Source organism: Podarcis pityusensis (assembly GCF_964106645.2).
Source record: "Podarcis pityusensis genome assembly, chromosome: 1".
Classification (NCBI taxonomy): Eukaryota; Metazoa; Chordata; class Lepidosauria; order Squamata; family Lacertidae; genus Podarcis; species Podarcis pityusensis.
The window spans coordinates 32,500,086-32,572,174 of NC_138028.1; the positions used below are offsets into that span (position 1 = coordinate 32,500,086).

General features: G+C 43.7%; 2 protein-coding genes and 1 long non-coding RNA gene across 3 annotated transcripts; 1 reads left to right on the forward strand and 2 right to left on the reverse strand.

Moving 5' to 3' along the window:
- Positions 1-12,804: 12,804 nt before the first annotated feature.
- LOC308462594 lies at positions 12,805-22,992 on the reverse strand. The gene is made up of 3 exons (XR_013979224.1): positions 22,597-22,992; positions 21,948-22,028; positions 12,805-13,235 (listed from the first exon to the last, which is right to left on the reverse strand). It is a non-coding gene; the product is annotated as an uncharacterized lncRNA (long non-coding RNA).
- Positions 22,993-23,286: 294 nt separating this feature from the next.
- CLEC14A (C-type lectin domain containing 14A) lies at positions 23,287-30,299 on the forward strand. Its single transcript, XM_080978869.1, has one exon. It carries the CDS (start codon positions 24,996-24,998, stop codon positions 26,319-26,321), a length of 1,326 nt encoding a protein of 441 aa, XP_080834995.1. The 5' UTR covers positions 23,287-24,995; the 3' UTR covers positions 26,322-30,299.
- A 14,666-nt stretch (positions 30,300-44,965) lies between these two features.
- Positions 44,966-50,315, reverse strand: SSTR1 (somatostatin receptor 1). Its single transcript, XM_080979026.1, has one exon. It carries the CDS (start codon positions 50,278-50,280, stop codon positions 49,174-49,176), a length of 1,107 nt encoding a protein of 368 aa, XP_080835152.1. The 5' UTR covers positions 50,281-50,315; the 3' UTR covers positions 44,966-49,173.
- Positions 50,316-72,089: the final 21,774 nt, after the last annotated feature.

The following is a 72,089-nucleotide window of genomic DNA, read 5'->3' on the forward strand; positions in this document are numbered from 1 at the left end:
CTACTACTTATTTTACCCTTCATTGGCTGAAAATAGCAGAACACCTTGCAGGGTTCTGAAATGACTGCTCATGTATCCACAACAGCAGGCACATTTAAACCAATCTGTATTCATACTGGTGATTCAGAAACATTTCCTTACCAAAACATTTTTGTTTGAACTAGCAGGTATTTCAGCAATTTGTACGTCAAGGGAATTATTTGCTGTTCATGCTTCATCACTCTCTGTACTCTGTTTTGCAATAATTCTAGTGTCTGTTCCCTGAACAGCCGAAACAAAATAAAAATCACATGATAATAGCATTTAGCATTTATGCAGTGCAGGGGTGGCTAACCTTTGGCTCTTCAGATGTTGCTGGGCCACAGCTCTCCTCATCCCTGCCTATTATCCATACTTCCTGGGGCTGATGGGAGTTGGACTCCAATACATATGCAGGGACATTCCTAACCTGGTACAGTGAAGCATCATTCGAAGCACCTTGCACACATTATCTGACTAAAATTTTAATCTATACAGTGGTACCTCGGGTTAAGTACTTAATTCGTTCCTGAGGTCTGTTCTTAACCTGAAACTGTTCTTAACCTGAAGCACCACTTTAGCTAATGGGGCCTCCTGCTGCCGCCGCGCCACCAAAGCACGATTTCTGTTCTCATCCTGAAGCAAAGTTCTTAACCTGAAGCACTATTTCTGTAACCTGAAGCGTATGTAACCCGAGGTACCACTGTACAGGCAACCATTGCTTTAGGCGTGACCGATATGTGTGTGATCGCGCACAAGCACACAGCACTGAACCCGAAAGTGACCTGGAAACCTCATAAAAGATATCACTAAAAGGGCGAAACAGGGTCACTGGGTGTGGAATGGGTTGCTTCAATTGCACGTGATTTCAGGTAAACGCGCAATGACCTGGAATGCAACCCCAACACAAATCAGAGATTGCCTGTACAGTGGTACCTCGGGTTAAGAACTTAATTCGTCATGGAGGTCCGTTCTTAACCTGAAACTGTTCTTAAACTGAAGCACCACTTTAGCTAATGGGGCCTCCTGCTGCCGCTGCACGATTTCTGTTCTCATCCTGAAGCAAAGTTCTTAACCCGAGGTACTATTTCTGGGTTAGCGGAGTCTGTTACTTGAAGCGTCTGTAACCTGAAGCGTCTGTAACCTGAAGTACCACTGTATTGCTCACCCAAAGGGGTAGTTAGAATTTCTCTGTGGGCCATCTAGTTGTTAGCCAAGATGAGATTTGAAGAAGGGACTTTCCTGCCCCACCTGCTCAGGCACTACATTGCACCAGCATTAAGCCGTGAGGCAGGTGATCAATCATATACCATAAACTATTACTAAGCAGTCATGAACACAGTGAGAGCCTCCTGGATCAGGTCAGTGGCTCACCTGGTCCAGCATCCTGTTCTTACAGCGGCTGTTCCGCAGCATGTGGGAAACACGCAAACAGGAGCTGAGTGCAGCAGTACTCTCTCTTCCTGCAATTTCCAGCAGCTCCTGTTCAGAAGCATACTGCCTCTTGACAGTGGAGGTGAAACATAGCCGTAAGGGTTCGGAATAGCCGTATCCTCCATGAATTTGGCTATTTGATTGGATTTGGATTTGGTTTCAAAGCCGTCCAAGTTGGTGGCCTCTGCTGAAAGGGGCTGAAAGCTGTTAAATCAATCTGCTTGTCTAAATCTATTTCATAGGAAACATTTGTCTGTATATAATGTTTTAAGGATTTGGAAATTTCATTGCTGCATTTTATGGAATTGTAAACTGCTATGCATCTAGCTAGATTAAGAGTGGAGCGGTAATAAAACAAAGAAATAAATGAAACATATTCAGTTGTTCTCTTTGTACTAGGAAAATATATGCCCACCGTCATGCATGAAACGTATTTTTGGTGTGAGATTCTGCCCCCCTCTGACAAGCCAGAAATCCCTCCAAGGCACCTTGCCTCACCTCAGGATTTGTGATTTTTGTGTGATGTTTATTTAACCCCTGTAATCCTGGCAAAAGTAAGACATCTGTGCCCTATGTCATGTGCGAGTGCTTGTGTGCTGTACACAAACTTTCCCCTAAATGCAGAAAAAGTGTTCTATATGAAATCTTCACTTCACGTTGGATCTTCACTTACGGGCATAGGTGTACCACAGTACTCAAAATCTAGGTTGATTTGCAAACCTGTCACAGGCAGGGCTTTTTTCCAGCTGGAACTCACCAGAACTCAGTTCCAGCACCTCTCAGGTAGGTGCCATTGCCATTATAAGAGGACAAAGGAGGCATTCTTGGTGAGTTCCGGCACCTCTTTTTCTAGAAAAATAGCACTGGTCATAGGGAACTGAAATAATAAGCGAATGGAATCACAATGAATAATTCAACAATGCTGCAACAGCACTGTCAAATGTATGCAGCAGCGCCAATTTTAATCCTCCTTTGTTAATTGCATGTGTAGTGACTAAATATATTGTTCTGAGGCCAGAGTGGTCTAGGTGTAATTTACTTCAGAGGCTGCGGTATGATTAGGTTGGAGAGATGTTTTTGTCAACTGACTTTGAAAAGAACAAGGGCAGAACCCTAAACACACATAAGCACAAACACATACTCCAGGTTATGGTTCTGAGCATAAATATTAGGGGAACTATAAAATGTGGCAGTTGCTTACTAGTTAAACTGTTAAAAATGACCAGGCAACAGTCCTCAATTATAATGAAAACTACATCTATGGGGCTTGCCAGTAGTGTTCATTCTACCAGGAAATAGCTTCGTACAACTCTGAAATCTTGGTAGGTAAGGGGACTTCAACCATTATAATAAAAAAAGAAACAACATCCATGCTACAGGAGTCTGCTTACTTTATGTCATCTCCTAGCTGATGTGCTATACGACTTGGATGAAGATACTGAGGGAATGCTCAATCAAGTTGCAGATGACGCCAAATTAGGAGGAGTAAGCAATGCTGAAGAAGACAGAATCAGATTCAAGATGACCTTAACAGTTTGGAGAAAGCGTGTTCTCCTTCATGGAGAGCACGTGTTGCGGTGGGGGCCGCCAGGACACTCCAAAGTTGGGGGCGGGCTAATTGTTCGTTGGCCACTGATGCGATTGGGGCTTCCCTTGTTGTTGGGAAGAAGTTAATGTTGCCATTTGTTGATTGACAGCCAGAAATGCTAAAACTCCTTGCACGAGGCTAGGGCTTCCTCTTTTCGACCGTGCATCGGATTGCCCGTCCCCCCCCCCCCCTAGAATTAGGGTTGTTCGCTTTGACCTTGCTATGCCTGTCATGGGGTCGTCTGCTCTTGGGGCAGGGGCCTGGTAGGAATTTTGTCCATCTGGCTGATTGGCTGGGGCCATTTGGTTTTTGCCTACTGCGTAGCAAATCGTCACAACTTGTAAGGTTGCGGTTAGGCATTGGTTTGTGGTTTGGTTGGTTGAGGGGAAGTGGTTGAGTGCCTGCCCTTGGTAGGTTGAGTGCCTGCCCCTCTAATGCTGCTGCTGCAAGGGATTCCGTTAAAGGAATTGGGGGCTAACTATTGCTTGTCCACTCTGTCAAGGGGGCTCGGGCCATAGCAATGAGCTCCTGGTTGCATTTGGGGTGAGGGCAGGTTCCCTGCTCCGCGTAACCCCCAAGTGTATTCCCCTATTCTGACTTTCGCATCGTGCGGAATGTCAGTCTGTCCCCCATGGTGGGGGCAGATAGTCGCAACCAATGCCTAAGCAACCACTCACAAATTTGTATTTCAATAAAGTTGTGGCCAAAATTATGCCAAAAATCTTAAACAAAAAATTCTGTGTGATGTGTGAGTTATTGGGGTGGCCCTGGGGACCTCGACACGCAACTTGGCCCAAACTAATAAAATGAATTTCAATAGGGACAATTGTAATGTTCTACACTTTGGCAGGAGGAACCAGCTGAACAAATATAAGATGTAGGACACCTGGCTTAAAAGTAGTACATGTGAAAAGGATCCAGGGGTCTTGGTGGACCACAAGCTTATCATGATTCAAGAGTGTGATGCAGCAGCAAAAAAAGCTAATGCTATTCTAGGCTGCATCCAAGCTGTTAGAACCAAGAAGTGGTGGTCCTAACTGGAGTACTGCTGGAAAAGAACAGGAGAAGAAACTTTATTATTACAAAGCACATAAATGGAATCCTACAAAAGTTGTGGCCAATAAAATCACGAGTGATATCTTTATGGAATGCTCTTTCAATGTAGTGACAACAGAATAATATAATCCAATTTCCAGAGTGACCAGCTATAGAAAATATCATTATTAATATATCTGCTATAAACCTCAAGTCAAAGGAGTTAATGAGAGGCATTGCAATTTGTGACATTTTCTCATCAGATTCATTTTTATTGATCACATTTATCTAGAAAGCAATAACATAGGCAGAATATATATATATATATATATATATATATATATATATATATATATAAAATATTCTGTACACACATACATAAATACACTTTAGGGCATTCTTGGTTTTGCCCATTTCTTCCCAGAAGTGCAATACTATTCTATCTACACTTTTAACATCCAAATGCAATTCCCCTTTCCCAAAGAATAGACATTTGATTAGGTCATAAAATTTTATAATGTGCTGAAATATAGCTGGGGTTTTTTTTAATGATCAGAAAATTCACCAGGCTTTGGGAAGCTCCAAAGCTTGCCCAATATAAAGAGCCAACTAATGGAGAAATGAATGAAAGCATTTCTGATCATCAAAAATTATTACAAGACTGAGAAAATTTCATGAAACTCTGCTACTTTCCTTGGTATATTTGTTAACCTTTCAAGGCACATGAATATCCTGAAATGAGTCTCGCTTGTGTGGAGCAATATCAATTGTGCAGAGAAATACACTGCGTGCAGAGGTATCAATCAATAAAGAGAATCTATTGCCGTTTTATTTTAAAACTTATCTGTATGGAAATTGTTCCAGCAGGGATTTCTGTCTAAAGATAAAAATCCACCCTGAGGAGTGCCTATGGAGCTATTTTTCACTGAAGCCCTATGTGAAGATTTTGCCAGTCATACTAGAAGGGGGTCCACATGGTATCACACCTTCAAACTTGTGCCTGATTATAAGAACCCACTATGGCAATCAAACTGCTGCCATGCACAATGGCAGAATGATGAAAGCCCAGCTTTCCTTTGCTCATGTTGCCTGTGAATAAACAAGAGCATGTTTAATATGAGTCATAATTTGCTGTGTGGCTGCAGGCAACAACACGTTCTTGCCGATGCACATTTATAGTCCATTTCTGGATAAAATTCAAAGGGCTGGTGTTGATCATTTACAATCCTTCACAGTTTGGAACTGTGGCATCTGAAGACTCCTTTCCCTAAATCCGTTATGTATCTGAGTTCATCCAACAGGGCCCTTCTCCAAGGGCCCCACGAGGTGGCATTCACAACTACTAGTATGTAGACTTATCCATATTGCCATCTGGGAAGTGTTCAAAGCAGTGTAAGAGTCCACTGGCTTGGCATGGCACACTGCCCTCCGTAAAGCAACTTATAATTAGAAAGAAGGTGGAAGGAACTGGCTTGGCTGGAACCTGCATGATTATTTTCTTCTGCTTAAGTAATTTATCGACTAGATGTAGAAAGCTTTAAGCCCAGCAGTTTAACCTAATTAAATGCAGAATGGCATTTTCTTAATCGTCTCACTGTAGGAGTATTTTTAATGCTCTTGAAGCCATATGCAGAGTTTGGGTGGTGGTGGGGAGTTGTGTGCCTATGATATTCAAACTGCTATTGTTTGACTTTTTACTGTTCCCCAATTAGCTCCACTGATGTAGGCTAAACAGAAGAAGCAGAGGAGAGTTCACTCATCAGAGCCTGTTCTACTTGGCTGCAAAGCCATTTAAATCCCATTAGCAATGATGAGTTGTCTGCTTCTGGTGAAGAGATTCAAGGCGAAATTAAAAGTGGAAAAGAATAAAATGGAAATGGCCGATGCCCTTTGTGAACTGTGAGGGATAAAGGGTCAGAGAGGAATAGAAACAGTTGCCAAAAGTTCTCTGCCAACTCTTTCTAGTTAGAGTGCTACAATCAGGATTGTTAGAATCTGATTTGGTGATTTGTTTTGAGCCTATTATATTGCTGGACTACTGTAATGTATCCTGTGAGGGGCTGCCTCTAATCATATTCTGTACGTTTAAGAGCAGCAGAATGAAGTGGCTCACCTCCTAACTGAGATAGTTTGAGGTGACCAGAACTGTACACAATATTCCAAATTCTGTCGCATCATAGTTTTGTATAAGTTTATCAATGATATCAGCAGTTTTAATGCTTTCCTAATAATCCTTAGTAGGAAATTGGTCTTTTTGACAGCTGCCACACACTGTGTTGACGTCTTGTTCATGCTATGCACTACAGCTCCAGCATGATAGTGTCTTATTCCTAGTTAGCCACAAAAAGTTCAGACTACTTGAGTACATTTACTGATTATTAATTTTTTGGCCATTTTATCACTCATTCAGTCATCCTCAGTTTGGAGAAATGCTTCTAGAGTGCAATCTCTTTTTGTTTTAAACATCCTGAACAATTTAGCACCATCAAGTCTGGTCACCTTACTGCTCACTCCAAACTCTAGATCGCCAATGAACAAGTTAAAAACCGCAGGTCCCAATACTGATCATTGGGTGGCTCCACTTTCTACATCATGCAGAGAACTGGTCATTTATCCCTACTCACTGCTTTCTGCTACTTAACCAATTCCTGAGCTACAGAAGGACCTCTCTCCTCTTAGCTCATGACTGCTAAGTTTACTCTGGAGTCTTTGGTGAGGAGCTCTGAAATCTGTTCTAAAGTCCACATACACTATGTTAATCTGATCACCTCTCTCTATATGCTTGTTGACAATCTCAAATAGGTTTGTGAGACAGGACTTGCCTTTGCAAAAGCCATCCTGGTTTTGCTCCAGTAAGGCTTGTTCTTCTATAAGCTTGGTTAGCTTATCTTTAACAATACTTACCACCAGTTTCCCTGGGACAGACCTTGCCCTGAAAGGGGATAATAGTGACTGGGTGATAGTTGTCAAGCACTTCTGTGTTGAGATGAGCGAGTATCTTCAGCCAAGGCCAAACCATCTGCTCCTTGAGACCTGGCACTGCCTCCCTGCGACAAGGCATACTGTTATGTACTGAGTTGAATAGCATCCAAAAGGCAGCAGTCTGATTGGTCCTAGAACAATAGGATTCAGAATGCAGCAGTCTGATTGGTCCTAGAACAATGCAGCAGTCTGATTGGTTCGCAGGAGCCACCCAATCCAGCTCCAGGTGGAAGTGAATCCGCAACCGGATTGGCCTACAGGAGAATCCCAGAATTAGCCAATCACGTGTGTCCCATTGTGTAAATAATGTATATAAAGCAGATATTTTGGGGGAAACTTCCATTCCTCACTACCATGAGCTGAATAAAGAGCATGAAATCCACTCTCGACTCCGAGTATATTTCACATACATTCATCACCAATTAGCTTTTGTAAACCTAGATGGGCAAGAGTTGAGAACACACGTGAGTAGGACATGCCACTTTAAGCAGCTTATCCAAATTAAAACTGGTTCAATATAACATGGCTAAACAGCATTCTAGAAGCCTCCACTGGGCTTGACAGTGGTTTCTAATTCTGTACGGCTCTGATCAACATTATCTTAAAAGTACCTAGCATACTTGCCACAGGAATGATTCAACTCCTTGCCTCTTCTGGCCCATTTTCTATTGAAAATAGGTAAAAATAGTTTTTTTAAAAAATACATTTTTAAATAACATGGCTGGCTTGCAGTGGTTTTTATTTTGTGGAGGCAATTTCAAATACTAATATGCAACTGGCGCAAGAGTCACACAAGTACTCCCCCTCCTGATTTCATTCTCATGGTGCCAAACCGGATGTAAGGATTGTGAAGTAGTTTTCCCATGGGAAGTCGTGGTGTTGTTAAAAAAAAAAGAAAAAGCTAGCAAAAGGCTCTCCGAATCAAATTGGGAAAGTGATGTGGGGGGACAGGGAGCCTGCTGTGGTCCCAGCCAAAATTCCCCCCCCCCCACACCTGCTATTTGTGATGGCTGGTATATAATGAACATTTTCAAGCACTTTGCAATAAACAAGTGTGTAGGGAACAAAAATCATTCATACAGAATTATCTAACTTGGAAATGAATGTGTTCATTGTGCTTTTGTATATTAAAACAATTAATCTTCACAGTTTGCTCTTGTTAAATAGTGCAGTCCTAATCCATTTGTTCAAAATGAGAATGAGTTCTTATCCCTGCCAGTACAATGGGATCAATAACAACAAGGCTCCTCATTACCTATACACAGCGAGTAATGATTCTCCCCCACCCAATAATATGTTGTGTTCTCTGCATATTATAGTTCACAAAGTGTAAGGAATACGTTCTCCCATACTGGAAGTCGCAAAGAACTATGTGAATCTTTTTCCTGGCCCCAAAATGGAAAGCAACCTTTGCAGGCTGTATGAGTAAATGAAAGGTTGGGGAGATGTTCAACTCCCCCCCAGCAGACATTTTTTGCTTTTGGTTTGACAAAGTCAGGGGGTAAAGACACACCTCTGCATGTTATGTCTCACCTCAAAAACGATATTGCAGTTGAAAAAAAATTCAGAAAAGAAGATGGAGAAACTGCTGGACCTTAATGTGGGTGGGCTCATGCCTTTCAGAAATAAATAATTCCTTGGCAGAAACTAGAACGTCAACATAGCGAATCAAGGCTGGACACACACACACACACACACACACACACACACACACAGAGTAAACTGCTAGGATAGACTTCTTCCTGCAAGCATGCTGTTGGCATAAGCTTTCAAATGAAGTTGTAAAGATGTTTCGCTGCACCACTGACAACACGAAGTGAGCGAGGAAAACTATGTTAGCAAGGAGACACTAAAAGGCAAAGAAAGAAAAATGAACAAGAAGATGGAGAGTGGCTCACAAGAGACATTGCTTATGCTGAGATCAGTCAAATGACTGTGACATCCTCCTGGCTAGATGATGGCAGAATTTGATTTAGTTCAGGTACAGGAAGCTCATGGGACTGCAGAGGTGGAATTACATTGCAAAGGGTGGGAAAAAGTGGGGAAAGAAATGAGAAAATTTATGCAGTTTAATGCAGTTGACCACTCCTATCAAAGAAGCTAAATACTGATGACTATGAGGAGGATTTTCATGGGGTAAGAGCAAGTTTCTGGATGCTGCAGTGATAATAAGGCTGACATCTGTGACTTTCCATCACTGAGAGATGCATTCTCCTTCTGTTGTGCACCTGATATTATTTATCTATTTACCGTAGTCCCCTCCCTCCCTCTTCAGATAATTACCATCTTCCAAAGAAGCTCACATCAAAGAGATAGAGGCTCTGCCATTAGGCGTACACACTACAAAAACCAGATACACAAGAAAATGTGAATGGAGGGCAAAGGCAGAAGAGGGATATCAGTTCTTCAGGGCCAGAAGATGTGGTAAGTGGCACTTTGGGGCCAGATTGATCTTCCCTTGCTGGTTTTCTTGCTTGTACAGCAGTCGCTGGCATGGGGCCAGAGTGTCATAAGACAATAAGAAGAGCCTGTTGGATCAGGCCAGTGACTGTCAGGGACTGGGTAGAGGACGAATGGTGGAGATCACCTCCCCAGATTTACTCTTCCAGGGAGGAGGAAGAGGAAGACAGTTTAGATTTACAACAGGGGTTTGAGGGACGTCACAGCTCAGAGGCAAATGAGGAGAAAAGTTGGGAAATAATGGGAGAAGAGGAGGAGGAAGCATGGGGGGGTGTGTGTGACAGCTGATGGACACAGTCTCTTTAGAAAGCATTCCAGAGCCAGTGTGGTGTAGTGGTTAAGGGCAGTGGACTTGTAATCTGGTGAACCGGGTTCGTGTCTCCGCTCCTCCACATGCAGCTGCTGGGTGACCTTGGGCTAGTCACACTTCTCTGAAGTCTCTCAGCCCCACTCACCTCAGAGTGTTTGTTGTGGGGGAGGAAGGGAAAAGGAGATTGTTAGCTGCTTTGAGATATCTTAGGGTAATGATAAAGCAGGATATCAAATCCAAACTCCTCCTCCTCCTCCTCCTCCTCCTCCTCCTCCTCCTCTTCTTCTTCTTCTTCTTCTTCTTCTTCTTCTTCTTCTTCTTCTTCTTCTCCCAGTTCCCTCTCCCAGAACCTGACGAGCCTTGAAAGTAGGAGAGCAAAAAGCTCAAAGACAGAGAGCACAGAGCAGCACCCGTAGGAGAGACTATGAGAATGACGAATGAGGAAGTGGGAGAGACAGGATGGTGGTGGAGATTCACCCAGGACAACGCCATTATCCAAGAGGCTGGGTTCTATAGCCTCCTACTGTAAATACTGAATAAAAAGTGGATGGTAAGAAACATTCCCTTGTCTTTGTACGTTTCTGGGCAACCAGTTGCTGGCAGCAGCCTGACAGTGGCCCATTTTGTCTAGCATCCTATTCTCACAATGGCCAACCAGACTCTTGTGGGAAGCCTGAAAGCTGGACAAACACCCTCTCACCTTCTGTGGTTTCTAGCAACTGGTACTCAGCATATTACCTCTGGAGCAAACCCATCAGGGCTAGTAGCCACTGATATCCTCCATGAGTTTGTCTAATCCTCTATTCAAACCTTCTAAGTTGGTGGCAATCACTGTCACTTGTGGGAGAAAATTCACACTATAAGGCGTGTAAAGGACTACCTTTTGTCTGGCCTGATTCTTCCAACATTCAGCTTCACTGGACATCCATGAGTTCTGATGTTATGAGAGAGGGAGAAGAACTTTTTCCTATCTATCTATGTGATGTCCCTTGCTTGGTCAGTCCTGGGGCAACAGTTTGCAAAGTGGCATGCAGTGTAGTTCCAATGAGGGAGGAGGAATCAGTCTCTGTGCTTGGGAACTATGGAAGGTAATGGCGGGATGTGGGTGATGAAAGTGACCTGGCAGGCCACAAGTTCTCAGTGATATGGCAAAGGAACATGGGAGTAAATTACCAGTGGCAACTACCCTTGCGGATTGCTTCTTCGCTAGGTTGCACCCAGTGAAGATTGTGAAAATGAACAAAACTCATTTTCCATATAAAAAAGTTTGACTTCATTAGAATGCAGATGCACCAGGTCAATCTTTTTCTAAATTACATCTTAACAGCATAATGTGTTGTTGAGTTTTTTTAGATGCAGGTCACTTTCCCATGGAGATGAGCAATAAAATATTCTCTGTGTGTTTATGTGATCACAGTTGCTGCATCATCCCTGTGGGTAATAACATTATCGTTACCATTAAAACTGTCATGAAACTCATTTATAAGCAAATGCATACATTTAGGGGCTGCTAAAACAGCAAGGAAGATTGTGGGAGAGGGTCTGATCAGACATTATTCAAGATAGCTCAAAGAGGGTCATCTACAAGTAAATTTACCTTGCAAATTATTTAAGTCGATTAACACTTAATGTGAACCATTACAATGCATTTGAGGGAGAGGTGAGTTTGGGGAAGGCTGGTGTAGAGGGTTAGTCATGCCGGCCCAGCCCATGATGTCACTTCCTTCAGTTCCTAACACCCATGCAATGTCTGAAAGGGGGAATTTAGCCTTAGATGCAAGGCTTTAGATGTGACTGGGAGTGCTGTATGAGGTGGGGTCTGCATAAACAGTCCTGATTCCCCCTTCATGTGATTACTGAACACATGGGAAGGGGAGCAACTGTGAAGAGCCTTTGTGTTACTTTCCCCAGGTACTACCTGGTTATTCTACGCAACAATTCACTTGTCTGGGAATGTTCTGAGAAAAGAATGGAAGGAAGAAGTATTAAACAATAAGATACAGGAAGTGAAAGGAACTGCAAGGAATACAGTGGTAAAAGATAAACCTTTATTGGGAAAGTGTAACTCAAGACAGTTGCATACACTACATTCTTCCCTAGAGAAAGATAATCTCAGTGTAGGGGAAAATGCAGACACTATCTCACATGAGGTATAGCGTGGGAGCTTGTTTCCTAGTGAGTACACAGATCAGTTGCCAAGGATGAAAGTCTCCAGCAACAACCAGCTTCCTCAAGCAAGGCATGGGAACCTTCCCAGCAGGGATGGCAAATCTGTCAATTTTGGTTTCTCATTTTCCCAGTCTTAAATCCAGTTATCCACGTTTTCACATGCTTATGGCTGTTTTTAAACAGGTCCTCAAGAAAATTCATAGGCATTTTTTGCAACTTTATCTTAATATACACATTTCTGTATGCATTCTTGCCTGAGACATATATTTTTGCAAAGCAATTCTCCATAATATACTGTATTTTTCGCCCTATAGGACACACTTTTTCCCCTCCAAAAATGAAGGGGAAATGTATGTGTGTCCTATGGGGCAAATGCAGGCTTCAGGAAGCTCTGCGCAACCCTCAGGAGACCGGCGCGACTTCGCGTCGGTCTCCCTCGGGTTGCGCAGAGCTGCCTGCAGTCCCGGGCTTCGCGCAGCTCTGCACAACGCTAGGGAGCCCGTCGGGAAGTCGCGCCGGTCTCCCGAGGGTTGTGCAGAGCTGCCTGCATTTCGAATCCTGGGGCGCGCTGAAGAGCGCGCCCGGGCTTTGCGCAGCTCTCCGCCGGGCTCCCTAGGCTTGCGGATAGCAGGCTGTTCTCGGGGCTGGGGTCGGGGGAAGCTCGGGCTTCCCCCGCGCCAGCCCAGCGCCTGAGGGGGAAATTTTTCTTTTCTTTATTCCCCCCCCCCAAAAAAAACCTAGGTGCGTCCTATGGGGTGGTGCGTCCTATGGGGTGGTGCGTCCTATGGGGCGAAAAATACGGTAATTTGCTTTTTAATGTTCTTTTCACATACTTTGCACGCGTATGTGCATTTCTGTACATGTTATTTGGATTACTTGGCATTGCAAAACTTACAAATTTCAACAGATGACCGTGTTTCAGTTCACATTCTCTTTTGGAAAGTGTGACTAAAGCAGGCTTGCCTTTATATGCAGACAAAATCAGATTTCTCCCCCAAGCTAGTCTCCATCTAAGACACAGTTAAAAGAGTGAATCTAATCCAATCTGTGATCAGGTCCTGGTGTTTACATTTTTCTTTGCCCTTTCTACCTTTCAGAATCTTCATGCAGCAATAGTCATCCTGGACAATTCTGAAGAACGTGCAACCTTGTGCTTCTGCAAAGATTTCAGTAAATGTAAAAGTCGGCAGAACCCTCAGTGCATAGCTCCATTTGTGTTCCACTGTGTTCACAAAGTTCCTGCACAGGACCTTCCCTATGCACTTAAACAGATGGGGCACTTTCCTGACTGCACCCCTTTGTGTGCATGGGTTTTCACTCTTCCATCATTGGAGTGAATGAGGATACACTGCGGTTTGGGAGAGCTCCCACTGCATGATACAGTGGTGCCTCGCAAGACGAAATTAATTCGTTCCGCGAGTTTTTTCGTCTAGCGAATTTTTCGTCTTGCAAAGCACGAAATCCCATAGGAATGCATTGAAATTCAATTAATGCGTTCCTATGGTCAAAAAAAGTCCAAACAAAGCCAAATTTGGTACAACAAGAGTTTATTAAGTGCTCTTTAAAGTCACACATACTGTAAAGAGCATTTCAAAAATTGAAGGAACAATAAATTAAGTTTCTAAACATGACAGAAAAACATTTAAAAATCAACAAAGTGTACAGTACGTTTTCTAAGACTCTGGGGGACAACTCAAAGAAGGTTCCTCTTCCACTCTTTGCTTCTTGCTGAAGAACCACCCACCACACAGAAATTCAAATCCAGAATTTTTTTTTAAAAAACAGCAGAGTGGCCCAATGGTCACAGAAAATCATAAAAATGCAGAAAAAAACCACACAAGCTTCCAGATTCTTGCAAACCCCTCCTCAACTGTTCCCCCAGCCACCCACCACACAGAAATTCAAATCCAGAATTTTTTTTAAAAAACAGCAGAGTGGCCCAATGGTCACAGAAAATCATAAAAATGCAGGAAAAAACCACACAAGCTTCCAGATTCTTGCAAACCCCTCCTCAACTGTTCCCCCAGCCACCCACCACACAGAAATTCAAATCCAGATTTTTTTTAAAAAAACAGCAGAGTGGCCCAATGGTCACAGAAAATCATAAAAATGCAGGAAAAAAAACACACAAGCTTCCAGATTCTTGCAAACCCCTCCTCAACTGTTCCCCCAGCCACCCACCACACAGAAATTCAAATCCGGATTTTTTTAAAAAAAACAGCAGAGTGGCCCAATGGTCACAGAAAATCATAAAAATGCAGAAAAAAACCACACAAGCTTCCAGATTCTTGCAAACCCCTCCCCAACACCAAGTCCTTGAATTCCAAACACCCCAACCCAAAATCCAAAAACCCCAAAAAAAGTTTTAAAAGTTTAAAAGAAGTTTTGGAAAAGCTTCAAAAATCACCAAAGTCTTCAAAAACCTCAAAAAAGGCTACCACACCGCGTTCTATGAGTTGCTCCTCGAAGTCAAGTTGCAACTGTATTAACGGTGTTAAGAAAAAGGAAACAAACTTGCAAGACGTTTTCGTTTTTCGTCTTGCGAAGCAAGCCCATAGGGAAATTCGTCTTGCGAAGCAGCTCAAAAAACGGAAAACCCTTTCGTCTAGTGAGTTTTTCATCTTGTGAGGCATTCATCTTGCGGGGCACCACTGTAAAGGCTATGCAGTTTCATGAAAGGCCTTGAGTGTCTGGATCCATGCAGTCTCTCTTACACAAAACAAAAACCTATCCAACATTGTTTCATCACCATTTACCTTCCTAAACAGAATGGTTGTGTGGGTTGGTGATGACAATGCAATATTGGTCTGAATGAGACTAAGACTCAGAACAACCTCACACGTAGCACAAATGCCCTTTCAAATGCATCTATGCTGCAGTTTCAGACAGAATACAATGGGCTGGCTGCAGAGTTCCTGTGAGCAGGACTACATTGACATTGACGATGACAACAACAACATACCATCCATCTGACTGGGTTGCCCCAGCCACTCTGGGAGGCTTCCAGCAATATATAAAAACACAATGAAACACCAAACATTACAAACTTCCCTATACAGGGCTGGCTTCAGATGTCTTCTAAGAAAAGTCATATAGTTGTTTATCAGTTTGACATCTGATGGGATGGTGTTCCACAGGGGGGGGCGCCACTAACGAGCAGGCACCACTCACAGGATGTTCTTGCTGGGCATAGCAGCCAACTTCTAGGGGCTGAGGTTTCTTCAGCCCCAATAAAATATTTGAGGTGACCAGAACCCCCAAATTGGTTGGGCATTGCCATTCAAATGGTGTGTGTGCGCGCGCACCATGTCATGCGATCAATTATGTGCGGCAGGGCTTACCTGGCAATATTTTACTCAAGTTGGCAACCCTGGTGCTGGAGGACGCATAGTAGGTTGTTAGGGGTGATTTTTGCCAATTCTTCTCACCACAGTCTACTTAAAAGCTGATCAAGAGGTCTGTGGAACTCTCTAGAATGGTGCTGGGAGTAGTACTGTGGAGGGCAGTGGGAAGGGGCAATCAGTGGAAAGTGCCTCTCCTGCTGTTTCTCCAATGTTAATCTTCACTTGATTTTGGTTCCTTCCACATACAGAAGGAACCCTGCTATTTGAAGAAGGGACTGTTTCCAATCCAATATACTTAAGATTTAACAAGCATGAATTCTACCACAGTAGTTTGCATTATTAATTTACTCTTTCTTAATTAAAGGCTTCCAAGCTCCCCCCCACAGCACTTTGCAGTGCCAAGTAACTTGAGCCAATGCAGTCAATCAGGATAGTTTATGCTCATGCTGGAAAGCAATGTGGGAAATAGCAGAATAAGTTACAAGAGCATAATGATGTGTAAATTGCTTGCACAATTATTCCAAGTAGAACAGTCAAAATTTGAATCATGGAATGAAAGCTCATTTAAGGAAGACCGTCACTATTTAAATCCTATATAGCCAGCCAGCCATTAGTCATTTTTTATCAAGTCAAGATGTAGGAGTGCATTTCTGAAAGGGTGGTGGATTAATTGAAGCTTAGTCATGACGTGAAATCAATATTTCATGGAGATCCAAGTAAGAATTTTCACAGCACTCAGAGAAGACAGAGTGACCTGTAGCGTTTCCTACTTTTGTCACAGTTAAACCTGAAATGAACTGAGCAGGGGAAGAAAAGTCTCAACTTCTCTGAATGCGAATTTTATTGAGAATAAATAAATTTCTTTTGGCGTTTGTTTTGTTTTTTGCATTCCACTTGTGGGTTCTATTGGATTTACAGCTCTCTCTGTGCATAACAATATTGAATTGGATTCTAAGTTGCCCTTCCATGAATGGGGAAATACAAGGAAAAAGAAGAGAAGCCATTTTAGCTGATACCCCCTCCCTATCATAGTCACCTTTAAAGCCAGGGCCAGAAGTCATTTTGCTTGCTGAAGTGGAAAATGTAACCCATCCTCCCCCTGAAGTCAAGGTGTCTAGTAGCAAAAGCTGTTGAGGTTATTTTGGCACTTCAGATAGAAAACCCCACAAGAGCCTCTCCCTTCCTGGCGGCAAAAATACAACAATAATAAATGCAATAACTAACATTTCGTTGCCCTTTCACAATACAGTGGTACCTCGGGTTAAGAACTTAATTCGTTCTGGAGGTCCGTTCTTAACCTGAAACTGTTCTTAACCTGAGGTACCACTTTAGATAATGGGGCCTCCTGCTGCCGCCAGAGCACGATTTCTGTTCTCATCCTGAAGCAAAGTTCTTAACCCGAGGTACTATTTCTGGGTTAGCGGAGTCTGTAACCTGAAGCGTCTGTAACCTGAGGTACCACTGTACCTGAAATCAGCTGCTAGTGGCTGCTGCTTCTCTTTGCCTAATGTTAGGGTTCGTTTGTATCCAGGATATTTAAAAAGAGCCACCTGCTCAACTAGAATTCTGCTCATGGGTTAAGATCTGGGGATGTTCTGTCCCATGTCTCACCACCATGTGAAGTGAGGGAGAAAACACTTCTTAATGATGCCACCTAATTTTTGAAACTCGTTCCTTTGGGAAACCTGTTTACACCCCTCCCTTCAATTTTGGGAGATTTTTTGAACATTCCATTTGAACATTCTGATCCTGAGAGTACTTGATGATGATGATTTAGTGTGTGTATGTACAGTGTAGTACAAGCATTTCTTAGGACAAAATGGGTAATTCCTGAAGCAGACCTTAAAAGAAACAGGGATTTCTTTATTCTCAGTCTCTTTTTCAGGGTTGTTTCTATGATACATGAAGATCAGCGCTCTTGTGAAGCACTGATGCCCTTCTTAGGAGCCAGGAAGTGCTTGGCACATGACAAGATTAAGCCTTATGTGAGGCCTGATGACTCATTAATTTCACCCATGAATGCAAGACAGCTGAATCAGTTGACAGTCACTAGGCAGATGATAAAACCAAATATCTACTTAGTCAATCACTAATTAAAAATATTTTGATGTGTTATAAAAACTAATAGCCCTTGTAAAGAGTCAAGCAATTATCAGAATAAACGGAGACTTTAAAAAAAAATGGTATAATAACTAAAAATGTGTTGGATGAACCTGTGCTGTTAAGGGGAAGAAATAGTGCAAAATATTTTTCAAGTGTGAAGTCTTCAGCATAATGGGAACACCAGATCCTAGTCTTGCTGTCCCCCTTCCCTGCGCCAAGTTCAAGAACAGCACAATGTTTTTGCATCCTCTCTCTGGCCTACTCTGACAGATACATAAATGTTAACAAGCTTTTTGAATATAATTCTTTCATCAGTGCTTTCAATGAGCTGTGTTTTATTAATCATCATAAAAGAAAATGGGAATCATGAACTCTGCCTGAGACTGCTTACCTAGAGTAATAAGAAATGTACAGTTCGAAATTATGTTTCTAGTTACCGTGTCTGACTTGTTTCTTCTTACGCTACTTTGGTAGTGCAATAATTTAGGAAAAATGTGCTCGAGCAATCTACATATGTCTCAAAGGAAGCCTGGAAGATATTTACGATTGGCAGATATTTTTTTGAATGATGTTGGTTGCAAAACTGCCTTGCCTACATGGGTAACATTGCCATGGATTGCATTATGTGGGTACTTACAAAGGTCTTAAAGTTGCAATTATATGCACTCTTGTTTGGAGGTGTGCCCCGTTAAACCCAGTTAAAATCTATTGCCATATATATATATGGATTAGATCAGACTGCATACAAACTACAACCAAGTATGTAGCACCTTTTAAGACTTCAGACAAAATTCAACAGACTTAAATGTACTGCTGCCCATAGATTTTAATGGCCTATATGCCCTTCACGCTGTGTTAGTAGTGTGGCCTGACAAGCTACAAATAGAATTAAGAATATATCATCCTTATTTTTTCGCTTCCTGCACATTTATCCAACTTTTGATACAAACTTGAGGATAACTGAGCAGATACTGATTTTGTAACATGTTACATTCCAGAAGAGCAGGTAAGTAGTTCTCTAAGCAAGATAAAGGCAAAACAAACTAATTAACAAAGAACCTACGATACCAAGCAGGGTCAGGCCAAGACATTTTGCCACCTGAGGCGGATGCCAAAATGGCACCTCACCTCCCTGCAAGGGAAGAAGTGGCAAGGGAAGATCTACATCAGGAACAAGGGGGTAAGAAAGATTGACATTGGGATCTGCTGCCCCGGTGGATCCTGCCACCTTAGGCAATCACCTCACTTTGCCTCATGGGTTGCCTGGCCCTGATACCAATTACAGTGGTACCTCTGGCTACGTACTTAATTTGTTCTGGATGTCTGTTCTTAACCTGAAACTGTTCTTAACCTGAAGCACCACTTTAACTAATGGGGCCTCCCGCCGCCGCGCGATTTCTGTTCTCATCCTGAAGCAAAGTTCTTAACCCGAGGTACTATTTCTGGGTTAGCGGAGTCTGTAACCTAAAGCGTATGTAACCTGAAGTGTATGTAACCCGAGGTACCACTGTATTGCAATGACCCTAAAAATTATGCATTTCAAAATCAATCAGGAATCTCACCCCTACTTCAGTGCTTTAAAAGTTATCACCTCCAGTTAATGCAGAAAATACACCCCTCTCCTTGCCTACTGGGATGCGGCCCATATTGTTCAAGTAACTAGATTTGGACACAAGACTGACAGCGTGTAGCCCCCCTTTTTTTACATTACATGCTTGGCCACTGCACTGCCACATTTTAAACTCCCTGCTAGCCTTTGACTGTAGGAAAGGTTTGTCATTTTTATCAGCAAAGGCTCTGCCCTGCAATGAAATGGAAAGTGTCAAGGGAAAATGTAATCCATTTCAACTGCATGGTTTCCTTTGAAAAGCTACACACATGCAGGAGGTGGCAGAGCGCATAGTATTACTTTAATTAAAAAGACTAAATGAATGAGGCACTGGTGATATTGGCAAGGCTTTCCCCTGACCTTGTCAGTCTTAGCAGAGATTTGGGGCTAATGATAAAGTAAATGTCCGCTCTTCTGGAACAGGCAGAGGAACTGAGTAAAGGAGCTGTGTGTATCTGCAAATGGGGATCAGAGACACTTCCATGGAATGGTGGCATGAGGTTTGGGTTAAGAAGTTAACACAGAAGAGACTGTGGTGCAAAACCATTTCATTCTGATTTTGTCAGGCTTACACCAAGGAGACTTCAGCACTGGACTTCAGAGTGATTCCTTGTCTTTGAATTCAACAATAATTTTGCTGAAGTCTAAGGAGACTCTTGAGAGTCCCATGGACTGCAAGGTCAAACGTATCCATTCTTAAGGAAATCATCCCTGAGTGCTCACTGGAAGGACAGATCCTGAAGCTGAGACTCCAATACTTTGGCCACCTCATGAGAAGAGAAGACTCTCTGGAAAATACCTTGATGTTGGGAAAGATGGAGGGCACAAGGAGAAGGGGACGACAGAGGACAGGATGGTTGGATAGTGTTCTTGAAGCTACCAGCATGAGTTTGACCAAACTGCGGGAGGCAGTGGAAGACAGGAGTGCCTGGCGTGCTCTGGTCTATGGGGTCACAAAGAGTCGGACACGACTAAATGACTAAACAACAACAACAATTTCCCCTTCCTCTTGTTTTCAGTAGCTCTTTTAGCAAACCCCTCCTGCCTTCTCCACCAAGATGCTCAGTTATTGAGCCATTATTTCAAATTTATAACCCACCCTTCCTCCCCAATGGGTTCCCAGGGTAGCTCAAGATAAGAATGAAATTACATAATTCAAAACAACAATACAGTTAAAACCAGCAGTGTATAAACTTCATAGACGTTGAAGGGTCAGCCTAGGCACAATGCCAGGGATTGAAGTCTGCTATTTATGGCAAGGCTTAAGGCTTCCTGCTATTCTAGCAGGTTTCCCTAGGAAACTCTGCCTCGTTGCAAATGACTTGAATTCTCCAGAGTTTTGATTTACTCTCATATGGGCTGCCATTTGAAAGCACAAATACTTCACACTGCTACCATTCCCCAAAGGAGTATAGTTGTCTCATGGATACTGCACAGTATATGAAATGTAGCTTGCACAGATGCTATGAAAACCTAGGCTTTCTCTGCAATGCTATAGCCTCAACCAATGAAGCAATGGTAGCATAACACACTGTCCACAAATAACAGAAGGCAAAGTTTAGACTTACTACAGGGTCACTGTATGTGTGTGTGTGTGTGTGTTTTGTGTGGATGAATAATCTACCGGACTTCTGAACACAGGAGCTGCTGAAAGGGAGCACCGATCATTGCATGGTTTTTTAAGGCTCTCTGAAATACCCAGGCATTCTGCTGATTGCTATGTTTCTGTTTCTTTTTACAGGATTTTATGAATGTTCCTGCAATTTAGTATAGCAGGAAAAGATTCAGCCTCTCAGAAAGGAATAAGAAAAAAAAGAAAATAAGGGCTTGCTGACACCAGAGTATAATGCGAATCAGAAATTGCTTGTGTTCTCATTAATTTAGCATCACCCACATGACATCTGCAGCAAATAATTGTGAACTCACACATTCCCCCTCTGAAGTTGGGTTTCTCAATCAGAGAAGTAATTTTAAAAAATGACCTCAGCCTGGTGCACTTTGGGTAGCGGATGTTTTGCTTTGGGTTTCTTTTTAACTTGGTTTCTTTAACTTCTTTTTAACCCTCCACTTTAGCTACTCCCCTTTCCAGACCCCTCCTAAAAAAAAATAGGTTATTTTTCAGCAGTGTTTGTGCTTACTATATGCAGTCTCCCTCCATTTGTGAGTGCTGTATTGAATTATTGTTTTAGTCACTTGCTCAGATTTTCACCAAAAAAGGAGCATTAAAAATAAAAACTGCCCTTGCAGGTAGGGGAAGCAGAAAAGACAAACAGGAGGAAAGGAAAGACCAACATTTGGGAGGAGCAACTCCAAATCCTTGCCTGGCTTAGAGCAACACACTTTTTAAAAAGTTCTCTTGTGCAAATCTGGAATATGGAATGAGAAACACCAGGACAGGTTTGGTAAGCGTGAGATTGAAAGCACAACTGTTTGCTTCAAGTAGCAGATTATTAAAATAGGCACATCTTTCAGTCTAAAATACCGTACCTTGCAGGGTTGTTGTGATGATAAAATGGAGAGGAAGAGAAGCATGTATGCCACTTTGAGCTCCCTGGAGGAAAGGCAGAATACAGATATAAAAAAATAAATACATAAATAAACTTAACAATACCCCCTTGCACTGATCTTATTGCATATCACTGGCTTGTAAAACAAAGCCAAAATTTGGAAGATGTTAGTCACTGTTCTCAGACCCTTACTTTGGCTTGGCTCCTTCTTCTTTATTTCTTTATTTTTCCAGGGGAGGGGCAAGAGAGATTTCAGCCACTTTATGAAATCCTGGCTCTGTACTAAGATCAATGGAAAATTTGCCACGAATTTCAAAGAAGTCATGATGAATTTTCCCAACTAATTTCAAAGAAGTCATGATGATGAATTATGGTGACATTAACTTACTCAGAGCCTGTGTTGATACTGTTTTATTTTTGGCGTGAGCTGAGCAATGAGAGATGGATAAATCCTGGCTAAGCAGCATAGCTGTAGGAGTTAAGGGGGAGAAGAAATGTAAGAGACAAATACAACCCCTGCAAACAGGTCCCCCCCCCCCCCCCGTTCAGGACAAATGCCAAACAGGGGAAATAGGTTCATAAATCAATGGGAATTAACTCTCGTCGTCATTTACTTTCAATTAATCATTAAAATAAACGATTGCATTGTCCACAGAGTCCATAGTTGATGAGATACTTTTTACTATCACCTTTATTAGCGCTGTGGGTTAAACCACAGAGTTTAGGGCTTGCCAATCAGAAGGTCGGCGGTTTGAATCCTCACGACTGGGTGGACTCCCGTTGTTTGGTCCCAGCTCCTGCCAACCTAGCAGTTCGAAAGCACGTCAAAGTGCAAGTAGTTAAAAGGTACCGCTCTGGCAGGAAGGTAAATGGCGTTTCTGTGCACTGCTCTGGTTTGCCAGAAGCAGCTTAGTCATGCTGGCCACATGACCCGGAAGCTGTACGCCGGCTCCCTCGGCCAATAAAGCGAGATGAGCGCCACAACCCCAGTGTCGGTCACGACTGGACCTAATGGTCAGGGGTCCCCTTACCTTTACCTTTATTATGGAGCATTTCTGGATTTTCGTTTAAAAATGGAAATGTCAGGATATGATTAAGTTGGAGTGGTCAACATGACACCCCCTCTCCACTGTTCACTTGGTAACGAAGGAAGGGGTGAGGGTGGTTACCTTTTTCTCACCTGGAAAGTACACAGGAGGAGGAAATTGGAAGAGAGGTGCTGCTTCCCACTTTCTCCTTCCATCTGCTTGCTGCAGATTGGTTTTGCTTTACCTCACAGGCAAAGTGTGTCCATTTGAAAACAGATGTAGGTGATCTTGGCAATGGGGTGTAGCCACACTTGTCCAATAAATGGCATTTTGGCTTGGTGTATACCAAGATCTTGAAAGTCCCATGGACTGCAAGAAGATCAAACCTATCCATTCTTAAGGAAATCAGCCCTGAGTGCTCACTGGAAGGACAGATCCTGAAGCTGAGGCTCCAATACTTTGGCCACCTCATGAGAAGAGAAGACTCCCTGGAAAAGACCCTGATGTTGGAAAAGATGGAGAGCACAAGGAGAAGGGGAAGACAGAAGACGAGATGGTTGGACAGTGTTCTTGAAGCTACCAGCATGAGTTTGACCAAACTGCTGGAGGCAGTGGAAGACAGGAGTGCCTGGCGTGCTCTGGTCCATGGGGTCACGAAGAGTCAGACATGACTAAACGACTAAACAACAACAAATACCAAGATCACAAACACGACTTCCATCTTCATTCACCTGGAGCATGTTCAGGGAGGAAAAGGCATTGATAACCTAATCCATACAAGTGTTTTCAAACACATATCAAGTAACTAACGCCAGCCCTTGTGGATGGCAGGATCTGGACGCAATCTAGATTGACAGCAGCATGCTAAGGATGAGCATGAATGATACAGGGTTGAGGGGAAAAACTGTATTTTCGTGCAATGAAGGGGTTGGTGTGTACATAGCCATTGTTTTCATCAACCTCTCCACCACAATCTCTTTCCTGATCAGGTACCCACCACCTCAGATCTCATCTCTGTATATGTGAATTTAGGATTCCACCACCACCACCATGCACATCACTTTACACTTGCTTATACTGAACCAAATTTGAAATTTTTAATACCTATTCCTCTGGAGCTACTAACAATCCCATTTCCGTAAACCACCTTGAATAGCTGGATTTCATCAAAAGCTTGGCCACCACACAGTTTAGCCCTGTTTTTTAAAAACATTTTACAAAAACACCAGCCCCAGTACAGATCCTTGGGGAACCCCCACTTCTTCTACCCCTCCATTGTGAGAATTGTCCATTTATTTCTACTCTCTTCATCTGATCTTTAACTACTTACCAGTCCTTTTTACCAGTCCATCCACATGGTCTCGGATTTCCTGCATAAGAACGTAAGAAGAGTTTCAGGACAATGGCTCATCTACTCCGGCATCTTGTTCTCAGAGTGGACAGCCAGATGTCTGTGGGAAACCCACAAGCAGGACCTGAGCACAAGAGTACTCTCTGTTCCTGTGGCTTCCAGCAACTGGTACTCAGAAATATTACTGCCTCCACTATGGGGACTAGCCATCTCATAAGCTTCTATCATTTCACTTCTTACTCACCATTTTTCTAAACTAAGTCCTTTTCTTCATAGAAGAGTCACTTCGTCTGCCTTGTTCCTTTTTTGGTTGCCCTTTTCTTAACCTTTCCCAACTCTGCAATATCCTTTTTGATGTGAGAACTCTACACAGCACAGTATTCCAAATGCAATCACACCCTAGAGTTGTATAACGGAATTATGAAATTGGCAGCTTTATTTTCAGTTCTTTTCCCAATGATTCCTAGCATGGAATGTGCCTTTTTCACTGCAGCTGCACACTGGTAGGTTGGGTGGGTGTGTGCTTGCATGGGAGGGGGTTAACTAGGGCCTTAATGCCATTGCCCTCCACTGCATTTCATCAAGCAATTATTTTTCTGATAGTTTTAAGATCCGCTGCAATCGGTGCTAAGCTTTCAAGTCAATAAAAGGCACAGAGTTCAAATAATTTATTAAACATCCGGCCTGTGTTTACTAACACGGAGGTGAACAACTCAGCCCAAAGAACTCGTCTGCCTTCTTGCGCCTAGATTATGCGAGCGTTTCTCCCTACAAAGTGCAAGCAAAGAAAAGTTTCCCTGCCGTCTGGGTTTTATTTATCAGATGTTTCCAATTCTGGAAGGGAACTTTTGGCGCGGGGACTTCAACAAATCAAGGATGTTAAGGTCAAGCCTAACCCCTGACACATTTCCTTTCAGCCACTGAAAGGGAAGGTCTGCAGGAGTGAAGATATTGTTGTGGTGTGAGCTGTGAAGAAAAGGAGTCGCCTCGACGCCACATCCCCGCCATTCAGACTTGGCTGGTGCTCGCGAATGCCACTGCGGGGAGGCGAGGCAAGATGCGGGGCCTTGTGCTTGCCTCTCTCCTCCTCCTGCAACCTCTCCCCGTGCCAGGGGGCCCCACTGCCGCCGTGCGCCCCCAGAGCGACCACGCCTGGTGCCACCCTTCGGGGTCCTGCTACAGCGTCCACGTGGGCAGCCTGAGCTTCCCCCGGGCCCAGGACGCTTGCGCGGCGCACGGCGGGCGCCTGAGCACGGCGAGCGGCCGGGTGGAAGTGCAGGCCATCGTGTCTCTGCTGAGAGGGGTGGCCCGCGGCGGGTCGGGCGCCTCCTTGTTCTGGCTGGGCCTGGTGAGGAAGGCTCAGCAGTGCACCATGGAGGAGCTGCCGCTGCGGGGTTTCTCCTGGGCCGCTGCCGGAGGACTTGTTGCGGAGGCGAGGAACGAGAGCGCGGCCGAGGGGAGCCTCTCATGGGTGAAGGAGCCCAGCAAGTCGTGCACCACGCAGAGGTGCGCCGGCCTGCAGGTGACTTGGGGCGAGCCTCGCGCCGCCGAGTCGTGGGGCCTGGCCGAGCACGCCTGCGCCAAGGCCAACGCGGGGTACGTGTGCAAGTACAGCTACGCGGGCGCGTGTCGCGCGCCTGGCGCGGGAAGCCACCTGCACTACGCGCTCCCTTTCCGCCTCCAAAGCGCCGCCGTGGAGTTCGGCCCGCCGGGCACGGTGCTCACCCTGAGGTGCCCCGGGCGGGAGGCGCGCTTCACCTGCCGCCTCTCGCCCGACGGCTACCGCTGGGAAGGCACCGAGCGCGGCCTCTGCTCCTGCCCCAGCGGCTACTGGAGCCCGAGCGAGGGAGCTTGCGTCGAGCTGGCCGACTGCTTCGGCGCCCGGGGCGCCTTCCTGTGCCTGTGCGCCTGGGGCGCTCGCTTGGCGGCCGACGAAAAAGCCTGCGTGCCGCCGGCGGGAACTGAAACGCCGCCGTCGCCTGCACTGTCTCCCTCCCCGAACGGCTCTTCGGACGGCCTGCCTGGCTGGAACGACTCCCTGGCGGCCACCTTGCCCTCCGAGGTGGGCAACAGCAGCAGCGCCCCCGGAGCCGTGTCTTCCAACTACCTCTTCATCCTGATCACGGTGGCTGTGGTGACGCTGGTGATCCTGGTCATGGCCGCGCTGCAGATCTTCCAGGCCTGCTTCAGGCTTTGCTGCTCTAAGGGGTCTCAGACCAAGAAGGACGGAGCTCCGGCTACGACGGCCACGACCGCAGATGGCGACCCCGAGGATTCGGATCATTCCCTGGGGCCCAGCAAGGCAGAGTCTGCCGAGGTTTCTCAGGATGAACCCAAGCCTGTGGCCGGGCAGGTGGAGCAGGAACAGCCCCGAGGGGACTGAGGCTTTATTTGAAGGAGGCAATGGACTTTCATTCAGAGAAGGCGCTTTTATTAGGACAGGAATGGGGAGCCTGTGGCCCTCCAAAGGTTGTTGGACTACAACTCCTATCATCCTTATCCGTTGGCTGCTCTTTCTCAGTTAAAGTGCTAAGTAACTCCACAGTGCTGCAAGAGACAAGTCTCATTAAGACCTGCCAAGCTGCTTGTAGAACAGTGTAATCCTATGCACACTTACTTGGGAGTAAGTCACATCAACTTCAGTAGAATTTTCTCCCAGGTGTGCATGCAAGATGGCAGCGTATGGTGTCTAATCGTAATGGTGAAGGCCCTGTGGGACTCCCAATTGCAGCTCCCCAGCTCCCATCACCCCTAGCCAATGGGTAAAGGGATATTGGGAGTTATAGTCCAGCAACACCTAGATAGCCACAGTTTCCCTATCCCTGTAAAAGAAGATTTCTATGACTTAAATAGCTTTCCAACATTATTTTGAATCTGGTGTTGTCCTCCGTCCTTACTAGGCTTCTGGGGTGCCAGTACAATTGTGCATGTGTGTGTGATCTATTTGTGAGACTTAGAAAACAGCCTGAAATCTTAGTACTGTGTCTCGACTGACTCATGGATTGGATGTATGAGAACTCATAAGAGAAGTGTTGGCCAGTGCATGCTAAATTTTGTCGCACAAAAGCATTATCTGTTCCAGTTTCCTTAAGTGGGAATTCCAAAAACCTGCAAGGTATGTCTAGCTTATACTGGCTCGTTGCTCTGTATAACATTGTGGGGTGGAAACCTGTCAAGATTTCACTGAGGGTCCAACTCATTTTCCCACCTTCCAATTCCTTGAGGTCGCCTTTAGAAGTCATTGGCTAACTGAGGTGTGGTAGGTTTTGACTGGGGAGAGAGTCTTCTTGGTAGTGGTGTCCAGGTGATACAGGCTATTTTTTGGGGGAAGGGGTCACCTGGCACTCATGCTGTAGCCTTTTCAGAACCACGCAAAGACCTTTTAGTTTTCCCAAATATTTGGTTCCAAAATTGACTGATCTGAGGCTGCCTTTATTTGAAACTTTTAATTTTGTTATATGTTTCTGTTTTTTATATGGCTGGTTGTTTTGTCTACAGATTTGGTGTAAGCCACCTTGGAATATTGTGTTTTACAGGCAGCGTTAGAAAATGTATTAATGCATAAAATGAAGATTTAAAAAATGAAAATTAATTGGTACAAATGCATGCCAGTAGCCCGAGGAAAGCCCTGAAATATACATTCTGGATTCTGAGTCAGTCCTACTGCCATTATTTGATTAAAATTGGGTGTGATCCAGGCCCAATCACTATGCCAGCTCCAGGCTAGTTTAGTCTGCAACAGGCTTTTTCTGGCTCCTCCACCTTCCACCCCAGCTGGCATCAGCAATGGGGCTACAGATGTGGCAGTGGCTCCAGCACTCTTATCATGCCTTGCCAGGGTTTGGTTTGCTCTGCCATTTTCTCACTGCAGAGCACTGTGGAGGGGCCAGTTTGGAAGGAGAAACAAATGGGGTGGAAATGTGGGGAAATGGGACTCGTGAAAGCTTTAAGCAACATTTCTCGCTTCAATAAAGGAAAGGGGTAGAGGATTTCTTTTTAAAGTTTTCTCTCTTCTCTCCCACTCCACAGCTGCATTCCTTGCATTTCTCTCTTTTAGCATTACTTGAATAGGGACAGTCCTGCCTGTATGTGCATTTCAGCTAAGGAATATTTTAAGTTAGTATTCAAAAAACGTGAATGTTGGTACACACCCACACACCTGCCCCAGATCATTTGAAGAGGCCATTAATTTCCAACACAAACCATATTTTTGCAACAAATATGTATGTAATGTTTGTAGTATATGTTATAGCATTGAGTGCTTCTAAGCCTCCTAATGTTCATCGGTTAAAAGCACAGAAAACCCATTAACATTGCAAAGGCAGGGATTGCCCATTCCATCTAGTACAGTAGGACAGTGTATCCTCTTGTCACTCTTTAAATCTTATTTCTAGACCATTAATTCCTTCTAAGACACTTCAAAATGATTATAAGCATCTTGAAGCAGAGGGGGAATGTAAGCTATGATTATGAATATATGATGAATATTTGATGATTGATCTTCATCACATAATCGGGAGTAAAATTCAAATCCTCAAAAAGACGTTTAATAATATTTTAAACTACAGAGGGCTTGATTAAATGTGCCATGGGATTACAGTGAAATTGAAAGGTGGCCAGGGGCAAAATTAAAAGACTTCAAAGGACCATTTTTAAACACCCACCCGCAAAGTACTACAGTCTAATGAAGATTTTTAAAACTGATTAATTGGGTATTTCCCTATCATTTGGTGAAAATTCTTTTCATCTACAAACAGCTTCATCTCCTAAAACCACTATCCAGGATATATTCACATCCACCCAGCAAATGAGATCTGCATGTACTGCTTATGATGTGAATGTACACTGCAGTGTTCATCCGCCCTCTGCTGAACTTGACAGATGCAAGCAATGTAGATGGGGGGTGGTCATGCTGGTCTGGGACCACTAACCACATGTAGTCATGTGCTACTAGAGCTGCATTCAGTCTGTTGGCTCTGCTACAAATACCTTGATGTGCATAACTCTCTATGCTCAATGGGGTACCAAGTTATCCATATTGCTTTGGAGGGAACAGGGAAACTACCATGAAAGCTCTGTGTGTATACACCTCAGAACTACCAATTATGCATGAACTCATTAGATTTGGGTGATCCATTGCAATACAATGTAATACCTGTAATTCAATGAGATGTGATAGTACAGCCTTCTGTTATGTTGTGAAGAGTGTGTGAAAAGTGCACCAATGCAGTCCATGCTATTGAAGCATAGGCACTGTGGTTCCTTGGATCATACATTTGTGGAATAAGGTAGCTGTTTTTAGCACGAAGCCATCAACTGTAACTATTACATGGAACGAAAAGAAGTCCTACTGATTTTGATGGAACGTTAGGTTGGGAGTTTCAGGCTAAAATTCTAAGCACGACACTCAGAATTATGGGCAAACGCGGAAGTTCCACGTCAAGCACTTCCCTTCCTCTCCATGATAGCTAGTACAACATGCCTAGAGGTCCTGACATCATTACACAGTGCATGTCCCTACCAGGAGCAGACAATACTGTTGAATAGTAACAGGGAAATGCATTGTACTAGGGTTAGGGCATGAGAAAAGTTGTACAAATGTGGAACAAGGCAGTTTGGCATGGGGCTGCTATTTTCAGTGGCAACCCAAAATTTCTTATAATGTTTAGTTCTGCCCAGTAGTGGTTGGCATGGTAAGGTGGAGTTGCTTACTTGACCTGTCAGGTGAGTCACTGCTACTTACCAGAAGGGGGAGCAGAAAGGTTTATGAAGTGCAAACACAGCAGCTGAGCCAATCCGATGCTCCTGCTGCTGTGTTTGCACTGTGCCACCCTCCTCCTGGTAAGCAGCAGTGACTCACCTGTCAGGAGGTGAGCTAAGTATCTCTGCTCCACCGTGCTGTCTAGTACTGGTTCTGTACCATAAATTGATTTTGTTGTTGTTGTTTGTAAGTCGCAACAGCATGATCTTCTACATACCTACCCAGAAATAAGGCCCTTGCTAACTTCCAGGTAAGTGGGTATTACTGGGTTCCATCTTAGGGGTTAAATCAATGGTGCTGATCTTGAAACATGGAATAAAATGTATCCCGGAGCAGGTTCCAAGCACCACTGAAGTAGCAGGCTGTTTTTAAGAGGATTGCAGGCAGCATTTCTTCGTTTCTCAGAAAAGCTCAAAAGAACTGTTGACAAAGTGCCAATTAAGCAGCTGTAGCTTGTGTATCAAGAGACAAGTATTTTTTCTCTATAGCACAAAATCAGTATAGATGACTTATGTGTTTACTACAGACAATGCCAGCATGGGTTTATTGTTTGCTGTCTGGGGGCCTTTCAAGATGACCAAATAAAATAAAACGGAAGTACAGTGCAATCCGATATATTTCTACACAGAAGCCAGTCCTGTTGGAGTTGCCCACTCTGGTATAAAACTTAAATAATTTTAAAAGATCACAAAGGAGTTAGAAGATTGGGTTGTTGTTCCAAGTGTTGTTTTAGAACACAGGCGTTATCCAATAAACACTTCTTATAATGACCACCTTCTGCTGGGCAGTACTTGTTATTGCAACAGATGTGCTTCTGGTGATGGATAGATTTGGCTGTTATGTTTTCCAGTGACAAAATACTGTAGTTTGATTGCTGGAAAAAATGTAAGCCAGTAATCACACATCTACTGCAAATGTTTGTTCTTTCCCTGATAAAAGACAGACGTGTCAAAATTAATATATTAAATTGTACCAGCAAATCAAATGAGCGCAAATCTGATGAAACCTCTCTCATCTACCTAAAGGTAAAGGACCCCTGACAGTTAAGTCTCCCGTTGCTCAGTCCCAGCTCCTGCTAACCACTCATCTACCTACCTACCTATTTATCATTTCTTTTAGATTTATACTGTGGCATGGCATCATATATGCTGTAGACAAAGTCTTAGGTGATCTATATGCGAGTTTATATCTGGAATTGTGAAAATAAAAGCGCAATAATTCCTCTTTATATGTTAATTTAAGAGATAACTACGCTCATGACAAGTTGGGATATAGCTTTTTTGTTGTGGAAAGGATGCCTTTTTGGTGGATCTGCCTTGTTGCGAGGAAGTTTTAGAAAAAGATCAAGGTAGCAATTAAAAAGGACAACAGAAATGGAGCATGTAAAAGAATGATGGAGCATTCTTTGAACCATGTAATTCTTTTTCTATGGATACAGAAGAGATCTTCAAACTGTTATGAACTCGTTTTATGTATGATTGAAGTTATGCAAAACATTGCAGAATCCCTATCCATCCCTTTAAGAGTAGAATGAGAAAATGAATGCTTTGAATATGCCTTCATGTCACAGCTTACAAATTATATGACAGTGAAGAAAGGGAAACAGCTGGAAATTTTGCTTATATAATTGGAAAACTTTTATTAAATATTGACAGAACAACTGAAGTGCAGTATACCCATGTTCAATGCACATGAAGTGCAGTCTTATAGGATATACAATGCATGCCTATTCATAAGTCCCATTGAGTTCAATGAGTTAATTAATTAAATTTATATACTGCCCTTCTAAGAATCACAAGGCAGTTTACAGTATAAAAACAGAGAAATGCATAACACAAACATGGAATCTAGTCCAGTCCCCTGCAATGCAGGAATATGCAGCTGTTTCATACGGGGATCAAACCTGCAACCTTAGCATTATCAGCACCACACTCTAACCAACTGAGCTATCCAGGCCATAATAGCAAACAAAACAATAACCCCCTCTATAGTTTCAATAGCCATAGATTCTTTGATTAGCCTAAGGCCTGGGAGAAGAGGAATGTTTTCACCTGGCACCTAAAGATATGTAATTAAGGTGCGAGGTGAACCTCCCATTCCTGTGCTTGTGAATGTTCTGTTTTTAATGTAACCATAGGAACATGTCAAAAAAACTGGCCATCCACATGTGGGACTACAACTGCCCTCATCTCTGACCGTTGGCATGATATAAAGGATAGTACCTAGAGGACCACAGACTCCCCATCCCTGTTTTATTCAAAAGCTCAGTATTGTTTAATTTGAACCAATAAAATATAGATAGCCATCTTTTTTTGTTTACTACACATATATATGAGTAGATTTGATTGGGATCGCAGGTAGTCTTCCAGGCAGAAAGCAATAATTATTTGGGAGGAGGATTAGAATTCTGCCAGTTCTAAATTAGTATTATTGCACCATGTAATCCCCATAAGGAGATAAATATACTGCTGCAATGACTTTGATGCTTATTTAATGCTTGCAATAATATAATAATAATAATAATAATAATAATAATAATAATAATAATATCTTTATTGTCATTGCCCCCTTCGGGGACAACGAAATTACTTGACTGCTCCATAAAAACACTAATTAATCAATACAGTATAATACAGCAAGGGAGATTAGATGAGTTTCAAAGTCCGGGCTTCCCATTCAGGGCTGAGATCGCTCTGGAGAAGAAGCTGTTCTTAAGACGGCTCGTTCTTGTCTTCATCGTCCTGTATCTCCGTTCCGACGGCAAGAGCTCGAAGAGACAGTGACCAGGATGCGATGGATCTTTTACTATGTCCAGTGCCTTCCTATGGCACCTTGTGGCTTAAATCTGCTCTAAGGTAGAGAGTGGGCAGCCAACAATGCTCTCTGCTGCCTTAACAACCCTGCACAACCCCATCCTGTCCTGGGTAGTACAGCTTCCGTACCACACACATAAGCCATAAGTGAGCACGCTCTCAATGGAACAGTGATAGAAGGCAAGCAGCAGTTTCTGCGGAAGATGGTTGTTCCTTAGTATTCTCAAAAAATACAGTCTCTGCTGCGCCTTCTTCACAAGCCCCCTTGTGTTGACACTCCAGGACAGATCCTCTTGTAATTCAATGCCCAAAAATCTGAACGTTGTTACCCTCTCCACACAGACCCCATCAATCAAAAGTGGCTGGACGTTGCTCTTCTGTCTCCTGAAGTCCACCACAAGCTCCTTTGTCTTCCTTGTATTTATGAGCAAGTTGTTAGCTCTGCACCACTCTGTCAGCCGCTCCACCTCATCTCTATAATCCGTTTCACCCTCCCTTTCAGGGATGAGCCCAATCACGGTTGTGTCATCTGCAAATTTGACAACCCTATTACTAGGGTGAGTAGCGACACAATCGTACGTGTAGAGAATATAAAGGAGCGGACTGAGTACGCATCCCTGTGGTGTTCCTGTGTTAGTCTTGAGCATATTAGAGGTATAAGGGCCCAGCCGAACCCTCTGGGGGCGGTCTGACAAAAAGTCCAATATCCACCCACAAAGTGATAACGGAAGCCCCAGATCTTCCAGTTTAGACATCAGACGTTGTGGTAGAATGGTATTAAGTGCCGAGCTGAAATCTAAAAAAAGCAGTCTGGCATAGCCCCCCCCCCCCCCCGCTGCTCCAAATGTGCAAGGACCGCATGGAGGGCAATCGCCACAGCGTCCTCTGTCGATCTTTTCGTTTTATAAGCAAATTGGAATGTGTCCAGTCCCTCTGGTAGGCAGGCAATGACATAATTTCGTACCAGCTTTTCAAAGCACTTCATGATTATAGGTGTGAGTGCTACTGGACGAAAATCATTCAGATCTTCCGGGTTAGATTTTTTTGCTATTGGAACGATAATAGAGGACTTTAGGCAGGATGGAACAATAGCCTGGGCTAGGGATCGATTTAAAATCCCAGTGAAAACTCCTGCTAGTTGATCTGCACAGTCTCTCAATACCCTTCCAGCTACCCCATCTGGCCCTGTGGCCTTCCTTGGGTTGATTCCCTTCAACACCTTCCTCATCTCTTCTTTTTCCACAGAGACTACTGCATTCCTTTGTACTGATGATGGTAATGGTGGTGATGATGGCAAAGCCTTCACAGGGAGTGGTGGTGGTGTTGGTAAAGCCTCAGCAGGTGTTGCTGCAGTTGTTACTTCAAAACGGGCAAAAAAGGCATTCAAATCCTCTGCGAGGGATGCCCCTCCCTCGTCTGCCAGGGAGTCCTTGGATTTATACCCTGTTAATTCTTGTACACCTTGCCACACCTGCCTGGTGTTGTTACTTTGTAGATGATTCTCCAGCCGCTGTCTATACGCCTCCTTTGCTACACGGATACCTCTCTTTAGATCGGCTCTAGCTAAGCTGTACAGCGACTTATTTCCACTTCTGAAAGCAGTATTTATTGCCCTTAGCAACCCCTGGACCTCCCTTGTCATCCAGGGCTTCCTGTTTGGGTAGATCTTTATCCGGCGCCTCCGTGTTACACTGTCAGTGCAGAACCTAATATAGCGATACATCAGACAAAGAAGTCAGGCAGTCATTGTCCAGAGGGCTTGGTCTACTCTGATGTAGTCTAGTCCAGCCATTCATCTAGTCAGCCTAGATAAGATACCTTATTAATTAGATAAATGTGAGTTTCCTCATGAGTGCATCTAGCACTGGGAGTCTGCTCCTTTTCTTTCTGAAGCATTTTTGGTTCCCATTAGAGGTGAGGCATGGATGTCCTTGAGATGAAACTCAAATAATCCTCTTCAAGCCAAACGAAGTGCAGTCAGAATCTTTGTTACTACTTATTATTAGAAGGAGGATGGCAGGCGTGTGCTGTATAAACCAGGCCTGAGATCAGGCCTAGGCCTCAAATGCACCCTTCCTGGCCTCTCTGGCTCCACCTGCACTATACATTCAAAACAGTATCATAGCACTTCATGTTCCCACAGCTAAGAGCTGCAGTTCCCTGAGTGGGACTCTTCCAGGCGAACTCTGTAAAGTGCAGCTCTGTGAAGGGAATAGGGGTCTTCTTTAAAAAAAATAAATCGGCACCATTAACAATGTGGGAATGTTCAGGGAGGCAGGAGAGGATATATTGTTCAATAATATCGTTCCTAACTTGCGCTAGCAAGTTCTATAACTTAGCAGAGTTTTAACATTCCCCTTTTTAAACGCACAGAGGTTAGCTTGTTGTAAGCTTGTTTAAGCTTCTAAAAATAGGATTCCTGGTAAGTCCCCTTATCTCCCCCTTAAAAAGAATAGACAGGACAATCTTATTTAAAGTCAATAAAAGAAGTTTACTCACAGTATCATCAGTTCACAGTTGATCCCTGAAGGCAGACTTAGGTTACAAAATATATACACTGGAATCTATCCCTAAAGGAGATAGTCCCTAGCTGAAGAGCTGTTGCTTCTACAACAAATGAAGTCAGAGAAAGAGAGGGGTGTATCTCAGATACTTTTGTCACCTGGGCAGGTAAGGTCACACCCACCTCTATTTACATGTAGAGGAAGTTTGTCCCAGCCCAGGAGGAAACAGGAAGTTTTCTACTGGCTGGTGCAAACATCCGCTTTCATGTTCAGTCTAGGAATACTGTATTTGACTGCTATCTGTGTTTCACACCCCACAAACAAACTACAGTTCTCAGGATTCTTTGGGGAAATCAATCTGTTTAAATTTGTATGATGCTGCTTTAAACATACAGTACACATTGGGGCCTTTATCTGGCCCTTGGAGCGCTCCCCATGCCCACACCTTCCCCCTTCCCCAAGCCTGCTCTGCACCCTTCCTGAATATTTATGCTTGGCTGGAATGCGCTCTTGGATCCTGATGGTGCTCTGATGGGGTAAGTGAGTGTGAAGAAATAAGCCAACTACAAAGGTAAAATTTCCATTTATTGTTGCGCTCACTTTTGCCTTTAACCCCATCCACTACTGCCGTGTGGCCTCTGGAAGGTTACTCAGAAAGAAAGATGTTATTCATGAAAAATATATCCTATCCCTGACATAACCATGAAATTGTCCATAATGATACCTTGGATTGGTATCATGGGCCACAGATCAATGGACTGAGCACATGCTTTCCAAATAGATGTAAATTGCACTCACCTGAGCCAGCTATTTACCCTGCAGGGACAATATAAGGGTGTGCATGTGTATATACAATTAAAATTAAAAGTAGGTTTAAACAAAATGTTTTTCCAGTCTTCCCAAAAACTTCCTAAGAACACCTTCCTATTGAACAATATTTAGAACTTGGTGTTTCAGCTCTTCTAGCTGTTTCTGTCAAATCATATGCAAAATAAACCTGCCAGGGTGATAGGAAGAAGAAAGGTTTTAACTGTACTATTGATTTTCTGAGCTGCAGAGATCAATGTGTTCTGAATTTTTTTGTCTTTTGTACGTGCAATCTAGGGTTTTTTTACATAACCATCTGGAGCAACCTACATAGGACCTTTACGTTGCCAACAGTTCTACTACCAAAATGTGTCCCTGTAGCTCCCACTGAGCCTTAATTGGCTCCTTGATGAAAATGATGCATTTTCCATCTCATTAAACATATTCCAGCCCATCAATACATAACACAGTTCGTATCTTTGAAAGTGTTAAACTAAATGGCATGAGAATCCACAAGTCACTTGATTTGATTGGTATACAATAGTTGCTGTCACCATGTGGGTGTGCATTTAATGGGGAGTATTTTATACATGAAATAGAAAAAACTAAAATAATCTCAAGATGATTTTCCATATCAGAAACGAATATTGAAATTGGGTCATGTTGCTCTTTCCTGGAGGAAAAGAATTTAAATTAATAACTGCTTGTTATTCCTGTTTTACTGATGAGGTGAATGTTAGATTGTCATCTAACACAAGGAACTCAAAATATACCCTTCAACATTTCTCTGATGAAAATAGGGACATCCTATTCCATAATAATAATAATAATGATAAGTTCACTATTTATATCCCTGACTGGGTTACCCCAGCCACTCTGGGCGGCTTCCAACATATATAAAAACATAATAAAACATTTAAAACTTCCCTATACAGGGCTGCCTTCAGATGGCAGGATGGGGGTGGGGGGGTTGGATAACTCCATACCATCCAACATTTCTCTGAAGAAAATAGGGACGCCCTAAGGAAAAACGAGACATCCAGGGATCAAATAAAAAACCAGGGCAGCTTCTGTAAATCCGGGACCGTCCCTGGAAAATAGGGACACTTGGAGGGTTTGAAATACTGTTCCTTTAATAAAAGGCATTAATTTATATTATTATAGAAATTCTTGCAAAAGATTGAGAATCTGGAACAGGTCAGATGATTTGAGAGTTGGATGTGTCTACAGTATTCAGGAATTGTAATTATGGAACACTAATTCCTCAGAATGCTTTCTAATAACGCTGTAACATAATTAAAGTGCAGTAAAACACTGTTTTGAAGGCTTAGATTAGAAAGCATTCATGTGTTATTGCAAGATAAAACATTTTTTGGCCGTTGTCTCTCCCCTTCTTTCTTTTATCCCCAATTGTAATTTTTCCTTAGTTATTGGGGAAAGAAACATACCGCACCACACAAACGTTTTTTCTGTGTCCTGTGGAGCTTCATGGCTGTAGATGCACCAGTGGTTTGACTCAATATGAGGCAGCTTCCTATGTTCCTAACTGTGATAAAATATTATTATGGGTTTGCAGGGGACAAGGGTCTCCTAAAATTCCTGGGTTCTAAGGTTCTCATACTTTCTGCAATTAGTAAATGTGGGGTCTGATCGATGGATTTAGTAAGGCCTAAAAAAAATAAGCCAAGCCAGCTTCCTCATGAGATTGCCTGAGAGAGGTGCTATCAAAGCACAAAAGCTAAATGGAAGAGTCACTACCCTGACAAAAGGTGGGACATTCAGTCCCAGGTAAGAAGTGGGGGTTGTAGTTCTTCCCCCAGATGTGCGTTAGTTAGCAAAAGACAATAAATAGCAAAGTTGGGAAGGGGAAGTTGCCAGGGTTACAGGGAGCATGATGTCATCACAGGAAAAAATGTCCTTTTTACACAAAGCTTGCATCACATTTTTAGCAAGGGTTGGGGGGGGGGAGAAGAGTCAGGCCAGAGGGCATGCAGGCTGAGGGACAGACAACTTGTGTGGAGGAGACACAGAGATGGTGTTTTGGCTGCTTTTGAATCACATGCTGCACTGCTGTAAGATGTATTGCTCGTGAGATGTATTGCTCAGAACGTTCTCTCCATCCAGACTCAAGTGTAAATATCTGAAGATAAACCATATTTCATAAAGACAATACAGCCTCCACTGTGCCTCATTTCCCCCAAAAGAAACACAAAAACTAGTTGAATGCCAAGACCCCTGGAATCTTGCACCGCTCAGTGGAGATTGAGATGGCTGGTAACAATATGTTATTAGACTGCCTATCTTCAAGATATGGAGGTAGAAGTACAGTGTACTCAGCAGGTCTCCCAAGAATGCTGTCTCTCAAAATAAGGAGCTTCAGCCTTGGGTAAATTCTATCTCCAGCTTGAAAAAGGTGGAAAATGATGTTCTATTAAGTTCTTGGAGTCAAATCTTTGGAGCTTCTGTTGACTTATTTGGAATTACGAGTTTTTAGTGTCCGGAAAGCATATATTTGCATCTACCCAGTCTCTTTTTCCAATAACAACCAAAATGTAATTGAGAGAAAACAGTTAATTGACAATTTAAAAATAAAGCTGTCATAGAATCATATTCAAGAGCCAGTGTGGTATCGCAGTTAGAATCTTAGAGTGCAGGGATGCCTGTGTGTAGAAATAAGGGTGTTGTGGGGATAAAATGGGTTTCTCTGTTGGTGGAAGACTTGCTTGCAAAAGTGATAAAACACATGTAATTACAACATAGACTAAAGTCTAATCTAATTCAAGTGTACTTCCTCCAAAAATTACCCAACTTCCTATAACTTAGGGATGGGGAACCCGCAGCCCTCCCAAGGTTGTTGGCCTACAACTCCCATCATCCTTGACCACTGACCATGCTGGTTGAGGCTGATGGGAGTTGGAGCCCAGCAACCTCTGGAGAGCCACCAGTTTCCCATTTAGACTTTAGTCTAAAACTAAAGTGTAGAATGCCATGATAATGCACAAGGTGACTTGCTAGGTTTGCAAAGCTGAAATGTGGAGGAATCGCCCTTCTTTTCAAGAGATGCAATTCTTGTCGTTTATATACAGGCAGTGACCATTTTATGCCCGTCCGATGGACACGTGACCACACACAGGCTCATCATTGCAGACCTGAAAGTGGCCGGAAAATGGGACACAACAAGGCATAATGGAGCGGGGTGTAACGGGGTGGGTGTGTTATTGTGCTCTGCCAATGTGTGTGGGAACAGGAACACAACCCCCACACAAACTGGTAGTTGCCTGTATGCTAGTTCCCCATCTAGGAAGGCATAGATGCTTCCCAGCACTATAAAGGACGTTTCTTGTAGCGATTGGGAAGAACTGAACAGAAGTTGTCCTAAGACTGATTGTAATATTTTTCCTTTGTGTTTTCTTGCTCTGTGTTTGCCAAATCACTTTCTGTAGTCTACACTATGATGACTATTTTGTTAATCAGTTCTACCCAATTCTATATATTACAGTTTGCATTCCTTACTTTACTGTTACTGTTCAGTTATCTTTCTGTTGAAAACTTCAATAAAGTGTTTTTGTTTTTTTTAAATACCTCCTTTGAGCTAGGGAAAACTAAATTGCAATTGCCATCACGCTGTGTGAATGGAAAAAGAGTAATAGATTTTAATCTATGCTTGTTTGCTTTTAATTTGCTAATTATATTTTTAAAGATGCAACAATACAGTGTGCTGCATTCATTAGTTTAATTTTTTCAAAGCAAACTCGAAATTGTAGATAGAGCTAATAATAGAAAGCAAATATCAAATGGAACACTTAAAACTTCCAGTGCACTTTCCTCTAAAGGCAAAACCAAAATGTTATGTTCCTGTTTACCTGCTGTGAATGTTAACTAGGAGCTAAACTGAAGCAGCTTAATTATATGTATCTCGCATGCTTTGAAGAACTTGGTCAGAGCTAAGCCATGTTGTGGAAACAATCAGTTTCTAGAATCTCAACCATATCAACTTGTTTATCTCTCCTCCTTGGCCTTAATGTGAATGTGGATGGATAACCAAGGAACAGCCCTCCAGCTCTGTGTGGACTGCGTGTTGGCAAGTTCCTCTGCTGTCAATTGTGCACTGCTCCTCGTGAACAATCTATGCGTGACCTCACAGTTCATCCAAACCCAATAATGACACCTGGGATCTCTCCTCTGTGTGTCAGCAGGTGGGCCCAGTTCCCATTTCAGTGGCTTCTTTCCACCCCACTGGCCTAAGGCCAGCTTGACCAGTGTTTTCCCCTCCCTGAGCATCCTGAACTAGCAAAGGATCTGGCACCCTTTATGCCATCTTAATTTACGCTGGCATAAAGTATGCCATCTTCCTGTGTTTAGGATGGCCCAGAAAATCATAGTCAGAGCAGATCCACAGGAATCAGTGGGCTTAAATTAGCCATGAGACATTTTAATAATCCCTGTTTTGCAATCCCATATGGACTCTGCTAATCCAACTCTTATCATCCACATCAAAATCCCTACCCGCCCTCAATCTCATCACTCCTAAGCAAAGATGAGAGATTCAAGTACCCATAGGACCTCAATTTATGTTGTAGGCCCTCTCCTGCAAGAATTAACAGTATTTGGGGGTAAAGCAGAAGGTAGGGTGATAGGTCTGATAATAAAGACAAGCAGTAGACTTGGACTACTCCCCCCACCCCCCGTGTGTGCATTGTCCAGGAAAAGAATTTCTCAGAAGAAAACTTAAACCTCTAATACAGTGGTACCTCGGGTTACAGACACTTCAGGTTACAGATGCTTCAGGTTAGACTCTGCTAACCCAGAAATAGAACCTCGGGTTAAGAACTTTGCTTGAGGATGAGAACAGAAATTGTGCGGCGGCGGCACAGCAGCAGCGGGAGGCCCCATTAGCTAAAGTGGTGCTTCAGGTTAAGAACTGTTTCAGGTTAAGAACAGACCTCCAGAAAGAATTAAGTTATTAACCTGAGGTACCACTGTATTCAGTATTCTAGTCCAGGGGTGGTCAATATGAAGTACTCCAGAAGTTGCTGGACTACATTTCCCATCATCATCCTTAAGCATTGGTGATGTGGGCTAAGGCTGATGGGAAGTGTAGTCCACCAGCATCTGGCAGGCACTACTTTGGCTGATCTAGCCGAGCAACTTCAGTCTCTTATTCCTTGTGCCTTGACTTTTGACTACTCTTAGTCTGCAGTACACTCCTATTTTCTTTGCAAGAGAGTTAATGGCTGAACATGCATTTTTCTTTTTATAAACTTAGGTCTCTAGCTATTAGTCCAGTGGGATTCTGCACAAGAGAAGTCTGCAGTGTTGAATGCATAATGAGAAGAAAATATTTTATTTGCCTCCATAGATTTGTGATTCATTTTCTCAATGGCTAATCCCTGGAGACTGATAAAGTTCTAGAGCCTAGAAATAGCGGAGGCCAAACATAAATCAATTCTTTCTCAAGAATGAAGTTTATTCTATGCATTTATTATTTCTCTGTTTCTTGGATATGATTTTGGTGTGTGGGTATCATAATGGGAATATTTATTTCGAACCCTGCCATTTCAGGCAAATGAAATGAAACCATCAACTCCTGCTTGCATTTTTCAGTGTGCTGTCTTCATGGTGACTAGGTTCTGAATCAAAATGTGCATATTTTGAAATATTTGTTTTCAATGAATATTGAAATTAAGGGCAGCTCATAATACATTTGCATTACATATTTTGAGGTTACAAGGGGTGCTTTAAAAACTATGCAATCCTGAACTGGGATACTGAAAAATGACAATATATGATAAATTTCTTAAAGGAATGCATCAGTTTGAGATCTTTTTGAACCCTAATATGTAAAAGCTCCCCCACCCTCGAAAGATGGCTACTTAGGAAAATCAAAATTCTGTATATCTGCATCTGATGGAACTCAATCACTGCCTGTTGTTCCAGTTAGGACCCTACAAATGTTATAATCGCAATCATGCTTATAGATGGTGGAGTTTGATTGCATCTACTCAAACTCCTCATCCCACATGCATTAAGCATCACTTCTGAAAGAGATAATAATAATAATAATAATAATAATAATAATAATACCACCATCCCAGCCACTCTGAGTGGCTTCCAGCAAAATATAAAAATGCAATAATACATCAAACATTAAAAACTTCCCTTTCTGCTAGGGACCCTGCTGTTCACTTCATACACCCAGTTTGCCATATGGACCTTGTTCTGAAGGAAAAACCATGCCAGCAGCAGAACACATGAATCAGACCTTACTCATGCACAGAGCCGTCTTTCCCATAGGGCTTAGTGGTTCGCTGCGCCAGGGTGCCGGCCTCTCAGGGGCACCCAGTGAGTGGGGGAGCTGCGCGGCTTTGCCAGCGGCCTCCCCTTTCCCTGCACGCCTGCCAGCTGTGCCCCGTCAACCATTTGGCTGGCGGGCATGCAGCTTGCCTCCCAAGCCTCTGTGGGGATTGCACTGGGCGGATATTTGCACCCTGGCGCCACATCTGCTCATGCACAAATGTATTCTATTCCAATAGTACTTACTGATCTTCAGTTATATCAGTATCTTATCCTACTGTAATTAAGGATGCTTTGGTTCTAAAGGTAAAGGTAAAGGGACCCCTGGCCATTAGGTCCAGTTGTGACCGACTCTGGGTTGCGGCGCTCATCTTGCTTTAAAGGCCGAGGGAGCCGGCGTACAGCTTCCGGGTCATGTGGCCAGCATGACTAAGCCGCTTCTGGCGAACCAGAGCAGCACACGGAAACGCCATTTACCTTCCCGCCGGAGCGGTACCTATTTATCTACTTGCACTTTGAGGTGCTTTCAAACTGCTAGGTTGGCAGAAGCAGGGACCGAACAATGGGAGCTCACCCCGTCGTGGGGATTCGAACCGCCGGCCTTCTGATTGGCAAGTCCTAGGCTCTGTGGTTTAACCCACAGCGCCACCCGCCTCCCTGGTGGTTCTAAAAAGGAAGGCAAATTGTTTATGCTGGGGAAATGCTGCAGTACAGTTTAACTGAGCAGCCGCCACCCTGAATCCCAAACTAAGGGTTTAATCCTGGTGCTTTGGCATGCAGTGCCAATGGAATGTTTTGTGATATTGTGCTGGTGTAGCAGCTGGTAAGCTATAAGCTAAGCAATTATTTTGCTGGCACAGCACATCTTATTTAAGGATTGTAACTAATTTAACAGGTCTGTGCCTATCACTAAAACCTGATACCATTTGTGAGATGTCTACTGGGCCGTGTTTAAGATCTTTGTTTTAGTTTATAACAACTTAAACAACTCAGCACCAAGTTATCTTAGAGACTGCCTTGCTGTCCCTGTGCTGAGGTGACGAGGCCTTGTGGGCAAAGCCATGCATTCAGCATGTATTTATCAGCAACAGGGCCTTCAGGTGGGGTTGCAGCAACATTATGGAACCTTTACAAGAATGCAACGAACAATTTCATATGGCGTGCAATTTGGTTTTTTTAGTTTAACTTTTATATTTGTATATATTTTTGTCTACTGCTTACATATTTTATATTACGACGTCCATGCTTTCTTAAAATATATTAATAAATGTCTATTTTTCGCATTAATACAAAGAGCAGGATTCACCTAATGAACCATGTTAAGGGCTTTTGCTTACACAGTGGGGCTTCTGCCCCCCCAAAGAAATTGGCTGGTGGGGGGGATGTCAGCACAGCCCCCCAGAACGGCATGCAAGGGGCAGGGAAATTGTTCTGTCTGGCGAGTTTAATCTTAGGGTTTCTAATAAATCATACATGTTGTTGTTTAGTCGTTTGGTCGTGTCCGACTCTTTGTGACCCCATGGACCAGAGCACGCCAGGCACTTCTGTCTTCCACTGCCTCCCGCAGTTTAGTCAAACTCATGCTGGTAGCTTCGAGAACACTATCCAACCATCTCGTCCTCTGTCGTCCCCTTCTTCTTGTGCCCTCAATCTTTCCCAACATCAGGGTCTTTTCCAGGGAGTCTTCTCTTCTCATGAGGTGGCCAAAGTATTGGAGTCTCAGCTTCACGATCTGTCCTTCCAGTGAGCACTCAGGGCTGATTTCCTTAAAAATGGAGAGGTTTGATCTTCTTGCAGTCCATAGGACTCTCAAGAGTCTCCTCCAGCACCATAATTCAAACGTACATGGTGATAACCTTGGTTATTGCTTTCATCTCCAAACAGTGACATGATTATCCACCCTTGTTTAGATGCTTCTTTTTTTTTAAGTCCCTCCTCCTAAATCATTGTATCTTTCCATTTTTGGATAATCAGTATTGCATCTGTTTAAAATCACATGGATATGAATGTAAGAATAACCTGCTGTATCAGACCAATGGCCCATCTTGTCCAGCATCCTGTTCTCACATTGGCCAACCAAATGCCTTTGGGAAAGCCACAAACGTGACGAGTGTAAGAGCACTCTCTCCTTCTGCAATTTTTAGCAACTGGTATTCAGAAACATACTGAACGTAGAGACAGAGCAGAGCCATCAACTAGCCGCCATGGATGATGGTTCAGGGTAGTTTAGAGAGTTGGGCTAGCACTTTATTTCTGTGCCCAAACTTAAAACAAAACACAATGAAAAACAGCTGCAGAGGCTTTGTTATGGTAAACAAACATCAAAAGCTGCTTTCTCTCAAGGGAAGAGTGCCATCTTCTGTGAAATTTAACATGTGCTTCTATGAAGTTTAATGTTTTCCTGCTGTAAAGACTCCCCATAGGAGAAACAGCCCCACTGCAGCCCCTTTGTAAGTGCTTCCAGCATCAAATCATATTTGTTCCCATTCAAATTGCCAAACATAAAAGAAGAAAAAGCAGGAATAATGTAATAGCCCTCTTTGTCCATAGGCAATCATGACCAACAGTGTCTTATGTTAGCAGTTCAATATCTTTGTTATATGTCTATGGTCTCCCACACAAAGGCTGGACAATTCGGCTAAACTCCTGTATCTGTGTTGGTTTAGTCTGCCTAGTGCAGAACACCCACTTGTCAAAGTGTATTTGCGTGATGGCGAAAAATAAACAAGTGTGGTGTTATTTAATGTCTTATCTTCTTATCTTCAGTGTATACACTGAATGAAATTTACTTTCTCAGTAGCTGTTCAGGATCAAGCCAGTTGAGCAATTGTACAGAAGCGGTAGAAAATGGATTGCAGAGTATTGTTTAATACATCTCTTTATTAAGCTAACACTGAATTACAGTATTGCTAGGGGAAAATGACAGCGTAAGAGATTGAAACCCTCTTAAAGAAACAGTGACCCAGATTTGAAAAGTCATTCAAAAAATATAAAAATAAATACGTTAATTAAAAATTGGCACAATGGAGGTTCTGTCAGTTGTGAACAATTTGCTGATTCCCCCCCCCCTTTCTATTTGGTGGCATGTGAGCTAATACACTGAAAGGGGAGCTTCTCTAAATAAGCTGTTCAGGGAGGCAAGGTACAATTAGCAAACATATAAAAATGGTTTCAGATGAATAATCTACAGAAAAATGAGGGAACTGAAATTCAGACTCAAATATTTAAGCATGAATCAATAATTTCTGTGTTGGTGATTGAAATAATCTAGTTGTCTCTAACCCCAATAATTGAATTTATTCCCCCCCCCCCTTTAGTTCCATGAATCAACATCATTACCAGTTTCTGTGCAGCATTTAATAGGATTGCTGTATAAAATGGGGGCAATGGGGGCTTGTCCAAATTACATTCAGCCTGCCTTTTGACACCCTCAAGTGAAATTAGGCAAAAGTACATGTTGCTTCATTTGCACACATTAACCCCTTTCCTATCCCCTCTGTTCTTTTGTTTTCCCTCTTTCTTTTACTGTCACGGACCAAATTCAAGGCACATAATCCAGCCAAATTTAAATAATTTTAAATCTTGAAGATTTCAGTGGGATAAATGCAATCCTATGACAGTCGGCAACTTTGTAGAAAGGGGGAGTTGCAATTTTAATTCATTAAACGTCAGTGGGACTTAAGGGCATTGTCCAGCCAAACTGAGGCTATTTGGAGCAGGGATCTCAGAAAAAAGTGAGCAAGCAGCACTGTTAAACCACATCTCCTACTTTTTTTTGCTTTACACCTGAAATGTATAATTTAACAGCACTGCAGTCAGAGAGAAAATTTGGTCCTTTCATTAAGGGTACCAGACAACTATAGCTGTAATATTCAGGCTACTTATTACAAGTTGTTGTTAACATTATGGGTACATAATTTTAAGCAATTTTCAGTGTTCCCGATCATCGGAAGAGTACATTTAGTGGAAAAGAGTTGAAGTACATCACCGGAGTACAGTGTCTTCCATTTTGCATTAATTTTATGCAACGGTGTAAAAATAAAAGGCAAAATGATATATTTTATCAGACTGTATACCTGTTATTATTTTAAAACAGGAAGGAGTATGAGGGATTGCACTTTAGCTATTGTCATATATGAAACAAAACATTGTTGGTTTTCCAGACATGGACATGAACAACAATAATAGAAACAAAAGTCAGGACACAGAAATGTAAGGAACAAAAAGGAATTTCCCCCAAGGTTACAGCCCCCCACCCCCCAGAAAGTTTCTTGAACAATTCCAACCTGTGAATTGTTATTAATTCAGCTTTTGAATAATTACCAAAAACTGCTGCACATCAAAAGCTGTTCCAAAAGAAAACAGTTTTAAAGAGAATAATTTTCACAGAGCAGAAACACAAGTATATTGAGTAACATAAAAACCTGATTGGTCTCACATTTAAAAACAGGAGTCCCAGAAATGGAACAGACAGCAGAGCACTTAGACGGTGTATTACAAATTAAGGATGAAGAGGGCTGCAAAGGCAAAAGTGGGAAGGGGCTTCAACAAATTCCTGCAGCTTGGAAATGGGGTGGGGTAGCAATGGGCTGGATCCTTCCCTACCCCAGCACCTTGTTTCTGTACAGTTTGTTTTTATTGTAGGATCTCCTCCTGGGTTGCTTCAAAAAAAGGACGTTTGGTCAAATGGGTCCACTTGACTTGACCCATTGGCAGTTCTCTTGGTCTTAGATTCCTCCTTAAGTCCCTAGTGATACTGGAAATATCCCTCCTGATTCTACTAAGAATACCGCCCATGGCAAGCCTCCAGGGGCAGCAATGCCCATTACACCTGGCAGCCCGTGTGTACTTTGTGGAGGTGTCCAAAAAGTATAGATGGTGTGTCACTTATGAAAAGGCTGGAGCCAGACAAGAGGGTGTAGCTATAGCTTATTACATCAGACCCTTCCTGTGAGCGTCTCTAGGCCATCTAGAAGTGAGCCTTAGGATTCTTTTGGCAAGGCAATTTGATTTGTCTTGAATGTTATTGGTTTATCTTAAGCTACCATTGAATGGGACATGGGTGGCGCTGTGGGTTAAACCATGGAGCCTAGGACTTGCTGATTAGAAGGTTGGCGGTTTGAATCCCCATGACAGGGTGAGCTCCCGTTGCTCGGTCCCTGCTCCTGCCAACCTAGCAGTTTGAAAGCACATCAAAGTACAAGTAGATAAATAGGTGGGCGGGAAGGTAAATGGCGTTTCCGTGTGTTGCTCTGGTTCACCAGAAGCAGCTTAGTCATGCTGGCCACATGACCCGGAAGCTGTACGCCGGCTCCCTCGGCCAATAAAGCGAGATGAGCTCCGCAACCCCAGAGTCGGTGACGACTGGACCTAATGGTCAGGGGTCCCTTTACCATTGAATAGTTTCCCCAAACTACTAAATAATGGCCAGTTCCCCAGAAGTCCATCAGATTTACTACCCAGTAGGGAGAACTTTGTGCATTGTAATTGAAATAATTTGGCACCCTTAAAAAAAAAAGTCTTTTAAGATAAACTGTCTCTTGTCTGACTCACCAATTCTTTTCTCCAGACAGAAGGAGCCCCCTTAATTTCCCGCCCTCGTACCGCTGACGCCGCCTGTCACACAGTCCTGGCAGCTCTTTAACCTGCTTTGTTTACACACCTTTATGATATGTACCCACACAGCGCTACGCTTCCCAGATCAAACATCGCTGGGAGCGCCCAGCGCCCGGGCTCTCGACTGTCACGGAGGAAGGTGCGGGTGGGTGCAGGGAAAGCTATTTATCTCGCTCTTATCAGCAGCCTGCTGTTGCCGCGAGATAACGACATAATCGCCTGCCTTTCCAGCAAGCGGGTTTCCTTTCCCTTTCCAAACCGATTGCCGTTTCCCCTTGAGCGCCGCTGAATGCCAAACAGAAATTTCGTGTCCAGGGGCGGGGTGGGGGGAAGCGACACCGTATTTAGCTTCGCACTTCCGCGGAGCTGCCTCCAGACAGATCGAAGATCTATGCTGCCCCAAGGACTGTTTTCTTGCAAAGGGGTCGGTTGCCTCCTGCGTTTGGGAAGCTCTTGGCTTCCTCCGCCTCTCGGGAGAAGAGAAAAGCGCTCGAGGCGCGCGCCTAGTTGTGCGCTCGCTTTGCCAAAGATGATTTCTAAGACTTGGAGGGGTTTGAGGCAACCAGGGCTTAATTCGAAGCAAGGCTCGTTTAATGCCCCTCTGGTCAGTCTATGTGAGCGCCCTCTGAGCATGTTAAGAGTGCTTTCCAGCCTCAGAAGTGAGAAATTACACCCACACCTGGGTTTATTGGTTGGGTCCTCTAAATTAGAGGGCTAACTTGGAGTCCCAGCACCTCTCCCCCTCCTTCCCTCTCTCTTAGTAAGCAAACGCCGCTTAAACAAATAAAGACAAGCTAGGTCTCGATTTGGTTGACAAAAAGCCACGTCTCTTCTTCCCAGGGGGCCTTGAACGCAACGGACCTCAGCTTGTGATCTGCCACAAGCAAGTAGAGAAGTGACGCGGACAAAAGGAGCAACTCGGGAGAGGGTGGGGGCAGAAAGAAAGAAAGAAAGAAAGAAAGAAAGAAAGAAAGAAAGAAAGAAAGAAAGATAGATCTAACAAGCGACCTACAAACCGACCCACACTCAATGGCCCGGTACCCAAAGCGCAGCGCTGGGGAGGTGGTGGTGGTGGTGGTCTTGCTGTGCGAGTTGTGGATTGATCGACGAGGGTGTCCAAAGCAACTGCAGGTAAGAGGGAAGGGGTGCCCGGGTTCAACTGAGCAGAAAGGACGCGCGCGCACACATATTCCCCCCATTTGATGGGCAACTAGTGCAGTGCTGCTCTCTCTAGCTACATCATATGCAGAGTTGGACGGGACCCCCGGGCTCATCTAGTCCAACCCCTGCAACGCAGGACTCCTGTCGTCCCTGGGTGGGCTCGAGCCACCAACCTCCTGGGGGTTGCACTGACCCATTGGCGCCCCCTCTTCTAGACCCCCGTCCCCTCCCCGGATCCGGCCTTCCTCTCCTGGTGGGGGAGAGCGGCGAGGCCTGTCCTCAGAGGGTTGTAATCCTGGAGGTGCACGTCCCGTTCCTGTACATGCCTCCGGACTCCCCGAAGTTGTCCTGGGGGAAGTCCTCGACGCTGTACGCCCTGCTCTTGAGGGCGGTGGCGTAGTAGTCGACGGGCTCCTCGGCGGCGTTGTCCATCCAGCTGAGGCACAGCAGCCTCTGGAAGGAGCGCTTGAAGTTGTCCGAGAGGAAGCCGTAGAGGATGGGGTTGGCGCAGCTGTTGGCGTAGCCCAGGATGACCGACAGCTGGCTGATGGTGGCGTCGTCGGGCTCCACGAACAGGTTGACCAGCTGCACGACGTAGAAAGGCATCCAGCAGATGACGAAGACCATGACGACCATCATGACCATCAGCGTGATCTTCCTCTCGGAGCGCTTGCGCTGCTGCCAGCCGGCCTTGAGCGCCACCATGCGCATTTTAGCGATGATGAGGATGTAGCACAGGCTGATGGCCACCACGGGCAAGAGGAAGCCCATGAGGAACGTGTACACCACGAAGACCACCAGCCACTTCTGCTTGGGCTCGGGCATCATCATGTTGCAGGCCACCGTGCCGTCCGTGTTGGCTTCGGTCTTGGAGAAGATGATGATGGGCAGGATGATGACGATGGCCAGGCCCCACACGGCCAGGTTGACCATCTTGGCCACGGTGGGCCGGCGGTAGCGCGACGCCTTGATGGGGTGCACCACGGCGATGTAGCGGTCGACGCTGAGCACCGTCAGGCAGTAGATGCTGGTGAACATGTTGACGGCGTCCACGCTGAGCACCAGGCGGCACAGCAGCGAGCCGAAGGGCCAGTGGTGCAGCAGCGTCGACGTGACCAGGAAGGGCACGCTCAGCATCAGCAGCTCGTCGGCGATGGCCAAGTTGAGGATGTAGATGTTGGTGGCCGTCTTCATCTTGGCGTAGCGCAGGATCACGTAGATCACCATGGAGTTGCCGCACAGACCCACCAGGCACACCACCGAGTAGATGAAGGAGATCAGGATGGCGCTGCTGCCTTGAGACTCGCTCCCGCCGCTGCCGCCGCCGCCGCTCACCGTGCCGTTGGCGGAGCCCGAGGAGTTCCTGGCGCCCGCCGCCGAGTCCATGCCTCCAGCAGCGCCCGCGACGAGCCGGACGCAGGGGCCATCCTCCGCCCCGTCGGCCCGGGCTCACAGCGCCGCCCGCGCTCGGGCCAGCCGGCGGCAGGAGGGCGTCAGCATTCTCCGACTGCCGCTGCGCTGCTTCTCCTCCTCCTCACGCAGCTTGGCAGCATCTGAGGAGCGGCGCGGGAAAGAGCCGTCCAGAAGCAGGAGAAGAGGGAGCCGGGCGCCGCCGTGAGTCCGACTGGCATTAATTGCAGCCTGCCGGCTCGGAGGGATGATTAATAGGCGGCAGGAGGCGCGTCAGAGCCGACGAAGGGGAGGCGGGAGGAGGCTGAGGCGGGGAACGCGAGCGGGAGGCGGCGCCGGCGCGCCTCTCTCCTTGCTCTCGCTCTCTCGCCTCCAGTTCCCGCCAAGCTGCTCCAGAGGGCCAGGCGCTCTCCCGCTCTCCTCAGTCAGTCAGTAGTCGGAGGAGTCGAGGAGGGCGAGCGGGATTCCTCTGGTAAGTGGTAACCCGACCCGGGTTCTTGTGGTGCCGCTTCAGCCTCCTCTTCTTCCTCGGCGGGAAAAGCCACAAGTTGGAAGCCCAGGCGGGCACTGGCGCGCTCACCTTCGAGCCAACCATGCCCCCCCCCCCCATTTGTTTCGTCCTCTCCTTATCTTCTCAGCGCCACCTCCCTCAGAGCGGACATCCTAGCGCAGCCTGGGCCGATCCAGATGTTTTGTGCCGATTTGTATTCAGGACATCCGACACCCCCTCTCCCCAAATAGGGGAGGACTTTGCTGATCTTCCTAACATGGCGCCCCGTGCGATGCCAAAATTTGGCGCCCCCAAATGGATCTGCTCGCTGATGGATCTTCTCAATTTTGCACCCCCGCAGCTGGGGAACTGCCAGCACCGCCCTAAATTCGGAGCTGCCCCTCTCACTTCCCCACCTTTCCCTACAAGCGATTATCTCATTGTAACCTATACCATTTCACTTCTCTGCCTTCCACCACATGCTTCCTCCTTCAACCCCAAATGTGCCCCATTCTCCTGTCTAACCTGGTTGGCTCCGGATTTTGTGGGGCCCCAGCAATATGCTTGGTGGGACCTGACCCACCTCCAACCCCTTGCAGTCAGTCCAAACTGTGGGCCCAATCCCAATTGCTGGATCCAAACACATACAGAGAATGTATATGCACAGGTGAGCACACAGCAACTGCTCCTTGTAGCATTGCTGCAGCACACTTGTCTGAGGAAGTGTAAATGGCAAAGTCGTACTGGCTGGAGCTGCTTGCAAGAGAGCAGGTGAGAGATGAGCAGAAATGATGTTTCCTCTGCCTGGCTACTTTCCCCCAGGGGGAGAGAACAGGCAAGAGCATGGAGTCACTGGCATCCCCTGCTCACCTGTTAGCCTTCTCCCTCCGGGTAGCGGTGGCTACTGAGAGAAAGCCTTGAACAATTGAGGGGAAGTGGTAGCAGCTGCTTCCATGCTTACTTTATGGGCAGCACAGCAGTCAGGCTCAGTGGGGATGTTGTGCTTCACAATCTGCCTGCTGTACAGTTGCAGCTTGTTTGCCGCTTGTATCGGCAACTGCAGAAGCACCTTAACCCATCTTCGCTCACTGTGATCCTTATGTTAACTTGCACCTATAGCTTCCAGCTGCTGCACACACTATGGCACCAAGTCCTGTCTCCATATACAAACATCTGTGGACATCTATAGGGATAGGCAAACACACTCATGAAATTACAACACGTCACACTGGGAATACACATACATAGCCTTCCTTCCCTACTACTGCTATAAATATCACATCAATGCCCGTTAAGAGATCCTATTCAGCGTAATAGCTGAATCCTCTGGCATAAAAGGTTTGTAAACCCCTGCTTATGCATATTAGCATCATCAGGCATATAGATATCCACGTCACTCGAGAAATATTTTCCCTTTGCAACTACACATAGACTGAATCATCTTTTTTAAAAATGTGTACTAACAAGCAAGTTTTACAAAACTGTTTTCTATGCTTTGGCAGGGATGTCTTAGGTAATTAAACATGATTTCTTTAAGACACTCTCTATAACTTCAAAATGGTTATAGCCCAAAACACACATTTTTTTAAAAGCCTCTCAAGTAGCTTCCCACTACCTATTCCATGCCAAGGGGATGCAGAATAGAAGGCGAGATGGAGGAGGACATGAAAATAAGAAATATTTATGGGGGGGCCCAAAAATTTTTGTCCTTGCTTAGGGCACCGTACTACCAAAGCCCACCCATGCTGACAGGCAGCAAAACAAAGAAAACAGAGCAGCAAATGGGTGGATCCTGTGCATCTTTTCATAATCGTATTTCCATACCAGGAAAGGCTAAACATGTTGAATTTCTGCCTGCCACATCACTGTTAAAGACACCAAAATTCTGTTCCCCCCCCACTGCCAATCCTATACCCATGCCTTTGCTGCCATCCTGTTCCCACCTATCGAGGAGTAAGCCCCGTTAAACACAAAGAGACTTACTTCTAAGTAGACATGTATACCATTATCCATTTATTTATTTATTTATTTATTTAGTATACCACCCTATTCCCACAGATCTCAAGGCAGTCCACAACACAAAATTACAGTATAAAAATACAAAATACAAATACCAGCAGAAACAAACCAATAAGCCCCTCCTTCCACAACACATTTAAAAGGACATCAGATGTACTATACTGTAAGATAACCATACAGATAATTCTTAATGAATTATTTAGCTCCTGCATCCACCCACGCTTTCTGTGTAGTAGTATTTGCAGAAAATAACTTCTAGGGACTACCTGATCTCAGACTGAACCCACCACGGGAAAGATGCATCCTGGTTGCTAGGGGAAACAGAAGGACAAACAGCAGAGAAAATAATACAGAAGCAAGAAAGGTGCACTAAAGGACATAGCGAAACAGTAGCAGTTTAGGATTTAGGCTCATTTCACACAAAAAATGATTAGAAGGGTACCTGCACATTTGCTGTAGAACATTCCTTCTAGGTTGACTAGAGTCTTACTTTAAAAAACTTCCGGGTTGGCGCCTCTGGCAATGGCGGATTTCCTCCGATCGGGAGGAACCCGCTCCGCGAAAAACAGGGTCTGAACCGCCACAGTGAGGCGGAGACCCATTAAAAACCACAGGCGGGAGAAGCCTGTGGACGTGGGATTCGGCTGGCACCTCTGCGCCTCCCCTACTCGCGGGGAAACCCTGTTTTGGGGATCCGGAGCGACGTGGGGTGAGTGGCGCGGTGCTTTGAATCGACTGCTTTTTTCATGGAGTGAAGCCGCATTGCTGTTGCCGGAGAGCGCTGACTTTTTCCTGTGGACATTTGGATTTTAAACAACTACTCGTGAGTAAATCGGAAAATTGGATTTTTAAATACTTTAATTCGGCACTGAAGCAGGAGGTCACAAACACGAAGTCCGCCTTCCGTTTTTGTAAATAGACTGAAGCAAAGACGTTACAAGTAAAGCCTTTGAAAGCTTTTGGTAAAGGATTAAATTTCCACTGGTTTAAAGTTACAAAACCCCCTTGGGAAGCAGGAGAAGAGCGGGGAATTTTGGATCTAGTGAGCCTGCAGGAGAGAGTGAAAAAATCAGATTACCACTGCTCTGAACCTGGGAACGGGCTGCCAGATGACGTTTGAAGAGAGTGCTTTTGACAGAACGGATTTGACAGCTAGCTAAACAAGAGTAAGATACTGTTTCCATTGTCCCTTTCTGCGTTTAAAAAAAAGAAGAGGAAAAGTAACTGAAATTCATCTTAATGTTTGAAATTGCGCTTGAAAGAACTGATACAAGTGGAGACTGTTTCCCTCTAGAGGGAGCTTTTGAAACTGTAACAGGACTGTAACTGGGGAATCTCCAGCTGCAGAAAAGGAGTTTGGGAACCAGAGAGTGACCTTGGGCTACTTAAAAATGTTGATAGGAGAGGCCATTGTGACTGTTTTATGCAAGATAAGCTGTTCGCTGGGACAGCTTCACAAGAAGATGGATGATATGACTCTCAAAGTTGATAATTTGGAACAGAAAGTGACCAACTTGAGTCAAAAAGCGAACACTAACACAGAAATAATTCAGGACTTGGTACAGGAACCCATTTTGGCAGGACAAATAGTGGAGGAGAAGGAGGAGAAGGAGGAGAAGGAGAAGGAGAATGCAGCTGTTGTTCAACATAAAATAATACAAGTGAGATTTGTGGATTTACAGAAGCAAATTGGAGATTATAAGTTGAGGCCTCCTATGATTGAATCCAGGAAAAGCCAGACTCCGAGGAATGGATCCCGGTTTGGATTAAAGAAGGAAAGTTGGAAAGAGCCCTCTATGCAGGGATTAATTGACTTTTGGGACATGGACTCGGGCCTGGAGGAGACTGAAGTTTTGGGGGCCTTTGGAATTGGAGGAATTTTGAAATATACCCGGAAATACTTTACGGACTGTGGTTTTAACTATGGAAACTCAGCTGATTTGTTCAGAAGGAAGAAAAGGATGGACAGGTTGGAATTTCCCTGAGATTGGCTCTCTAGCATCAAAGAAAATGAAGAAGACCTGCAGAAGGGACTTGGAAAAGAGTTAAGAGCCTCGGACGTGAGATCACCAGGTTGATGGACTTTATGGAATTGACGGAAAGGACTGGCAGAATCCGAAACCTGGGAGAAGAGATGGTGGAAGAAGATTGGAAAATTTAAAGTTTTTATATAGACTTATGGTAAAATTAATGAGTGATAGAAAAATGGTGGAATGATTTTTTATTTTTTATTTTTTAATTTTTTATGGGCTTAATAGAAATGTTATAAGGAGTTAAGCATATATAAGTAATTTAGTTTTAATGGAAAATAAGGTTAAAATAATACGTTATTTATAATAGCACAGAAAATGGAGAAAGATGGAAAGGATTTGCTGAAACAATTAATAGAAGCGGAACACAAAAAGGGAGGTGTGAGGAGGTCGAGGAAATAAGGGAACGAAAGATAGAGAGGATGTATGTTTTTAAATTGTTTTTGTTTTGGGGAGTGGGGTTTGTTTAGTTTAGCTTAATGTGTTTAGTTTTGAGTTTAGGTTGTGTTCTGTATTGTTTATATATTGTATTGTATGGTTTTTTCCCCCCTTTTTGTTCTTTTCTCTGTTTTTTCTTTTGTTTTTTGTTTTTTGCTTTTTTTCCTCTCTTTTTGTAATCTATAAAAGTAATAAATATTATTTTTTTTAAAAAAATAGAGTCTTACTTTAAAAAATGAAAGATCAGAGCCTGTAGGGTTGCCTTATTTTGAAGAGCAAAAAAGAGGACACATTTGCCAACTTCTATTGGATCGCTATGACAACTCTATCCATGAAAAAGAGGATGTGTCCCGGAACAAGAAGACATATGGCAATCCGCTGGCGGTGACAGTGGTTTCCATAGAAAGGAACTGTTACTCTAGGAAACAGCAGAGCTAGTATATAATTGATATAATTATCTTCTATATAAAATTGATAATTGATTAAAAGCATCTGTACCTACTGCAGCCACTAGCGTCTCAAAGAGCAAAGCAGCATTCAGGAGTACTACCAAGCTACACACAGGCTGTTTCAATGTAACCCTGCCAGTTACAGACAAATACTGTGATTATGGGCTAGAAGAAGCTGCGTGGCACATTGAAAAGAGAAAATTTTTAGGTTGGTTAAACGACTGGTTCACGCTATTAACATTATCAGTGAAGTTTTTCACCATGGTAAATTGGAATAGAAAAGGAGAGTGCTGGACTCAGACTGATGAAATAGGTTCAAATACCACTCATGTTATTTAGCTGGTGATCTTTAGAGGCAGGCAAACCTCCCTTAAGTTGATCTAATATGAGCTTGGAAATTACAAGCTTTTTCCATGCAAGTGTTTGGCGGGTGGCAGACAGGAATACATCCGGTTTCTGAGAGTTCTCTCGTGGCTCATACTATTGGCATATGTGGTCTAATAGTGCTGTGTACATGTCCTTTATCATATTGTCTCCTGGGAGTTGCCATTCCCAGAACAAATTACAGTGGTACCTCAGGTTACATACACTTCAGGCTACAGACTCTGCTAACCCAGAAATAGTACCTCGGGTTAAGAACTTTGCTTCAGGATGAGAACAGAAATCGTGCTCCGGTGGCGCGGCGGCAGCGGGAGGCCCCATTAGCTAAAGTGGTGCTTCAGGTTAAGAACAGTTTCAGGTTAAGAACGGACCTCTGGAACGAATTAAGTTCTTAACCCGAGGTACCACTGGCTGCCTGGAAATTCAACCAACCCCTCCCAATAGGGAGGGAAATGGGGAAAGAGAAGATTTTATGACAGCATGAGTGACAATACTAACATATACATTTGCAAGGAACCATTGAGATACTCAACAAACAAAAGGTTAATTGGCTCAGTGGCTAGCCATGTATCCACAGTTATCAGTTAGCATTTTGTACATGTAGCTAGCTATAAGGTAGCTGGCTGCCTCTGGCTGTTGCATGCTGGCATTGCTCAGAACCTCATTGTACATTCCAAGCTGGAGAAGATCTCAATTGTTCTCTGGTACTTAGTTCAGAATACAGCAGAACCATTACAAACTGGGCCAGGTAATTATGCATTAAAGCTTTCTTGGTATTCCAAACCTTGTAAGAACTTTAGCAGAGATGAATGAGCTCTTCCAGGATTTCCTGAAATTAACTCAGAAATCTCACAAGTTCTTCTGTCCTTAAAAAAAATAAAAATCTGAAGAACCAAAGTGATTTTTCTTAACTAATCCAAGGTTTGTTCCCTTCTCTCCAACAACTCTGATGCTAGGTAATAGTGCACTGGGATATGTAAAGTTGCTACTGTTGATGTCATTTTAAAGGAGTATAAAGTTGCAATATCACTCCTCTACAGAAACTCTGCAAGGGTTTTTTTTCCAGCTGTTATGTATGGAAAGAATATTAGGATATTATGCTTTAAACTCACCCCCTTCCTCTGGTTGAAATGCAGAAGACCATGAGAAAGCCCATTTCTTATTAGACAATTTGCTTATGTGATATTTACACAGACTTTCCCCCTTTCTTTTAAACTATTATAGGAAGCCTTCTTAAATAATGTATTGCACAATTACCCAAGCATAAACATTCAATTTACTAGGCAGTGCTGCATGAAAAAAAGAAAACACGACTTGCTCTGCAGTTCATGCTAACCAAGCAGACTGTACTGTAAAGCTATCATTTCAATTTTTTATCCTCCCACCCATTCTCTTTACACCTCCTGACATCTAGAGATACCCTGGTGCTTCCTTTCTTGGAAACTTTTCATATCAAATTATGCTTCCATGATCATTATTTCCTTCTGCAGTTGATGAATCACCACACTAGAGCCCATATGGTAAAAATGATTGTTTAAGCCAGTCGTGTATTCCAGGTTTCTTCTTTTGAGATGTAAAAGAACTGTTCAAGAATCGACACTGGATTTTTTAAAAAAACAAAAAGCTTGAATTTCAGTTTGCCAATGCAAGTAATTAATAAAGACCCTAAAATAAAGTGTGTGAGCTATATATATATAAAATCCATGGTCCCTCTCTCATGTTTTCTTTAGTGACTTAATGTTATTTAATTAATTAGAACTATGCTATGAAATTTAATGACTGATACAATATTCCTTCTAGTGGGATCAAACAGAATTTATTTAGTAGAATGAGTGCTACGCTTAACAACAAATTTTTGAATTAAATTATTACTGAGTAATATCTGCTGGGTGGACTGGAAACAAAGTCACTTTTTCTGAAGATAGATGATGTAGAAAACAGGCTTTGTTTTCCTGTGATGCATACAAGAAGAAGGCAGAAGATTTTACTTTACTCCTTCTACGGCAAACCCTAGTTGTCATTGTGGGAGATGGATTGAGGGTTAAATTTAGATTTAGATATAAGCCTCCTATCCCATCTGTGTGGGAGTAATACAAACTTAGGCAATGACACCTTTTTATCCCCTTCAAACTAGTGGTCTGCAGACCTCCCCCTCTTCACCCCTGTTGCAGAGAATGATCCATATGTTTTTAGTAAAATAAACAGAAAAAGGTTTTACTTACATTTAAATGCAGGCAGCACATACAGCAAAAGTAGTATGTAGAAAAATACCTCTAAGTTACAGTAAAACAAAAGTTGGCAGTCTTAGTTAACATGGATCCTCAGCCATACAGGTCTGCTCAGCATGAAGGCATGGTAGAAAAGGAAGTCTCCTCATAGGCAGAAGGAAATATAAACGATTGTCTCCTTTGTCACAGAGTTCTCACCCAGAGGAGACAAAGGAAGTGACTACACACAGAGTTCTATCTAGGAAGTTAAATAACTATATGTGTTCTAGCCCTGTGCTTGTCTAGCAAAGCATGCATTTGTGATTTTGGCTACAAACCCCACAGTATCACCTTATGTTCCAAAACCACATCAAGGTTCTAATGCTATCAGTGCTCCAATAGTTACTATGCCTTCCTTGCAATTGAAGTTTTGCCTCAGCTGCAGGCCAAACTGGACATTACAGCAGAATACCTGTTTGTTTAAGTCTGCTCAATAATGTATAAAAGATGTGTGTGCCTTTCTGACACATAAAGGAAGAGAGGCATGCTGGTGGGGTTGCTAATGTCTCCCCCTACAGTATCTTCCTTCCACTGGCGGAAAAAGGGGGGTGCAGTAGGTGCGGTCCGCCCCGGGTGTCATCCCGGGGGTGTGTGACATCACCGTGCCACCCCCTGGCACCGTGCCACCGTGCCACCCACCGTGCTAGCTCCACCTCTGCTTCCTTCCCTGCAGTGGCACTTGCCTCTTCAGTTGTGCTGTGATACAGGAATTAAGCTTGGTTGGGAGAAAATGTTTTTGAGGAAGAGGCTGCAGTTAAGTAAGCTGTTAGACCAGGCTAAGTCCAGCTACTCTCACCCACCCACCCACTTTTCACTAAAATCAGACTTTACCATCACCCACGTATGGGGCAGGCCTCGTCTCAATAATCTAATACAGCCCTTAGTCTCAAGACATGCTTTCAGGACACTCTCTGTGACAACAGCACACTTAGCTCAAAATACCAAAATGTGGAAGCATGAATTATTCATATCCGAAAGCAAAACTAGTTACAATGGCCCACGTGTTTTAAGAAATCAGACCAGGGTCAGGCAGCCATGTGTTTCACTCTGCCTAGGACAGTCCTCTATTTGAAGGGTTTCCTTAACTGACTTTTGTAGTTTAGGATTGCTTTCGGGGGCCACATTTTTCATACATACATTCCACTGTTACGTGTTGAGGAAACTGTTTTCATTGGCATATGAGAAGGTTTGCGCCCATGAGTCCTGTGACAGAGCTCCTTTAACATATATTGATCATAAAGCTAGCTATAAATAATACGGATTTCATGAACCATCACATAATTCTCATAAAAACTCTTGTAAAAGTTTCGAATAGATAGAGAACATTATTTTTCTAATTCCAGTCAATACGTACCTTGAGGAAAAACACTGAGCAAGAGCAACAGTAATAGTAGAATAACACTGCATTTTATCTTCTTTCAAGCAAAGTCAACATTACTTTCAGTTTTTTAATATAGGATTTGTGCTAGAAAATATTTAAAGTATAGGACATGCCTCGGAATACTAGACAGCTAAGGCCAATCAGGATCCGGACTGCTGCTTCTCTGAATGCGGGGAACCATATATGTGTGTGTGTGTGTGTGAGAGAGAGAGAGAGAGTTTTGCTGGGTTGGAAAAGGGCAACCAAAATGATAAAGGGGTTGCAAGAACACCTGGGGCTTGGATAAGGAGAAGTTTCCCCCTGCCTCTCTCATAGTACAGTGGTACCTCGGGTTACATAAGCTTCAGGTTACATACGCTTCAGGTTACAGACTCCGCTAACCCAAAAATAGTGCTTCAGGTTAAGAACTTTGCTTCAGGATGAGAACAGAAATTGTGCTCTGGCGGCGCTGCGGCAGCAGGAGGCCCCATTAGCTAAAGTGGTGCTTCAGGTTAAGAACAGTTTCAGGTTAAGAATGGACCTCCGGAATGAATTAAGTACTTAACCCAAGGTTCCACTGTACTAGAACTTGGGGTCATCCAATGAAGTTAAATGTTGGAAGTTTTAGGACAGACAAAAAAGCACCTTTTAAAACAATAACAACACAGCACATAGTTAACTCCTACAAGTTATAGTGATAGTCCCCAACACAGATGGATTTTAAAAAGAATTAGAAAAAATTGTGGAAGGTAAGGCCATAAAGGACTACAAGCCATGATAGCTATGTTCCACCTCCACTGTTGGAGACAGTATGCCTTTGAATGCCAGCAGCCGGGTACCACAGTTTGGGAGAGTGTTACACTAAGGTCCCACCTGCCAGCTTCTGCTGTGAGAAGAGGATGCTGGACTAGATGGGCTTTTGGTTTGACCTAGCAGGGCTCTTTTTATCTTATGGATATTCAGCTGGAGCAGGACATGAGGGAGGAGACCTAGAATCTGGAATGGTTCATAGCCTAGTGGTCTGCTAGCCTCCTTTATCCATCGAAAGGTATCTATTTCGCCAGGGTTTTAAGGTGTACTTTTAATTCACAAATTAGAATTTTATTTGTAACCCATTCTGTCCACAATGCTGCCTTTTTTCTGCTGTGGGTTTTAAAAATAGTTTTATTGTGACATTTAAAAAAATGATTATCTTTTAATATGATGCAATCTGTTGTTTTGTAAGCAGCTTCAAAACATAATAATATTTATTTATAACAAATAAATAAATAAACAATGTCCCTGTGCTCTAGAAACTGACAGTGCATTTGCATATTGTGAGAGAAAGACATTTATTTTTCATAACAAAGTAGCACAACAATTAGCCTTTGGGTGATCAGTTGGTTGGCTCTGACAGTGATTTAAAACAGTCCTTTATACATTTAATTAGTACTTTCTGAGTTCAGCTACAGACATTTAGTTTGTCTGTTACTCATGTCTAAATCTGTTTTTGGTCCATATCTTAAGAAAGAAGTAAAGCTTGATTATGAGGAATGATCATTTGATTATATGTAGTAGCTAATCAACTATTTAAAGAATCAGCTGTTCTTATGAATATTATGGAAATAATGCTTCTCTCCACTGAAATTAATTATGATAAGGCCAATTGCTGTATTGTATTAGGGTTGTTGTGGGGTATCTTTTTTTTAGAATGAAGGTGAAGATCATGGCCAATTGTATACAAAGCAGAAAAGATAAAATATATTTTGAATGAAAAAAGCAGATATAGGTTGTCACTCTGAATTTTTCAAAACACCTTCTGCTAAGGCCAAGTCAGGATAGTATTGCAAAGGCTATAGAGAAATGTGGAATGCAAACTTGTTACTGGCCCTCCTTTAATCCCATTCTGCAATGGGTCAGATTGAAGAGCTCCTGAGAGGCAGAAATGCAGTAAGGCAATTTAAGATTCTAAATATAAGGGTTTAAATGACAATATAGTCAGTATCATCCTGCTTGTCTGAATCATTTCCCAAGGTGGTTATGATGACAAAGTGTTTGGATGGATTTGGAAGGTAGGATAAAATATATCATTTGTTCTTCCTGATGTTTACTTGGAATCTTATTTTCTGTAACTTGAATTGAGTCCTACCCTTTAGAGCAGGAGAAAACAAGCTTGCACCATCTACCATATGCTTTTATATTGTAAACCACCCAGTGATCTTTGGATGAAGGGTGGTATAGAGAATGAATGAATGAATGAATGAATGAGTAAATGAATGATACGACAGCCCCTTATATATTATTATCATAGCTCCGTTTCCTCTTATTCAGGCTAAACATATCCAACTCCCTCAACTGTTTCCAGGCCCTTTATCTTCTTGGTCACCATCTCTACACACATTCCAGCTTGTCAACATCCTTCTTAAATTGTAATGCCTAGAACTGGACACGATACTCCAGATGGGAATTTGACCAAGGCAGAATAAAGCAGTACTTCCCTTGATCTAGGCACTAAACTTCTGTTGATACAGCCTAGAATAGCATTATATATTTTTTGCTGCTTCATTACATTGTTTACTCATGTTAAGCTTGTGGTCTACTAATGCTCCTGGATCCTTTCCACATGTAGTACTGGCAAGCCAGGTGTCCCACATCTTATATTTGTGCAGCTGGTTCTTCTTACCAAAGTGTAGAACCTTACATTTGTCCTTGTTGAAATTAATTTTGCTAGTTTGGGCCCAGTTCTCCAATCTGTTAAGGTCATCTTGAACATTCTGCGACACTGGTTACCCCTCACAGTTTGTTGCCATCTGCAAATTGGATGAGCATCCCTTCAGTATCTTCATCCAAGTCATTTATAGAAATGTTGAATAACAACAGTCCCAGGACAGAACACTATGGCACCCCACTTGTCACTTGTTTCCAGGGTGATGAGGAACCTTTAGTGAGCCACTACTGAGAGTAGGTAAACCAAGCAGGAGGCCCTAGCAAACAACATCTCTTGGCTTCTGCCCCCAAGCCCAGCCCTGTAGGCACCACAACTTGAACCCATCCTTCATCCACTAACATCTTAGCATCCCAGTACAGAGGTGTCAAAAGCACCAGAAGTTCTAAAAGTGGACAGTAAATTATGACCTTTTGGGGAGAGGTGCTGCATTCTGCTACTACAAGGCATTTTCCATCCCCTTTCTTTAATGCAGTACAGTGGTACCTTGGGTTAAGTACTTAATTCATTCCGGAAGTCCGTACTTAACCCAAAACTGTTCTTAACCTGAAGCACCACTTTAGCTAATGGGGCTTCCTACTGCTGCTGCTGCGCCACCGGAGCATGATTTCTGTTCTCATCCTGAAGCAAAGTTCTTAACCCGAGGTACTATTTCTGGGTTAGCGGAGTCTGTACCCTGAAGCATATGTAACCTGAAGCGTATGTAACCTGAGGTACCACTGTATAGGGACAAAGTTCAGTGAAGAACCTTCTGCATTCTGTTGAAACAGGAAATGTCTCATCCTCCAAATAATCAGAGGAGTCTGTATCGGTTCACTATACCCACCAGCTATTTGAAGATTTGGGAATGACTGAGCATGTGGGTGTTGTTTAAAGATGACCTTGCTTGGGCACTGTTTTTCATCAACTTTCATTATTATATAAGAAGTCATTGCTGTCAGTGCATTTTAATTAGCATTTCACTCAAGAACTTTGTTCTGCCCAGGTTACTCAATTCACAATGTCAAAGCTCCATCACAGGCATTCTCTCCTCCTGTATTTAATGGCAGCGTCTAACTCTGATGAATGCTTTAATACATTCTGCAAACAGAAAGCAAATTAATTTGTCACCCAGCACATGTTCATAACTCCTGTAAGCAGTAATTTAAGTGATGTGCACAGTATGGAGAGAGACTATTATAACCTATCTCCACAACAGTTCTTTCTGCATCTTGTTTTTGATGGCGCTTCCTTTTTTCTGATGACACCCCGCAGAGCGATGCCCTTGGTTCTCATCGCCTTATCTTTGGGTGACTTCATCTTACTGCACAGATTTTGTTATTTAGATGGTGAGTCACAAACCTACCACCACATGAAGCCTAAACCAATGCCTTTATTATCATCTGTGCTCATCCATAAAGCGACTGGTTTTCTCAGGCTAAAGTCCAGAAAGAGTTTAAGATGTTCTTAAATGCTAGAGGGCAGGTATCAGTGCACTGAAAGAAAGGTAGAGAGAGAGTGTGTTGTTCACTCTCCCTGAAGTATCAGAAAGTATCAGAAAGATTGAGATGAAAATCCATATTTGAAGAGTGATGCCAGTTATAGCAAACTAGGGTTGCTGCTAGTCTACCATGCTGCCCACCAGTTTCTCTGACTCACCTGCTGAAGGTGGGCTCAGGTGTGATGTTGGAGGAGCACAGACAAGAACTGGGATTTATTTATTTTTTGAAACCACTGGAGGAGAGACTGCTTTTTGCTCATGTTCTGTTCACTGGTTTCCTACAGGGGTCTGATTGGCCACTGTGAGAACACAGTAAGTGGAATGGGAAAGATTCTCATGCATCACATTACCACAATTGCTGCTTCCACACCAACACACATCCCCTTCTCTCCCATAATGCCCCTCTACCACCCTGTTCTTTGATATTATTCTTTGTGATTTTTTCAACATCTTTGATTTTGAAAATTTGCATTTCTGGTTTGGGGTGGGTTGTGTGGAACTATGGGTGTAGTGGGGGGGGCAGGGGACAGCTGCCCCTGTCAATCTAAGTCAATAAAAATCAATACAGATCTGAGGTTCTGCCCCCCCCCATCAAAAGTCTGCCCTCCTAACAAAAGCCTGCCCCCCCCAAAAAAATCCTGGCTACACCCATGTGCAGAACTGGTGACTTTCTTCTTTGTTTTAGTTTTTTTTCATGGTAGAACCAATAAACTTACAAATGATATCTGACAAAAAGAAAAAGGAGTGGAGAAATACTCCTTCATGTTGCTTAGGAACTATTATAAGCTTTTCCTAATTTTGGAGGAAATTGCTTAAATAGGTGGATCATGCCGTATTTGGAGTTTTAGCCTGATAAAAAAAGAAAAACCAGTGTGTTTGAAAGCACTGTTTATCAGCTTAATTTTAGCACAGTGTCTGACCTTTCCACCACTTCAGCCAACAACAGAATAAAAATATCCCCTTGGAAGTGATTCATTCTGATAATGGCAGTTTGGAAAGCATCACCTTCCAACTAGAATCATCTGTCTTTTTTTTTTTTTACATTTAGCCTGTCTCCAATAAACAGTTAAGATATCAGTGGCTCTGTGTTGTCCTTTTGCACGTCCATCTTGAAATGTGAACCTAAGATCTAACAGCTGGACTGCAGGTTGAAGAAGAATGCTGAGTGGTAGAATAATAATAATAATAATAATAATAATAATAATAATAATATTTTATTTATATCCCGCCTTCCCCAGCTGAAGCTGGGCTCAGAGAGGCTAACAACAGTGAAAGTAACACAGCATTCTAAAATCAATTCATTATAAAATCAATTCAGAATCAAATTAATGGCAACCATTGGGCTAGAGTTCTATGAGGATTACCAAAGGAGGGGGTCAGGCCTTGGTCAAAGGCCTGGTGGAACAGCTCTGTCTTGCAGGCCCTGCGGAAAGATGTCAAGTCCCGCAGGGCCCTGGTCTCTTGTGACAGAGCGTTCCACCAGGGCCCTAGTCTCTTGTGACAGAGCGTTCCACCAGATCGGGCCACAGCTGAAAAAGCCCTGGCTCTGGTTGAGGCCAGCCTAACCTCCCTGTGGCCCGGGACCTCCAAGATGTTTTTGTTTGAAGACTGTAGGGTCCTCCGTGGGACATACCAGGAGAGGTGGTCCCGTAGGTAAGAGGGTCCTAGGCCGTATAGGGCTTTTAAGGTTAAAACCAGCACCTTAAACTTGACCCTGTACTCCACTGGGAGCCAGTGCAGCTGGTATAGCACCAGGTGAATGTGATCCCATGGCGAGGACCCTGTAAGGAGTCTTGCCACGGCATTCTGCACCCGCTGGAGTTTCTGGGTCAGCCTCAAGAGCAGCCCCATGTAGAGTGAGTTACAATAATCAAGTCTGGAGGTGACCGTCACATGGATCACAGTGGGCCAGGTCAGGGTGAGAGAAGTAAGGATCCAACTGCTTAGCTTTGAATGCAAATGCTTTGAATACACCGTAAGTGCATGGGTGAAGCTGGCATCTGTAGGTAGGGCTGAGAAAGACTTCTGCCTGAGGCCCTGGAGACATTTCTGTAACCAGCTTTCCTTGTTAGGTCGGGCAGCCACATTTCTAGGTGCGGGGAGGCACATAGCTCCAGCCACGCACCCAGCTGTCCCATAAGGGGATCAAACGTGCGACCTTGGTATTATCAGCAACAGTCTAACCAGCTGAGCTACCCAGTGTAGACATCTCCCTTTCTTCTACATCCATGTATCTGCCAACTGAGATTCATGCTTCCTCTGGTGAAGTGGACTCTAGTAGTCTAAATAACCTTATGCCAGGCATAGGCAAACTCGGCCCTTCAGATGTTTTGGGACTACAATTCCCACGATCCCTGACCACTGGTCCTGTTAGCTAGGGATCATGGGAGTTGTAGTCCCAAAACATCTGGAGGGCCGAGTTTGTCTATGCCTGCCTTATGCCATAATAAATGTGTTGGTAAGATGCTCCAAGACTCCGGAGCATAACATGGTTACCCCTTGAAAAGCTGAAATCTCATTGCATTTCCTCCCCACCCTCCTCAAAATCCTTCAGATGTGTCACCTGGGTATGAAACTTTAAATTGGTTTAATATTTTGCTTTAGGTGAAACTCATCTAATACTGATGACAACTCTGGCACTTGAAAAAAGCCCATTAGCAATTAGCAGCAGTTCAACCTGCTGTTGTTATTCTGATAATTGGTCGTTTTGTGGTTTTTCTTTTATGACTTTAGTGGTACGCAATACCTATTTTCATACTTATATTTTTGTAACCTGTCCTGGGGCCATTTGGTGAAGGATGGGTTATAAATACAAATGATAAAGACATGAATCTGGGACAAGAAATCTGTTGGTGGTGGGGAGGGCAGATAAACCACATGCAGTGGCGGAGTTTCAAGCTCCGGCGGGGGCATGGCGCATGTCCTGGGGGCGTGGTGTACTGCCCGCAGGGGCATAACACGCATCCTGGGGCATGGTGCGCCACCTGTGGGGGCATGGCACCCAGCGTGGGGGGGAGCTGCGATAGCACCCCACCGGGATCATGCCGCCAGGGGCGGTGTGCTCCCCCCGCACCCCTTTTCCTTTGCCAGTGACCACATGCTGGAGATTTAGGCTGCAGTCCTATGCACACCTTGGACTGAGCTCCGTGGACATACTTCTGAGTTTACGTATATAGGAGTGTTTTGTTAGTGGGTGGCCTCTGACAACTGATACAAAGTCAGGTCAATGATCTGTCTCCTATTTTGCACTGCAGTGATTCGCAGGCCTGGGTTAGACCCAAACCACAATTCAGTGTAGCAGATGCATTCTGGGAAATATGAAACAACAGCTGCCTCACTTCACTTTAGAAATGTATGCCCCTCTCATATTTTGGGAACTACTGAACTGCAGTGATAAGTCAGTAGGCACAATGATTCTTCCAGACTAGCATGACTGCACAGATTTCCTTTGCAGACATTTAAGTTTCAAAGCCAGACTAAACTGGAAGCATGAGTTCTTAATACTCAGAATGAGGAATTAGCATAAATTAGCAGCTGAAATGGTTCAGTCTTGTGCTAGCAGAGTGCTTTGATGAGCATAGTACATGAGGTCTGTCACCTAGTTAAATAAATTGTAGTCAATCAGTCCTATGAGTTGCAATGTATTAAATGTTCGTTTATTTGCATGTGCATAAAACAACCGTTCTGAAGGAAAGCAATTCTTTGTTTTTCATGGATATATATGCATATTGCAGCAAGCATAGTCTTAGGCTGGGGAAACTGTGGCCCTCCAACTCCCATTGGCCTCAGCCAGCATGGCCAATGTTCAGTGTGACAGAAATTGTAGTTCAGCAGCATCTGAAGGGTTGTACTTCCCCATCCGTCTCTTATATGTGTGAGGAAAAAAGGCATGCCTCTTCTAAGATGGAAACTTAAGAAATGGCTTCCTTGGCAGCTGATCCCAGTTAGTTCCTTAGCCGGTGGGCAAAGCCATTTTTATTTAGACAGAACTTGGGCCCATGATATAACTTCTAAATATGTTGAAACTGGTTTTACTTTGCCATTTTAATTGTATTTTTAATGGATTTGTTCTTTTTGGATTATTACTAAAAAATAAAAAATAAAAATTGTCTTTGTAGCCACCACTTCCACTATTGGGTGAAAAAATGGAAATGGAAAAATAAAATAAAATAAACTGACACTAGTTTTTATAAGCGCTTGCATCAATTAAAAAAGAAATCTGCTGCCTTAGTCAATGGCATATTTCTAATTGGTGAAAGATCAACTGATTGATCTGGCCAATCAACTGATTAAATAAAGTATCCCTGCAGTACATAAAATGAGCCAGAAATTATTATCCCAAGTTAACAACCTCATTTCAGGTGTTTTTTTTTAAAAAAACCCCACATGTAATAAATCTCAGTATCTTAATAACTAGGCCTATATTCTTTCTACTTCATTGCTTCCTGGGAATTTCATGAGCCCCACTGTACCATTCTGAAATACTAATTGTAGTTTACAAGTCAGTTATCCTCAGGTGACAGAGGTGAGACAGAAGAAAAATTAAGATATGATTAAACTGCAGCTTCCAAGAAATGTTCTGCAGGCCTTTGAACTCCCCACAGCTTTAGATCAGATGTAGGTATTATGTGTGTGTGTGCGCGTGCACACACGCACACACACACAGATACACACACTTCTTGTGTATATCTAAGATTTTAAGCTTAGTCATCTGGTTGCTCAGACAACCATGATTTGTTTAGCCCACTTAAAAATTATGGCCAAGTTATACTAAAAAAAAATACACAAAGCTGACCAAATTATTTTAAAACCTGGGGTAGAAAATCCCATAAGTGCCTCTCCTTTGTACAGTAATAATAAATTAAACTATCGACCATAATGAGGGTGATGATATTGTATCAAATTTGTTTTGGTTTTTACTACACATTGCCAAGGAGATACGGGGTTGGTGATGTGGGGAAGGCGTGGATCTTACCAAGTTGATCAGTTCACCTGTCACTTTGTACAGTTTGCCCAGGAACTACATGGAACAACTTTGCAAATACAATACAACAGAGGAACCAAATGTTGCCTTAAGCTAGCTACCCTCTTGAACAGAAGATACATATGGTTCTGAGCAGAGGGCAACCTTCATTTGTATGGTAATAACTAATTCTACGCTTGTACTGTTTGCCAGCTGCTAACAGAAGCACATGGCTCAGTTTGATCTCATTAGCCCTGCTGAGAACAAAAGTCACCTCCTGATTGGTGCACTACCGGTCTTGACTATGCTACCACTCAGTGGATTTGTAACTGGCTGACTGACCGAACCCAAAGGGTGCTCATCAATGGTTCCTCTTCATCCTGGAGAAGAGTGACTAGTGGGGTGCCACAGGGTTCTGTCTTGGGCCCGGTCTTATTCAACATCTTTATCAACGACTTGGATGATGGACTCAAGGGCACCCTGATCAAATTTGCAGATGACACCAAACTGGGAGGGGTGGCTAACACCCCAGAGGACAGGATCACACTTCAAAATGACCTTGACAGATTAGAGAACTGGGCCAAAACAAACAAGATGAATTTTAACAGGGAGAAATGTAAAGTATTGCACTTGGGCAAAAAAAATGAGAGGCACAAATACAAGATGGGGGACACCTGGCTTGAGAGCAGTACATGTGAAAAGGATCTAGGAGTCTTGGTTGACCACAAACTTGACATGAGCCAACAGTGTGACGCGGCAGCTAAAAAAGCCAATGCAATTCTGCGCTGCATCAATAGGAGTATAGCATCTAGATCAAGGGAAGTAATAGTGCCACTGTATTCTGCTCTGGTCAGACCTCACCTGGAGTACTGTGTCCAGTTCTGGGCACCACAGTTCAAGAAGGACACTGACAAACTGGAACGTGTCCAGAGGAGGGCAACCAAAATGGTCAAAGGCCTGGAAATGATGCCTTATGAGGAACGGCTAAGGGGGCTGGGCATGTTTAGCCTGGAGAAGAGGAGGTTAAGGGGTGATATGATAGCCATGTTCAAATATATAAAAGGATGTCACATAGAGGAGGGAGAAAGGTTGTTTTCTGCTGCTCCAGAGAAGCGGACACGGAGCAATGGATCCAAACTACAAGAAAGAAGATTCCACCTAAACATTAGGAAGAACTTCCTGACAGTAAGAGCTGTTCGACAGTGGAATTTGCTGCCAAGGAGTGTGGTGGAGTCTCCTTCTTTGGAGGTCTTTAAGCAGAGGCTTGACAACCATATGTCAGGAGTGCTCTGATGGTGTTTCCTGCTTGGCAGGGGGTTGGACTCGATGGCCCTTGTGGTCTCTTCCAACTCTATGATTCTATGATTCTATGATTCTATGATTCTATGATTCTATGATTCTATGACTACCCCATCAATAAGCAATTCAAGAGCTATTGGGATAGCTCAATTGGTAGAGCATGAGACTCTTAATTTCAGGGTAATGGTTTCGAGCCCCAGGTTGGACAACAGATTCCTGCATTGTAGGGGGTTGGACTAGATGACCCTTGCGGTCCCTTCCAACTCTACAATTCTATGATTTTATGAATCACTTAATGTTACATCTGTTTCCCTACATGAGGCTTTCCTACATGAGGTGTGCACCTGAGATACTTGTGTATTGGCCCTGTTGGGAAACTGTGTATGTGCAGCTACTCACACAGAGTCAATTAAGGTTTGGCAGACAGCCAGAAGGCAGTCTGAAGGAGTAAGTCTGCCTGGTAATAACAGAGACATGGAGACCGCTCCCTGAATGGTCAAGCTCTCTCAAGGGAGTGATAATTAACGGCCTACTAACTGGAATGTGTTAGTTCAGTGTTCATGAGTTCAGAGTTCTGTGTCAGTATAGGAGTTGTGAGTCGTGTATGAGAGAGCAAGCTAAAGATCCGTGTTCTGTTCCTGTAAATAGTCCACTGTATATAATAAACACCTAACTACAAGTTCCTAGTTTCTGCTTCGTCTATCCTGTCTGCAGCCAAGTCGCCAATTGCTTCCGTGGATTCTGCATGTACTCTGCTAGGTCTGGCTAAGGTCCTGCAACTAGTTGGAAAGTTGCGAAACATCAAATAGGTTTTACCAATAGGCCCTACCCACTGCTCCTTAGGTCTACCAAATCATTATTTGGAAACTTGCCAGTTACACATCCAGTGACTCAGCAGAATGCCTTTTGCCCAAGTCTAATCATCTTTTGTCTCTGGTCAGCCTGCAACTAGTCACTTTTTGTATTTGGAAATTCCCATCTTCCCTCAGCATAGGCCTGATCCCAGTTGCCCCTTTCATCTCTGATCCTCTTAGATAACGCAGTATTTGTCTCCAAGAGACCAATTTGTTCCATCTCTCCTCTTCAGACTTTTGCCTACTTGTTCAACCTGTCCAAGACACTCAGAAGTCCAGCACACGGCTAGATTTCTGCCAGATGCTTCAGGACAGATTGCTAGTTCCCCTCCTTGCTTTCCCTTCCCTGTGCCCACCCCACCTCCCTCATGAACAGCTTCCATGGCTACTACTGCGACTGTTTCTGTAGAGACCATAAAAAAGAATGTCGGGCAACACCATTTCTTTAAAGGAAAGGGAATTCAGATTGTTCATTTGATTCCATTTAACACTCTTGACATTTGAAAGCATTAAAAGTGTATTCAGCCTACAAAGTGAAGCAACCATTTTTCAGCTGTGCTTATTTCACCTCCATAATCTTCTAAGGGGGGAAAAAAAATCTAACCAGAGCAGATGGGCAATGTTAGAATTCGTTCCAGCATCTCTTGTGAAGTAACATTTAAAGCTGGCCTTGCGTGCGTCCCGGGAGGTGCCTCCCGAGGTAGTATTCGTTAAGGAGGGTGAAACACTTCAAAGTTTTGTAGCGCATGCTTTCTGCTAAAGCTTTTGCCTTCAGCATTTTCATCTCCCTCCGCACAGGCTAGTTCCAAATGATTCATGCAATATGTTTCCTGGTTTGTCTTTGGCTAGAGTCCAGCTTGTTATCTTAGCATCCCTTCTTCACTCAATAAGGAGGATAACCACTGTGCTAAATGTACCATTTGAAGGCAAAGGTGGTCAGATGGGGGAAAGGATAGCTTTAAATGAGATAGAAAGTATCTCTCCCCCCCCCTTTTTCTGCGAAAGCAGGGAACATTGCATTTTGATAGGGCAACCATGTTGCTTGACAAAC

What these genes read in the sequence shown, in the direction of transcription:
- CLEC14A (XM_080978869.1), top strand. Translation starts at nt 24,996, where the DNA reads ATGCGGGGCCTTGTGCTTGCCTCTCTCCTCCTCCTGCAACCTCTCCCC.
- SSTR1 (XM_080979026.1), bottom strand. Translation starts at nt 50,280, where the DNA reads ATGGACTCGGCGGCGGGCGCCAGGAACTCCTCGGGCTCCGCCAACGGC.